We start from the raw sequence: 69267 nt of genomic DNA on the forward strand, positions 1-69267 counted from the left end.
GGCGTATGCTCATGCATTCATAGTGGGTATTTGATCTGAGTGATTGTACCCGGTGATACTCCCGCCTTTAAGTGAGCCGGTATTTGATCTGAGTGATTGTACCCGCCGTTAATGGAGCCGGTATTTGATCTGAGTGATTGTACTCGGGGTATTCCACCAATTGAGTAGGTGTTTGATCTGAGTGATTGCACCCGGTGTTATCCCACCGTTTGATTCCGGAATCCATGCATGTGACGATCCTGTGACGGGGTGTCACACTCATTCATTAGAGGTTTTGCATTAGGTTATGTGTGCACTTTATTCATTGTTCTTGGTGTTGAGAATTATGTTAAATGATTACTCGCTTTCCGTTTTGGTACTTGGTATTTGGTATGTATATTTGTTTCAGTTGGTGACCCTTGCTTTGTATGTGATAAATGAACGGGTTATCCCCCACCTTAGATGACGGAGAGCCTAGCGAGACTGTGGGTCGTGTGGATGGCGAGGACTTCGTGGACTATCCCGGAGTGTAGAGAGTAGCGCTTGTTAGGCTACATTTTTGGTTAGGCTTAGGGCCTAGTTGTTTTTTGGATGACTGTATGTCTTATACATTTATACTCAGACATGTTTAGTGCCTTTTGGCCTTGTGATATATTCGGTTCATAACTCGTGTCTTTTGGTTGATGAACTTAATGTATCCGCTGTTTGTAAATTATTCAGGTACACACTTTGCTTCGAGGAAGCCCTGTAATATAATGTGTTGATGTTATATTTATTTTCTATTGAATGACGAATTGCCGAGATAGCTGCGGGAGTTCACGCGCGCCATTTTATTTAAGCGTGTTGTTTTAAAAAAAAAAATAATACCCCTTTTTATGCTTTGAAAAATGGGGTGTTACATTTTGGTATCAGAGCTCGGCATTAGATCTTCAAAGGGAAAGTGTGTACATGAGTTAACAGTCTGAGGTCAGTTAGTTTAGAGTTGGATTCGCGTCGGGTTAGCGAATCATTTGTGGGTAGCAGTGTGTCTTGTTTGCTAGTATTGGCGCATTAACTCGTTTCGTTAATGTGTGTCTTCCACCAATCCGTGATTCAACTACGTTTGGCGCTTATCAAGTCGGATGTGGAATTGGAAAAAGATTTATTAGGCCAAGTGTGTCTCCGTGGGGAGCATCAGTCCTATGGGTGAAAAGGAAAGATGGACTTGGAGCGAATCAAAACTACAAGGGATTCTTGGAAGTGGCATTGGACGTGGCCACTCGACAATGTTGAGTGTGGACGAGTGGACATCATTCTTGTAAAGGATTTCAAGTAAGGACTTGATTCGGGGAACTTTTTGAAGAAAATATTGGATGTTTGCTACGGTGAGTTCGGGATGAGACTTGATGAAGTCATTTGGTTGTCAAGAAGATGCAGCCAATGAGGGATGGTGGAACAGACAACAATGTCAATTGGAATTAATTACGATGATTGGGTAATCATCGGGGCGAGCCGTATTTGAGTTAAAGTGGATGTTGCGCGTCAAGAGTGAGCGAACCTGGTGGTGTTAGATGACAGTTATACGTCGATGGGTACCTTCAAGGTTTAAGTTGAGTGTGTGAGATAGGTTGAATTCGAAAATGAGATTATTAAGGATGAATCTCGTGATAATTGAGGGTATGAGACTAAATATCACGTCGATGAGTGACAATCTATACATAGTTTGGGAGATAGTAAGTATAGGTGTTGATGTAAGAGAAATATATAGGTAATCATTGGTTAGATAACTATAGATTTCGAGAGATGTTTTGGTAAGAATGAGGAGTTCAATTTTGGAAAGTGAATTTATGTCGATGGTATGGGATACTAGAGGTGTATGGTATGGAAATACTTAGAGAATTGTAGCAGTGTAAGCTATAATTGTTGATTATTGGCAGGTAGACCCTAAGAGAAAGTAAACATCTTGAGTAGTTTGAAGGGGTTAGTCAGGATTTGAGTAGAGATCCTGTGTGATTGGACATTTAAGTTAATGATTTCGATCGACCAAAAGGGTTGAATGACCAAGTAGTATCTTGAATTTATGACATCATTGGTGTTGAGGTAGACAAGTTTTAAATAATTCAAGTTTTGAACGAGAATTTTTCGAAATTTTCTAGAAATGTCGTGTATTATTAGAAAGAGAGTTTGTTAGTAAGAGTACTAAGACAATGAGAGTAATAGTTGGAAGGACATTTTGTTGAATGTTAAGATGTAATGGGAAATTTGGATGATATGGCTAGTATTTTAAGTTCTTGAGGATTAGATTCAAGGAGTTGATTTATGTATCGGACCTATTACGGAAGTTATGGTAGCGTATGATTTATTCTTGGTGGGTAGTCTCAAGAAGACGAGCATTAAGATTTGAGATAAGTGTCGGACACTAGATGGATGAGCAAGATGAGTCAATTTGGAAGTTAATCATAATGACGTTCTAAGGATAAGGTTAGAGATAGTTATGCATAAAGGGCTAATAACTAGGAACATGGATGGTTAATTATTTAGAGTGTTCGATTACGAGGAATGTGTTGGTTGCATCTTAGAGAAGGCTAGAAGTGAGTAAGAACTTTTTGAGTAAGTAGATGCGTCGAGATGAGCGGCAAGAACTTGTGCGCGAAGTGGGTAATTAGTATTAGAAAATACTATAACTTTAGATAGTTGCGACGATTTGGGGATTGGTCGAACGGAGAAGAGTATATTGGTTATGATGAAATTTTATTTGGAACAAGAGAGTATTTGGATTGTGTGCGGCGAATTAAAGATGAAGTTTGGATTTAAGGAGTTGTTGGGGTATGGTGGTTTGGGAACCAACTCTAGGCGGTTGTTGAACTTGGATGTTGCAAATTTCTAGAGAGTCGAGGAGGACTAGTTTGGAGTTTTGTAGAGTTATAACGTCGGCGTGGTAGTCGCGATGGAAAATTGAGGTTGTGCACTAGAAAGAAAGTGAAAAGGAATAATTAGAGGTTGTAAGGAGAGGTTGACAACCTCATTGTTTAATTGGTCAAAGTCGAAAGGAATAATAAGAAAGACTACATTGATGTACCTCGTAAGGAGTTAAGGTTGAGTTAAGAATCACACGAGGAGTGTATGCCAAAGAAAGTGGAGCTTGGTATATTTGGATAAAAGCACAAAAGAATGGAGATGGGAAAATAAGTTTAAATTGGAAAAGAATGTTACGGTGGGTATCCGAACGATTAAATGACTAAGTGGAAAATGGTTGTTGGAAAATTTCACATCAGAATTTGGACGTCGAGACAAGTTTAAGTAGTGATGTGGCATTAATGGATGAGTGAATAAGGTGAGGAAGTTAGTCATTGGGAAAACTTGTTTATGAGGAGTAATGAAGAAACACTTGGAGTTGTGGTTCATGCTAATTGAGGATTCACAAATGGGACTACCTCACACATAATTTGGAAAATTATGTTTGTATGTGTGTAATAAGGATTCGAAATCACCACATGAATGGATGTCATGGCAGTGAGGTTGTTGTATGTGAATATGAAAAGGAGGTTAGTAATTGTTCTAATGAAGATGGGCGTAGCATAGTGGAAAGTGCGCGTTGAGAAAATAAAGGACATCGGATGTTAACAATAAATACGAGAGGTTGGAACAATTAAGGAGGTCGAGGGTGACGAACTCTTTTGAGGAAAAGAGAATTTATTGGTAAGAGGAAGGAAACTCGACGAAGTTTTAAAATGGTTTGGGAATTTAACAAAAGATTTTATAAGTTGACAACCGCCAAGACAACTTGGGGAGTTGTAATCACCAACCGGATGTTGGGATGGTATTATTAAAAATGAGATTGGAATGAGATTAGTGTATGAACGAACGGTGCGGCGAAGTTACGAGATCAAAAAAAAAAAAAAATTTTTTTTTAAGGATTTACGGACATTGGTGAAGTTGTAAGGTTCTACGGAGATGACAACTTCTTTCGGAGTATTTATGTTGTGGGCGGTTGCGACTCGTAGACAAGATCGAGGTAGTAAGAATTGAGGAGACATGTAGAAAACCTCGAAGAAGACGTTGGACCTTTGTGATTCAGATGAATTGAGTACAAGTGGCTGAGAGTGCTATTGTAGTTTGGTAAAGATGGTCTATGTCACCATCATGGTTGTCGACTATCTAGTGACAAATTGAGGAACTGATCGTCCTTAATCTCTTGTTATTAGTAGGCGGAATCGTGTTGACTGGAATGGACTAGTTTGGCCAGCTTTGGTAGTGCGTAAAGTTTTTGGAAATTCTTTTGGAGGGTAGCCCGTCGCCGTTTCGTGTGAACTTAATGAAATGGGCTATGCTGCGGAGACAAAATATGTGACCTTGGAAACAACATGTGTTGATCTAGGTTTGTGGACTTGGTAGAAAAATTTTGAGTGAGGAACTCATTGTGTTGTCTAGCTTGGCGTCTGGAGTTTGAAGCTAGTGCTACTTTGTAAAGGGTTGCGACAAGTGCACGTTGGTGTTAGTAATAATGGGATGAGTTGTTACTCTCGCTTTAGTTTCGAGGACGAAACTTCTTTTTGGTGGGTAGTAATGTAAGACCCGTAATTCCACAGTACCTTTTGCGTGAAGAAAATAAGTAATGGCTAAGGAATTTAGGGTTTTTGGTTAAGTGTTTTTGTGAGTATCGTCGCAATAATAGGATTTTTGCTGAGATGGAGTCTGTTTTGTGCTCGTGCGCTGGAAAGGCACAGACTTTTGGGTTGTAATCCTCTTTCATGAATGAGAAGGTTTCTGTGAAGTCAGAACGACGAGTTTTGGATTATTCTTGTTTTTGGAAAAACGAGTAGGAATTTTACCCGCTGTTGTAAAATTTTACGGTTTCGGAATTCCGTAGAATTTTAGATGGAGGATTTATATATCTGCGCGAGTTAGGATATGTCCTGAGAATATTTTTAAGAGTTAGGGAAGAAAATTACAGTCGGGGAAAAATGTTTCGCGATAATTTTTGGAAATCGTTTAAGGCGAACATTTAGTTTCTAAATTTTCTAGTTTCGCGAGTTTGGCTCGTATGCGTAGTGCGACTCGTCGATGAGGCGTGAGTTTCTCATGAGGGAAATAAATATCTAAAGTGGATGGGATTTGCTTGATCCAATGGTGAGGGTTTTTCATGGCTTTAGTTGCACTTTTGATCCAATGGCTAGGAATGACCAAGACCAATGTATAGTAAGGAGGTTTAGCTTCTTTGGGGACTTAGAAAAATCTGAATTTTTCCATTTCTCTTCCTCTCCAAACCGTGAAGCCATCCCCCATTTTCATATCTTCACCAATTTTTCATTTCATCACCAAATCATCTCATTCCAAGCTAGGGAAATCCATAGAACTTGCAAGGAAATCACTTCTCTTAAGGTAACTAGCCTTCTCCTTGTTTTTGCTTGGTAGAAACTCATGATTCTAGGAATTTTTGGGTTATGTTCTTGAGAATTATTTTTCTAGAAATTAGTTTTGGTTGTTTGTGGTTCTAAGGAAGTGTTTAGGAGTAGTATTTAAGCTTGTTTAAGCTTGGCATGTTGTGATTTCCATGGTGATTAAGATTTTCATAAAATCTTTTGTTAGGGTTTGAAAAACTTATTTGAAATGCTCATAACTTTGGAAAATTGTGTTGTGCTTTTATTTTTGAAGTTGTTTATGAGCTTTGTAGGCAAATGGATGTTAGGAAATGGTTTTGTTTTTGTGAAACAAGAAAATTTATTTTTTATGTGTGTTCTTGAGGTGTTCATGAACAAATTTTTGGAAATCCTTGCTTTGGCCCTCAAAATGATTTGGTTGATCAATTTCAAAGACTTGTGGACTCATAGAATCATGCTAGGTATTAGTATTGGAAAAATTTTGAGTGTGGTCCTTATTTTGAAAACTTTTGGTCATGAGAAATTTCGGAAAAGTGTGGTAGAGGTTTCAAAATTGGTTAGGGCTTTGAGGGAGGCACAATGGTGGCCTAGGGCGAATTACCATGCAAAAATTTTTGGGAAAAAATGGTTTTAGTGTTGTATGTGTGTTAAAGAACCTAAAATTGAATTTTCGAAATTTGAGGCTTTGCCCGGAAAATTTTTTGGGGCTTGGATTAGTAACTCGGGGGTATTATGGGATATTACCATGCCCTCGGAAGCGAAAAATTTTGAGCGGAAGGGCCACTTTGTTTTTCAAGGGCAGAACCTAGAGCTTGTGTGGGGGGGGAAAAATTGTGAAATTTTTCTAAGTCCACAATTTTGTGAAAAATGAGCATGCTTTGATGAAATGATCATAGGTGGGTCAAAGTTTGATTATAGGATTGTATTTGGAAAGAAAAACTTGAAACTTGCGACGCAAGAAAAACTCGATTATTTTGTCGAGATATTTTCGTAAAATTTTTAGGTTGTTTTCAAGTGTTTTGGTAGTGTATGAAAGTGTCCTTTGAAGTTTAAAACCATAGAGAGCAATGGTATGCTTTGAAAATGAAAATTTGTGGGAGAATGCCTTGATTTCTCAATTCTGGACGAACTGTGCAGGGGCATTTTCGTCCATTTAAAATTGTTTCAGTTCCCTCAAAACTTAACCATTTGATCCGTCTTTTCGAGACGAAGAGTTTGGCGTATGGTTCGTCTCGAGTGGACAAGAGTTGAATTAGTTATGGTCATTTTAGTTTGAAAACTATTTTGTCGAAAATGTGTTTGTTTTGTGAAAAATAGTGTATTTAACTTCGGGAATTTTTAATCACTATGGGGAGGACTCGGAAATAATATCCGAGAGTGTTAGGAAGTGCCTTAGACACCTCTAGACCTTTGTAGATAGGTTTAGTTTCGATAAGATAATTTGGGAGAAACTTATTCATTGTCCGCTCGTTATTTTTAGGAAACGCGAAACGGTAGAATAGAGCGAACGTTGTGGTTTTTGATTGGAAGCTTGCCGAGGTAAGGGCACCTTCTATTTATGCCTTACTTCCGACAATAACATGTGTTGTTTTGGCTTGTTGTTTATGCACTGGTTGTGAGTGCTTTGTATGGTTGCGTTATGTATTCTCGTAATGAGTTATGTTGAATACATATTGGTTGTTTACATATTATGCGAATATGTATGTTGGAATGTTTGAGATTACATATTAATGAGAATATGTAAGTTGTTGCATTAGTATATGTAGAGAAGGCGTATGCTCATGCATTCATAGTGGGTATTTGATCTGAGTGATTGTACCCGGTGATACTCCCGCCTTTAAGTGAGCCGGTATTTGATCTGAGTGATTGTACCCGCCGTTAATGGAGCCGGTATTTGATCTGAGTGATTGTACTCGGGGTATTCCACCAATTGAGTAGGTGTTTGATCTGAGTGATTGCACCCGGTGTTATCCCACCGTTTGATTCCGGAATCCATGCATGTGACGATCCTGTGACGGGGTGTCACACTCATTCATTAGAGGTTTTGCATTAGGTTATGTGTGCACTTTATTCATTGTTCTTGGTGTTGAGAATTATGTTAAATGATTACTCGCTTTCCGTTTTGGTACTTGGTATTTGGTATGTATATTTGTTTCAGTTGGTGACCCTTGCTTTGTATGTGATAAATGAACGGGTTATCCCCCACCTTAGATGACGGAGAGCCTAGCGAGACTGTGGGTCGTGTGGATGGCGAGGACTTCGTGGACTATCCCGGAGTGTAGAGAGTAGCGCTTGTTAGGCTACATTTTTGGTTAGGCTTAGGGCCTAGTTGTTTTTTGGATGACTGTATGTCTTATACATTTATACTCAGACATGTTTAGTGCCTTTTGGCCTTGTGATATATTCGGTTCATAACTCGTGTCTTTTGGTTGATGAACTTAATGTATCCGCTGTTTGTAAATTATTCAGGTACACACTTTGCTTCGAGGAAGCCCTGTAATATAATGTGTTGATGTTATATTTATTTTCTATTGAATGACGAATTGCCGAGATAGCTGCGGGAGTTCACGCGCGCCATTTTATTTAAGCGTGTTGTTTTAAAAAAAAAAATAATACCCCTTTTTATGCTTTGAAAAATGGGGTGTTACATTTTGGTATCAGAGCTCGGCATTAGATCTTCAAAGGGAAAGTGTGTACATGAGTTAACAGTCTGAGGTCAGTTAGTTTAGAGTTGGATTCGCGTCGGGTTAGCGAATCATTTGTGGGTAGCAGTGTGTCTTGTTTGCTAGTATTGGCGCATTAACTCGTTTCGTTAATGTGTGTCTTCCACCAATCCGTGATTCAACTACGTTTGGCGCTTATCAAGTCGGATGTGGAATTGGAAAAAGATTTATTAGGCCAAGTGTGTCTCCGTGGGGAGCATCAGTCCTATGGGTGAAAAGGAAAGATGGACTTGGAGCGAATCAAAACTACAAGGGATTCTTGGAAGTGGCATTGGACGTGGCCACTCGACAATGTTGAGTGTGGACGAGTGGACATCATTCTTGTAAAGGATTTCAAGTAAGGACTTGATTCGGGGAACTTTTTGAAGAAAATATTGGATGTTTGCTACGGTGAGTTCGGGATGAGACTTGATGAAGTCATTTGGTTGTCAAGAAGATGCAGCCAATGAGGGATGGTGGAACAGACAACAATGTCAATTGGAATTAATTACGATGATTGGGTAATCATCGGGGCGAGCCGTATTTGAGTTAAAGTGGATGTTGCGCGTCAAGAGTGAGCGAACCTGGTGGTGTTAGATGACAGTTATACGTCGATGGGTACCTTCAAGGTTTAAGTTGAGTGTGTGAGATAGGTTGAATTCGAAAATGAGATTATTAAGGATGAATCTCGTGATAATTGAGGGTATGAGACTAAATATCACGTCGATGAGTGACAATCTATACATAGTTTGGGAGATAGTAAGTATAGGTGTTGATGTAAGAGAAATATATAGGTAATCATTGGTTAGATAACTATAGATTTCGAGAGATGTTTTGGTAAGAATGAGGAGTTCAATTTTGGAAAGTGAATTTATGTCGATGGTATGGGATACTAGAGGTGTATGGTATGGAAATACTTAGAGAATTGTAGCAGTGTAAGCTATAATTGTTGATTATTGGCAGGTAGACCCTAAGAGAAAGTAAACATCTTGAGTAGTTTGAAGGGGTTAGTCAGGATTTGAGTAGAGATCCTGTGTGATTGGACATTTAAGTTAATGATTTCGATCGACCAAAAGGGTTGAATGACCAAGTAGTATCTTGAATTTATGACATCATTGGTGTTGAGGTAGACAAGTTTTAAATAATTCAAGTTTTGAACGAGAATTTTTCGAAATTTTCTAGAAATGTCGTGTATTATTAGAAAGAGAGTTTGTTAGTAAGAGTACTAAGACAATGAGAGTAATAGTTGGAAGGACATTTTGTTGAATGTTAAGATGTAATGGGAAATTTGGATGATATGGCTAGTATTTTAAGTTCTTGAGGATTAGATTCAAGGAGTTGATTTATGTATCGGACCTATTACGGAAGTTATGGTAGCGTATGATTTATTCTTGGTGGGTAGTCTCAAGAAGACGAGCATTAAGATTTGAGATAAGTGTCGGACACTAGATGGATGAGCAAGATGAGTCAATTTGGAAGTTAATCATAATGACGTTCTAAGGATAAGGTTAGAGATAGTTATGCATAAAGGGCTAATAACTAGGAACATGGATGGTTAATTATTTAGAGTGTTCGATTACGAGGAATGTGTTGGTTGCATCTTAGAGAAGGCTAGAAGTGAGTAAGAACTTTTTGAGTAAGTAGATGCGTCGAGATGAGCGGCAAGAACTTGTGCGCGAAGTGGGTAATTAGTATTAGAAAATACTATAACTTTAGATAGTTGCGACGATTTGGGGATTGGTCGAACGGAGAAGAGTATATTGGTTATGATGAAATTTTATTTGGAACAAGAGAGTATTTGGATTGTGTGCGGCGAATTAAAGATGAAGTTTGGATTTAAGGAGTTGTTGGGGTATGGTGGTTTGGGAACCAACTCTAGGCGGTTGTTGAACTTGGATGTTGCAAATTTCTAGAGAGTCGAGGAGGACTAGTTTGGAGTTTTGTAGAGTTATAACGTCGGCGTGGTAGTCGCGATGGAAAATTGAGGTTGTGCACTAGAAAGAAAGTGAAAAGGAATAATTAGAGGTTGTAAGGAGAGGTTGACAACCTCATTGTTTAATTGGTCAAAGTCGAAAGGAATAATAAGAAAGACTACATTGATGTACCTCGTAAGGAGTTAAGGTTGAGTTAAGAATCACACGAGGAGTGTATGCCAAAGAAAGTGGAGCTTGGTATATTTGGATAAAAGCACAAAAGAATGGAGATGGGAAAATAAGTTTAAATTGGAAAAGAATGTTACGGTGGGTATCCGAACGATTAAATGACTAAGTGGAAAATGGTTGTTGGAAAATTTCACATCAGAATTTGGACGTCGAGACAAGTTTAAGTAGTGATGTGGCATTAATGGATGAGTGAATAAGGTGAGGAAGTTAGTCATTGGGAAAACTTGTTTATGAGGAGTAATGAAGAAACACTTGGAGTTGTGGTTCATGCTAATTGAGGATTCACAAATGGGACTACCTCACACATAATTTGGAAAATTATGTTTGTATGTGTGTAATAAGGATTCGAAATCACCACATGAATGGATGTCATGGCAGTGAGGTTGTTGTATGTGAATATGAAAAGGAGGTTAGTAATTGTTCTAATGAAGATGGGCGTAGCATAGTGGAAAGTGCGCGTTGAGAAAATAAAGGACATCGGATGTTAACAATAAATACGAGAGGTTGGAACAATTAAGGAGGTCGAGGGTGACGAACTCTTTTGAGGAAAAGAGAATTTATTGGTAAGAGGAAGGAAACTCGACGAAGTTTTAAAATGGTTTGGGAATTTAACAAAAGATTTTATAAGTTGACAACCGCCAAGACAACTTGGGGAGTTGTAATCACCAACCGGATGTTGGGATGGTATTATTAAAAATGAGATTGGAATGAGATTAGTGTATGAACGAACGGTGCGGCGAAGTTACGAGATCAAAAAAAAAAAAAAATTTTTTTTTAAGGATTTACGGACATTGGTGAAGTTGTAAGGTTCTACGGAGATGACAACTTCTTTCGGAGTATTTATGTTGTGGGCGGTTGCGACTCGTAGACAAGATCGAGGTAGTAAGAATTGAGGAGACATGTAGAAAACCTCGAAGAAGACGTTGGACCTTTGTGATTCAGATGAATTGAGTACAAGTGGCTGAGAGTGCTATTGTAGTTTGGTAAAGATGGTCTATGTCACCATCATGGTTGTCGACTATCTAGTGACAAATTGAGGAACTGATCGTCCTTAATCTCTTGTTATTAGTAGGCGGAATCGTGTTGACTGGAATGGACTAGTTTGGCCAGCTTTGGTAGTGCGTAAAGTTTTTGGAAATTCTTTTGGAGGGTAGCCCGTCGCCGTTTCGTGTGAACTTAATGAAATGGGCTATGCTGCGGAGACAAAATATGTGACCTTGGAAACAACATGTGTTGATCTAGGTTTGTGGACTTGGTAGAAAAATTTTGAGTGAGGAACTCATTGTGTTGTCTAGCTTGGCGTCTGGAGTTTGAAGCTAGTGCTACTTTGTAAAGGGTTGCGACAAGTGCACGTTGGTGTTAGTAATAATGGGATGAGTTGTTACTCTCGCTTTAGTTTCGAGGACGAAACTTCTTTTTGGTGGGTAGTAATGTAAGACCCGTAATTCCACAGTACCTTTTGCGTGAAGAAAATAAGTAATGGCTAAGGAATTTAGGGTTTTTGGTTAAGTGTTTTTGTGAGTATCGTCGCAATAATAGGATTTTTGCTGAGATGGAGTCTGTTTTGTGCTCGTGCGCTGGAAAGGCACAGACTTTTGGGTTGTAATCCTCTTTCATGAATGAGAAGGTTTCTGTGAAGTCAGAACGACGAGTTTTGGATTATTCTTGTTTTTGGAAAAACGAGTAGGAATTTTACCCGCTGTTGTAAAATTTTACGGTTTCGGAATTCCGTAGAATTTTAGATGGAGGATTTATATATCTGCGCGAGTTAGGATATGTCCTGAGAATATTTTTAAGAGTTAGGGAAGAAAATTACAGTCGGGGAAAAATGTTTCGCGATAATTTTTGGAAATCGTTTAAGGCGAACATTTAGTTTCTAAATTTTCTAGTTTCGCGAGTTTGGCTCGTATGCGTAGTGCGACTCGTCGATGAGGCGTGAGTTTCTCATGAGGGAAATAAATATCTAAAGTGGATGGGATTTGCTTGATCCAATGGTGAGGGTTTTTCATGGCTTTAGTTGCACTTTTGATCCAATGGCTAGGAATGACCAAGACCAATGTATAGTAAGGAGGTTTAGCTTCTTTGGGGACTTAGAAAAATCTGAATTTTTCCATTTCTCTTCCTCTCCAAACCGTGAAGCCATCCCCCATTTTCATATCTTCACCAATTTTTCATTTCATCACCAAATCATCTCATTCCAAGCTAGGGAAATCCATAGAACTTGCAAGGAAATCACTTCTCTTAAGGTAACTAGCCTTCTCCTTGTTTTTGCTTGGTAGAAACTCATGATTCTAGGAATTTTTGGGTTATGTTCTTGAGAATTATTTTTCTAGAAATTAGTTTTGGTTGTTTGTGGTTCTAAGGAAGTGTTTAGGAGTAGTATTTAAGCTTGTTTAAGCTTGGCATGTTGTGATTTCCATGGTGATTAAGATTTTCATAAAATCTTTTGTTAGGGTTTGAAAAACTTATTTGAAATGCTCATAACTTTGGAAAATTGTGTTGTGCTTTTATTTTTGAAGTTGTTTATGAGCTTTGTAGGCAAATGGATGTTAGGAAATGGTTTTGTTTTTGTGAAACAAGAAAATTTATTTTTTATGTGTGTTCTTGAGGTGTTCATGAACAAATTTTTGGAAATCCTTGCTTTGGCCCTCAAAATGATTTGGTTGATCAATTTCAAAGACTTGTGGACTCATAGAATCATGCTAGGTATTAGTATTGGAAAAATTTTGAGTGTGGTCCTTATTTTGAAAACTTTTGGTCATGAGAAATTTCGGAAAAGTGTGGTAGAGGTTTCAAAATTGGTTAGGGCTTTGAGGGAGGCACAATGGTGGCCTAGGGCGAATTACCATGCAAAAATTTTTGGGAAAAAATGGTTTTAGTGTTGTATGTGTGTTAAAGAACCTAAAATTGAATTTTCGAAATTTGAGGCTTTGCCCGGAAAATTTTTTGGGGCTTGGATTAGTAACTCGGGGGTATTATGGGATATTACCATGCCCTCGGAAGCGAAAAATTTTGAGCGGAAGGGCCACTTTGTTTTTCAAGGGCAGAACCTAGAGCTTGTGTGGGGGGGGAAAAATTGTGAAATTTTTCTAAGTCCACAATTTTGTGAAAAATGAGCATGCTTTGATGAAATGATCATAGGTGGGTCAAAGTTTGATTATAGGATTGTATTTGGAAAGAAAAACTTGAAACTTGCGACGCAAGAAAAACTCGATTATTTTGTCGAGATATTTTCGTAAAATTTTTAGGTTGTTTTCAAGTGTTTTGGTAGTGTATGAAAGTGTCCTTTGAAGTTTAAAACCATAGAGAGCAATGGTATGCTTTGAAAATGAAAATTTGTGGGAGAATGCCTTGATTTCTCAATTCTGGACGAACTGTGCAGGGGCATTTTCGTCCATTTAAAATTGTTTCAGTTCCCTCAAAACTTAACCATTTGATCCGTCTTTTCGAGACGAAGAGTTTGGCGTATGGTTCGTCTCGAGTGGACAAGAGTTGAATTAGTTATGGTCATTTTAGTTTGAAAACTATTTTGTCGAAAATGTGTTTGTTTTGTGAAAAATAGTGTATTTAACTTCGGGAATTTTTAATCACTATGGGGAGGACTCGGAAATAATATCCGAGAGTGTTAGGAAGTGCCTTAGACACCTCTAGACCTTTGTAGATAGGTTTAGTTTCGATAAGATAATTTGGGAGAAACTTATTCATTGTCCGCTCGTTATTTTTAGGAAACGCGAAACGGTAGAATAGAGCGAACGTTGTGGTTTTTGATTGGAAGCTTGCCGAGGTAAGGGCACCTTCTATTTATGCCTTACTTCCGACAATAACATGTGTTGTTTTGGCTTGTTGTTTATGCACTGGTTGTGAGTGCTTTGTATGGTTGCGTTATGTATTCTCGTAATGAGTTATGTTGAATACATATTGGTTGTTTACATATTATGCGAATATGTATGTTGGAATGTTTGAGATTACATATTAATGAGAATATGTAAGTTGTTGCATTAGTATATGTAGAGAAGGCGTATGCTCATGCATTCATAGTGGGTATTTGATCTGAGTGATTGTACCCGGTGATACTCCCGCCTTTAAGTGAGCCGGTATTTGATCTGAGTGATTGTACCCGCCGTTAATGGAGCCGGTATTTGATCTGAGTGATTGTACTCGGGGTATTCCACCAATTGAGTAGGTGTTTGATCTGAGTGATTGCACCCGGTGTTATCCCACCGTTTGATTCCGGAATCCATGCATGTGACGATCCTGTGACGGGGTGTCACACTCATTCATTAGAGGTTTTGCATTAGGTTATGTGTGCACTTTATTCATTGTTCTTGGTGTTGAGAATTATGTTAAATGATTACTCGCTTTCCGTTTTGGTACTTGGTATTTGGTATGTATATTTGTTTCAGTTGGTGACCCTTGCTTTGTATGTGATAAATGAACGGGTTATCCCCCACCTTAGATGACGGAGAGCCTAGCGAGACTGTGGGTCGTGTGGATGGCGAGGACTTCGTGGACTATCCCGGAGTGTAGAGAGTAGCGCTTGTTAGGCTACATTTTTGGTTAGGCTTAGGGCCTAGTTGTTTTTTGGATGACTGTATGTCTTATACATTTATACTCAGACATGTTTAGTGCCTTTTGGCCTTGTGATATATTCGGTTCATAACTCGTGTCTTTTGGTTGATGAACTTAATGTATCCGCTGTTTGTAAATTATTCAGGTACACACTTTGCTTCGAGGAAGCCCTGTAATATAATGTGTTGATGTTATATTTATTTTCTATTGAATGACGAATTGCCGAGATAGCTGCGGGAGTTCACGCGCGCCATTTTATTTAAGCGTGTTGTTTTAAAAAAAAAAATAATACCCCTTTTTATGCTTTGAAAAATGGGGTGTTACAGAATCCGACATTTGTATGGTGAAACAATGACATGTTGATCAATTGGATTGAATTTGGTCATAAGGAATTTTGACGGCATGAAAGGGTTGCACAAATGTTGTGTCATTAAAATTAGGATTTGCAAAACGTATCAAGTGTTGATGCGAAAAGTAGATGATAAATATATTTAATTTTGAAATCGTTTCAAAATTCTAGAAATATCTTTTAAAATTGTTTTAATATCATCAATTTTGGAAATATTTTATTCAAAAGGGTTTTGATTAAATAATTTTCCATATTTGACAAATATATTTAATTATGAAATCGTTTCAAATCTCTAGAAATATCTTTTAAAATTGTTTTAAAAGATAATATTACCAATTTTGGAAATATTTTATTCAAAAAGGTTTTGATTAAATAATTTTCCATATTTGGAGAATTGTCAAAAGATTTAATTCTACTTTAAAATAATGTTATTTATTTTAGCAAATTTTGATTCGAAATATTTAATTGTGAATTAAATATTTGAATCAAACTTACCTGATTTGATCAATCGCCGGATTTAATTAATTATGAGACTTTAATAATAATAAAGTTTGTTTGTTATTATTTTATTTGATGATCGGTTATGGCCTTAGTTTATTTATTTTATTGCATTTGGTTTTTAAATACGGCCTGCGTGTCGTGCCTTATCTCTATTCTCTATATTCTCTTCTCATCCACTCCCTCGTATGTAAAACGAGTATTCTTTTATATTATTATGTAATATTATGAAGAAGAAGAACAATGAAGGTCAACCTTGGAGATCATGCTTGGAGAAGTATAGATCGTTTTAGGTTAGATTAGGTTCTCTCATTGGCTTGGGAGAACAAATGCGCTATGGGCCATAACTGTTTCATTTTATTATATTATGTATGTTGATGCATGTTATGTATGGAGTGACGTCATTGTATGTAAGCCGTGGTAAGGTGAGATCAAATTAATTATAAAAGCCCTCAAAGGAATTAATATTAAGTTTTATTGCTTTCCAACGAATAGCGCCCTTCAAGATCAATATCGATCAATGTAGGTTTTGCCAACGCGAAGTGCATTGTCAATATTGATAAGTTGCGGTGAGGTAATTTATTTATCCGATCGCTATTTAATGGGTCTAACTTAACTAAAGAAAATATAATAAGATTATATGACTTTAGAAGCAAGTATTGGGTCATTCCATGTGATGGATTAGAATAAGTGTTATTCACCCAATAGAAAGGATATGAGAGTTGTATGAGATACAATTTGAAAGGAGTTTCCTACCTAAATAACTAAGTTTTGTGTAATCAGCCCAACGCTGACTTAAAACGAAGTGAAATATGGATCTCATTCTCACTAGAAAATCTTCCAACGGGATTTTCCGAATCAAATGTCGAGGGTCATTTGTTTTGAGTAAAATAGTGAGAGAGCGTATTTAATTAAAGACCAAATTAAATATGATTTAGTCATAATATCTTACATATCTTTGTAATTAGAATTTCGAAATACAATACATATTAAGTTGTCCTTATGAAGGACAAGATTTTCAGAAAGGAGTTTCTGTATTGGTACAAATTGAGAATTGTTCTCAAATGCGAGAAAACTATAAGTCTTGAACTATAAACTGTGAACAACCTACCATAACTAGATTGGAAAAGGGATACTTGTTAGAAGCATCAAGTTGACGTCTAGATATAGAATATATAATAAATGATGTGATCATTTAATCTCAAGTAAGATCCTTTTGAAAGAACTTTAGAGTATGATAAATTTCTCAATGGATCAAAAGGTTGGTCATAGGATCAATCTAACAAATTATAATGGAATAGATATAGACAAAATTGTTTTGAATATCTACCGGAATTTGTTGAGTTGAATGAGAATTAATTTGCACTATCAAAGATTTGAGATATAATATAAATAAGATTTATATTCCTCTTATTTGAATAGTACAAAATGGTTGTCAAAGTAGAACGGCTATGGTTAGACCATTAAATAAAATGACGTAAATAGTTCTTGGAAGAGTCAAACCAAAAGTATGAAGTGAGACTTCAATAATGCACATATTGTTATAGAAAGTCAAAATTTCTATTTCTACATCAAAAGTATATGATACAAGATGTTGAATCTCAATTTTTCGAAAATAGAGATGCTTAAAGAATTAGAACATTGGCTATAATTTTAAGTCAACCCATATCTAGAATGAAAATTGTTTCATTGATAATGAGAGCTTATGCAATGACTTAAAATCGAGTTTGAAATGGAACACAATAATTGTTATTGAATTCCATCTAGTAATAGAAGTAGCAATTGTATATCTTGTATTGACAATATATGAATTGTAGCCTTAAATAATAAGACAAGAAATGGTCCTATCATTTAAGCAAAGTTTTCTATACTCCAAGTCAAGTAATGGACTAGGGTTCCATGGTCTTGATAGGGTTATCTATAACAATCGTGATAAGAGCCAAATATGATTTGGACCTTAAATATATCAAGAGCATTGTTGTTTAGTACAAATATTCGATGTGTCAATAAAATAACGCATGACCTATTTGAACAATATACATGAGATGTATGTCGACCACTAAACATATTTTGTATATTGAGTTTATTTTACTTCATTAACATTGATGATTAAAATCATTAGATGTTGGTAGGTGTATGACACCAATTAGAAATCTTTGAATTTGTCAAAGAAATTCAACAATGAAGAAAATAGAACTCGACAAAAGTATTTAAGTTATATGAATGAGTCATATCAGTAAATACTTAATTAAAAGACTATAATAACTATTTTATCACATCATGTTTGACATGATTTAAGGATAGTTTAATTATATATTGACTCTTTCTATAAATCTCTTTACTTATAATTAATCTTCACCCACAATTAGTTCCCTTTTAAAATGATCATAAAGACACCATATGCGATATGGAGGTAAGAGTACCAAGTTTGTCTTTATGAGAATTTTGGATTAAAATTTATTAGATAAATCTAATTCCAAATGAATGAATGAATAAGTGGAAATATCCTAAAGAAAGGGATATTGGTCCTATATCACTCTTAAGGACAAAAGGTTGTTTTGTTGCTAGGTTTGAAACATTCCCTCGTGGGAGTGTGTCTCTAAAAGAGACAGTGGGAGTGATATAGAACTTGAATAAATTCAAGTACCACAAAACATATTTATTTAAAAGAGAATGCAAACCGGTTCCTCAAGGTTGTTGAAGAACCATTGTTTTAAAGTTGCACAAATCCAAGATAAGTCTAACATATCACATATGGCTACAAGGTATGGTTTTATCATGACTCAGCAATGTGATATGATTCTCATGGAAGATGAGTCTTTGACTTTCTAAAAGGTCGTAAGACGATCTAGATTATGAGAAGTGGCTAAATGCCATGAAATCTCATACAGAATCCATATACACTAACCTTATGTAGATAATGGTTATGTCTTCAAGATGAGTAAGACTCATACGATGAAAGTGAGTATTCTTTTTGAACACTGATATGGATGGTATTAAGAATACCTTATAATATTTGATTGCTTCTGCTAAATGTTGTACTACATGTTTTGGTAGATGGATAACAAAGTTGCATTCCTTAATTGGAATGACCTCATATATATGCGTTGGACATATACGTAAGGGTTTTGTTGATCCAAATGATGCTAGAAAGGTATATAACTTGTAGCTATCTAATTTTGATTAGATAGAATTCTCAGAAAATTAAATTATTGTTTGTTCCTTTTATGAAGTTTTATGAAAACAAATTAACAAGGACAAACCTATCTAACTTTGATTAGATCGAATAAATTTGAATATTTGTTCCTTTTGAAAGTTTTGTGGAAAACAAATGAAGGACAAATATAAATCTTGTGCATACAAAGTTTTAGTGGGAGTGATAATATCTGATATCATATTAATCATCAAGACATTTTTCTTATACATGTGAGACATGACTAGGAAAATAACTCTTGATGAAACACTTAGGCAAGAATTCCTAAAGAGTTAGGAATAACCTATGTACCAAAATTGAAATTAGTGTTTGACACTAACTTACCTTCAAGAATATCCCTAAGGACCTTAAAGGAACTAAGGCCTATTTCTTGAAATAGATAGGTATGGAAGGATCATTATAAGGAAGTTATAATGAAGGAAGTTTCCATACCAATGTATTGTATATCATGGCTGAATACAAGCATTGAAAGCTATAAGATAAGCTTCGTAATATGTTTGTTTCAGTTAAATAAGTTGAGTATTTAAGATTGGATCGTTTGGCTCATGATTGAGCTAAAGATATGTTTCCGGTGTTACAAGTCACATTAATCACATTAGTGATGGTAATAGTTTAATCTTGCAAGAACACTTGAAAATAGATCTCACCGACGATTCATGAATATACTTAGACACTTATATATTTCGATAGAGATCGAAATAGAACGTTGGAAGATACGTAAGATACCAACATAGGAAATAGTTCCTTATCCACTAACAAAGCCTCTTGCGCAGTTGAAGCGTGATGGGCATACTAAGTCTATAGGTATTAAGAGAAACCTAGATTGGCTTTAGTGCTAGTGGGAGATTGTTGGAGTAAGCCCTAAGAGCCAATCTATTTTCATAGTATTTGCTTTAGGAGTTTGAATATAAATATGGCATTTCTTTATTATATTTGTAAGGTTGCAAAATAATGAAGTCCCTAGAATAGAAAGTCCGTTTAATAATTAAGTGTGACTTAATCATGAGATAATATTAAACATAAGGACACTATTCTTAAAGTATCCGTAGTCGAGCTTTAAGGTAAAGGAGATAACCTTAAAGCATAAAGACTATTATGAAGATAGACTGATGATCACATCTCATGGATCATGGGATAAGGAGTTATCAAGTCTTGACATAGGTATAAATATTAGGAGTAATATTTATACTGGATTGACCCGCTATGAGAGTACTACATGCAAAGTTATGCAAAGTGTCATAAGTTACTCTCATGGTGATAATGGTGTAAACCGCCCTTAGACCTGAAACCACTTTGTACCCTAGATGTGGAGTCAAGTACTTTGTTGCTGATCTAACGTTGTCCGTAACAGGATAACCATAAAGGCAGTTGATGGGTACTTCACAAAGCATGCTGAGGGACAGTAGTGACCTAGATGGAATTTGCCAATCCTGCATAACAGGATAAATGTCATGGGCCCAATATTGAACTGGACAAAGATGACACCAAGTATGTTTTGTGTTCAATATAGACATAAAGGGCAAAGGGGTAATTATACACACTGATATTATCACAAGAGGTTATGTTTAGATCACATGTTAATTTCTCGTAACTTGAGTAGCAGTGATGTGTTGCTAGATACCGCTCACTGTTTATTGTAATAAATAGTGATTTATTATAATTGTCAATGTTACGGAAACCTACAGGGTCACACACATAAGAACAATCTAGTGAGATTGGAACACCGTAAGGTACGGTGCACCTTGGAGAAATAAGGAAATATGATAAGGGTATTATGGTAATTAAAATGAGCATTACATCATATGGTATGATGTAGCAAGAAGGGGGTGCAAATATGTACTAGACATATTTACATGAGAATGGCGCCCACTATAGCCCATTTAGTTAAAAGGGCTTTAGTGTAATTTTGCCATGGCAAGTGGCTCTATAAATAGAACCCTTGTGGTAAGGAGAAAAAAGTTACACACTTTTGTTACTCATTCTCATGAGCCTTTGTTCTCTCCTCTCTTGAGAAACCCTAATCACCTTTCTAGAGTTTTTGTGAAAAACCCTAATCCTTATTTTGTGCCTCCTTTCTCCTAACCCTTCAAACCATTGGAGCTAGCACTCCATTGAAGGTTGTTGTTCGTGTGGACTGGCTAGAGGCGTTATACCTTTAACGCTTGTGATCAAATTCGTTGGTGACTTGGTGGTGACCTTGTTCGTGACGGTTCGAGGTTCTTGTTCGTGACCTTGTTCGTGATTCGAAGTGTTCGATAGCCGTTCGTGATTTAAAGGGAGTTTTCGAACCAAACGGTAAAACTCTAAACACAATTCATGACCATTCGTAAGGATCACAAAAGGAAAATTTTAAAATTCCGCTGCTTTTATCGTATCAATTTTCCTTCAATAATTTGGTACATGTTGTTTATGCTAATAGCATATAGTACATCTGGTCTAGTACATATCATGATGTACATGATCAATCCAATTGCCAAAGTATTTGGATACTCCTCATGCATCCCTTTCTCATCTAATGAGGTTGGATATTGTCTTTGAGACAAAATACATCATGTGACGTATGCAATAATTTCAATAAAATTAGGCACACGAGGTGTCTGTACACTTCATCAAATATGTTTGTAGGCTAAGGTTGAGATATGTCAACAATCTATCTCTATAGATTTTGATTCCTATCTTTTAGGAAGTCTCACCTAAGTATTTCATCAATAAACAGTTACTTAATCATGTCTTACATGTGTAGTGTATGAAAATTGTCTTGATGATCAGTATGTCATCCACATACAATACCAGATTAATTTAAATACTCCCACTGAATTTCTTGTGTGCACAACAGTTCCTTTATTAATCTTAGTTTTCATAAAACTTGATCAATAAAACTGATAATTCAACTTTGAGAAATTTGAACAAATTCATAAATGAATTTTGTAATTTATATACTTTTCTAGCATCCTTTAGATTAACGAAACCCTATCCATATGTCAAATACATATGTAAGGTCATTCCAATTAAGGAATAGAACCTCATTATCTATTCGCCAGAAGTGTTATGGTGAGGCCATGTCCTTCAACTTTTGATAGGACATATTAGACTCATCTAGTTCTTGTGCTACTCGAACCGGTAGTCCAACAACAACCTTGTGGAATTGATTCGTATTCCAATTTTGAAAGGACATGTGTTTTGTGTTACTTGAATTTACTCAAGTTTTACGTCACTCCCACTGTCTCTTTTAGAGACATATTTCTTCTAAAGAAATATTTCAGTTCATGTAATAAAACAACTTTTATCCTAGAGAGTGTCGTAAAATTAGTATCCCTTAGGTACTTCCACAAATACACATTCATTCAATTTGAGATTAAGTTTATCTAATAAACCTTACAATCTCAAACTATCATAAAGTCAAATAAGGTACTATTACCTCCATATCGAATATGGTGTCTTTATGATTTGATTTATTGGAACTTGTTGTGGGTAAAGAATAACTTTAATTAAAATAATTTTTCAAAAAGAGTCGTAAGAGATATAAATGAACTATCTTATATGTAAACATGTGAAACATGATGTAATATAAATAGTTATCATTATACTTCTTATTTAAGCATTTACCATCACGACATGTTCGTATGGTCTAAATACTTTTCAAAATTTCCTTTACTTCATTCATTCATGAATTCTTTGAACAAATTCAAAGAATCATAGTTTGTGTCAAATACACATATTCACATCTATTAAACTTATTAGCAATGTAAATGAAGTAAGAGAAATGAAACAAGTAGTCCTTTTCTTGTCAATACAAGGTTTAGGCTCAATGCTTCTATTATTAAATGAAACTTAATAACAATTATTTGGTTCCATGTTAAACTCAACTTATACGATCAATGAAACTATTTCATTCTAAACGTAAGTTGACTTTATCTATAGTCAAATTTTTACTTCTTTAAAACAATTTCATATTTCAACAAATATGAAATTTGCATCTAGTATCATATACCTTAGATGTAAAAGTAAATAATTTAACTTTCTATAACAAGATGTATGAAGAGGTCTTACTTCTTTCTTCCATTTTGACTCTTTCAAAACTATTAGTAGTTTTTCTCATATTTGAGAACAATTCTCAATATATGTACCAATTCAGAAACTCTTTTCCGAACCTTATGTCCTTCGTAAGGACCTTTAGTGAAATATAAACTATATGTCAAATATATCTAATTATGAAGATAAGAATATTTGTATCATGATTAAAACATATTTAACTAGGTCTTTAATTAAATATGCTCCCACTATTTTACTCAAAACAAATGACCCTCGACATTTGATTCGGAAAATCTCGTTGAAAATTTTCTAGTGGGAATGAGATCCATATTTCACTTTGTTTTAAGTCAGCGTTGGGCTGATTACACAAAACGTAGTTATTTAGGTAGGAAACTGTTTCCAATTGTATCTCATACAACTCTCATATCCTTTCCGTTGGGAGAATAACACTTATTTTAACCCATCATATGGAATAACCCAACATTTGCTTCTAAAGTCATATAATCATATTATATCTTTCTTTAGTTAAGTTAAACCCAATAAATAGCAATCGGATAAACTGGTTATCTCACCGCAACTTATCAATATTGACAATGCACTTTACGTTGGCAAAACCTACATTAATCGATATTGATCTTGAAGGGTGCTATTCTTTGGAAAGCATAAAACTTAATATAGACACATCTTACTAGTATAGAAAATGCACCTTGCGTTGGCAAGACCTACATCTTCAATATTAGTCTTTATGAGTACTTGAAGGATTTTTAATTAAATTTGATCTCACCGACATGTGTATCTTATACACGCGTTTCACTTTACATGACATTCATGTAAATATGCGTTTAATAATTATATAAAACATACATGGCAAATATAATTAAAACATACATCTCATGCATCACATACATAAAATAAAATAGACTAGGTAGTATGGTTATGACCTCCTAACGCACAAGAATTAAATAAACTACTTTATTACAATTCTTTGACCCTCGAGCAAACTTCTCAAGCTTCTCCATCGGTATCATCATTTGGCGTTGTCTCTTTTGAACTCGAGCAATTACATTATTTAAGTAACTAAATAAATAAATAAAATGCACGACACGCAAGCCGTATTTTAAAATAAACCACGACACGCAGGCCGTATAAATTAACGCACCAAATATCTAAGGTCATAACCATATACCATATATTTAATAAATAAATAAATAAATAAATAAGTAATAATAACATCTTATTATTACTATTATTATTAAATTAATATTACATTGTTATGCCAATAACAACGTTTCAGATTTTTATGGAAACATAAAGTTAGATAAATTTTGTATCTTAACGAACTAGCGCCAAAAAAAAAAAAAATTATTCTTTCTGTTTTATTGGCATAACAAACTAATATTATTTCAAAATAATATCGCATCACATGGATATATATCAAATAAAAGTAAAACTGATTCAAATCTTTTAATCTACAATCAAATCTTTTGATTCATAAAAAAAAATTATGCTAAATTTATGCTAAACTTTTAAATCAAATCTTTAACAATTAATCAAAACACTTTTGAATTAATTTAAATCAGAATCAAACCTTTTGATTCATCATCGCTTTAAAAGTACCAAATCAATTTTATTTGATTCAAATATTTTAATTCTAAATTAAATATTTTTGAATCAAATCTTTAATGATTCTATAATCATCAAATATGGTAATTTAGTTAATCAAAACTCCTTTTGAATAAACTTTAAATAATTCAAATAATTAATTTAAAACGGATCGAATCAAACCTTTTGAATCAATTGGATCACTTTAAAACACCAAACCAAATCTTAACTATTAAGAATCACTTGTAACAAATTACAGGCAATCGATTTGGAAACATCTTAACCATTAAGAAAATTCAAATTATTGTTTATTATTTGTCCCACAAATAATATTTTTGATTGTTTACCAACAATAACATCTTTAATTCCAAATTAAAAGTCAAAATTGGTTAATTTCAAAAAAACAAATTGGTTTCAAACTCACGCAATCCATATTACATATGAGAACACTTGAATCAAATTTAAAATTAAAACCAATGAAACTAAGGTACTGGCCAATCACAAGAAATATTGTATAACCTGAATCATATATATTCAACTCATATCCGATATTTTAGAAATCAAATGAATTCAAAATCTATTTTGAAAATAATGCGTAAATATCCAATTTTGATTTTGAATTAAATCTTTGACAATTCTCCAATTATCAAATATGAAGATTTATTTGATCAAAACTCTTTTGAATCAAATTATTTCCCAAAATTGGTAATATTATTTTAAAACAATTTAAAAGATATTTCTTGAATTTTAAAACGATTTCAAAATTAAATTATATCTCTTTCAATTACTAACTAATTGTTGCATCAACACTTGATGCGTTTATACAATAATTATCGTTCCATTCAGAGGTAAGCAATTACTTGTTCAATCTGACTGACCGTAGTGACTTACACTTCACCAGAAAAGACGGTTCCGAAGCATAAACACTAATCATCCGAATGGACAATAATTACTTATTCTAGGCTGAATGAGCGAATTAATAAGTATATCATATATACTCGATTAGTGTACCAAATTAAAAGAAATCAATTATGTATCATATACATACTTATATCAATTATATATGACGGACAAAACAAACATATAAACCATATAAACATGCTTGAATCATGTAAACGCATTCCGACAATAATTATATCACCATATAATTATTGATATGCATTAGAGGTAATTGAATTAAATGATTTAATCACAACCGATGCTCTGATACCACTGTAGGGATTTTAAGAGGGGTTTTTCAAAATTTTAATCCTCTTAGCGGAACAATCCCGATGAACGGATCTTGATTAAATCATTAATCACAAATCAAAGAACACAAAACCACAAGTTTATGTGTTTACCTCTTGAAGTGCAGAACCTTTGAAGTAGAAACTGTTTCTGATCACGAGCAAAGCAAAGTAGCGATGCATCTACTCAGTCCACATGAACAGAACTTCTCCGATGATCGGTGCTAGCCAATTCCACCAGAGATTCAGAGAGAATAGGGTTTAGAGAGTGGCGGCTAGGTTTCACTTTGTGAATTAGGTTAAAGCTTACAAAACTTCATCACAAGGGTTCTATTTATAGAACTACTTGTGTGGTCATCAAACTAAGCACTTCACCGTACCTTACGGTGGACCGCATTTCTCTATTTTCATAAATTAAATATTAAGTCATACTTAATTATTTAATTACTAATAAGTCCTACTTATTATTTTATAAATAAGTCTTACTTATTTATTTCTCTCATCTATCTGTCCTTTGTGTGTGACCCTATAGGTTCTCGTAACGTTGGCAATAATATTAAATCACATATTTAATATTATAAACAGTGAGCGGTATCTAGCAACACATCACTGCTACCCAAGTGACGAGAATGTCATGTGATCTGACGAACCCTTTCCGTGATAACGATCGTGTGTATAATTACCCCTTTGCCCTTATATCTATATTGAACACAAGGCATAGATTGTGTCACCCTTGTATGGTTCAATATCTTATTTCTTGATCCCAGAATATACTGAGCAACGAATAAGCTCAATATCTCATATTGACTTAGTTCGGCGTGGCCACGCATTTTATCAGTCATATTCCATCAAGAGGCCTACAGATATTGCTCCTGTTATGTAGGAGGGGCAAATTCCATCTAGGTCACTCATGTCCCTCAACATGATTTGTGGAGTACCCATCAACCGACTTTATAGTCATCCTGTTACGGACAATGTTTGAACGGCAACTAAGTACTCTACTCCACATCTAGGGTCCATAGTGGTTTCAGGTCGAAGGGTGGTATACACCATTGTCACTATGAGAATAACTTATGACACTTTTCATAACATACAATGTAGCATTCTCATGGCGGGTCAATCCAATATAAATATTACTCCTAATATTTATATCTATGTGAAGACTTGATATCTCATATCCATGACTCGTGAGATGAAGTCATCGGTCTACTCACATAATAGTCTCTATGTTTTACTGTTATCCCACATCACAGTAAAACTTGACTATGGATACTTTAAGAATAATGTCATTATGTTTAATGGAGTCTCACTATTAAGTCACACTTAATGTTCCATTAATTAGACTAGCTATTCTAGGGACTTTATTAGCTTGAAACAAACATAATAAAGAAATGCCTTATTATATATATTAAATATATAAATCAAAGTCATCATACAAAAGACGATTCTATCAAAATAGATTGGCTTTTAGGGCTTACTCCAACACTATATTGATGACATTGTTGTGAAATCCTCTTCTCAGGATGAACACATAGAGCATCTTAGAAAATCATTCGAAAGAATGAGAAAATGTGGATTAAAAATGAATCCACTAAAATGTGCTTTTTGTGTACATGCAGGAGATTTCCTTGGCTTTGTTGTGCATAAAAAGATCATAGAAATTAACCAAAACAAGACAAAGGCTATCATGGAGACAAAGCCTCCAGGAACGAAGAAACAGCTTCAATCCTTGCTAGGAAAGATCAATTTCTTGAGAAGGTTTATATCAAACCTAAGTGGTAAAGCTCAACCGTTTTCTCCATTGCTAAGGCTCAAGAAAGATGATGTATTCGAATGGGGAACAGAACAACAAAAGGCATTTGATGAGATTAAGGCATATTTGTCGAAGCCTCCAACTTTAATGCCTCCCATTCGGAATAAAGCAATGAAGTTGTATATTGCAGCATCAGATTCGACTATTGGAAGCATGCTCGCACAAGAGGATGAAAATGGCATAGAAAAGGCTATTTACTATCTAAGTAGAATTTTAAATGATGCTGAAACTAGATATAGCTCAATTGAAAAACTTTGTCTGTGTTTGTATTTCTCTTGTACCAAACTTAAGCAATATATCAAGCCAGTTAATGTTTATGTTTATTCTCACTTTGATATCATTAAGCATATGTTATTAAAACCAATTTTGCATAGTCGAATTGGGAAGTGGGCTTTAGCTTTAACTGAATATTCATTAACTTATCAGCCTTTGAGGGCTGTCAAAGGCCAAATAGTGGCTGATTTCCTCGCTGATCATTCAGTGGTCGAAGTTTCGATAACATATGTAGAATCTGAGCCTTGGATGTTATACTTTGATGGCTCGAGACAAAAACATGGTACAGGAATTGGAATCTTAATCATCTCTCCTTTAAGGATTCCAACAAAGTTTAAGTATAAGATTAATGGAACTTGCTCCAATAATGAAGCTGAGTATGAGGCTTTAATTGCAGGCCTAAAGATTCTTTTAGACCTGGGGGCAAAACATGTTAAAATCAGAGGAGATTCTGAGTTAGTAATAAAGCAATTAACAAAGGAATACAAGTGTATTCAAGAACATTTGATGAAATACTTTGTTATTGCCTTCTCTTTACTAAAACGTTTCGATACATGTGATATTCAGCATGTGCCTCGAATCGAGAACCAAGAAGCAAATGATTTAGCTCAAATTGCTTCTGGTTACAAGTTAACAAAAGAGAAATTAGAGGAATTGGTTGAAATCAAAGAAAAGCTAATCACATGTGAAGCAATGCCTCATCAGCTGGGGGCAAATGAACAAAGTGTCGAAACCAACTCCGAAATGGTAGATACACACTTCGATGAGGTGATGACAGAAATCTTCGTCATTGATAATTTGACTGACAATGATTGGAGACAACCCATTGTTAATTACCTAGAAAATCCAGCAGGTATAACTGAAAGAAAGGTGAAGTATAGAGCTTTAAGTTACACAATCATGGGGAATGAGTTATTCAAGAAAACACCTGAAGGAGTGTTATTGAAATGCCTTAGTGAGAACGAGGCATATGTAGTAATTTCTAATGCTCACAGTGGGGCTTGTGGTGCTCATCAAGCATGCCACAAAATGAAATGGCTTTTGTTTCGACAAGGGCTATATTGGCCCTCTATGCTTAAGGATTGCATAGAATATGCAAAAGGGTGTCAAGAGTGTCAAAAACATGCAGGGATACAGCATGTTCCAGCGAGTGAGTTGTGTAACGACCCAATTTTCATATTATTATTTTTATGTGTTAAAATATTTTATTAACGTGGAATTTTAATTAAGTTAATAACTAGAGTTATTTATCGAGTACTTTAGTTATTAAGCGAGTAGAGTAAGTTAACGTGTTATTGGGCCAAGCCAATTGGGCTTGAGGCCCAATGGGCCTTGAGTGTGTGTGAGGGGGCGCCCATTAAGGGCAAGGAAGAGAGAGAGAAATTCATTTCTCATGGTTCTTGTGTTCTTGAGAGGAGAAGAGGAGAGCTTGGGAGCTAGAGCAAGGGGAGAGCTAGGGATTCGAGATCTTCGGCGTGTTTTCTTCGAATCCAGGTAAGAGAGTAGATTTCATATTCGTGGGTGACTCGAGGAAGGGGAGAATGTCGATTTCTCCTCACCCGAACTTCCTCCACCCCATTTTCGTTTTAGTTTTGGATGGATTTTCTAAATGGAAATCGATTCTAAGGTTCATAACATGCTTAATATGCTTTTAACATGATGTATGAACGATTTTAATGGTTAAAAACGAAGTTTATAGATGATTAAACTCAAGAACTTTGTGTTCTTGAGAGTTTTGAGTAAAAGTGTTAAATCTCTACTTTTTCGTAGTAAAAATGGTAGATCGGTGAAATGAACCGTCCTTTTGTGTTTAGATATGTTTGTTGCACTTGAATACAAACTCATTTGGGGTTTATAACATGAAAAATGGGATTTTTGGGTGAATTTGGGTGGAAATCGCATGTTTTGAGCAGTTCTGGCAGGAGCTGTTCGCTACAGCTCGCTGCAGCTCGCCACGAGCAGGTGAGTCACTGGTGTGGTTCGCTGAAGCTCGCTGAGCCTTCGCTCAGCGAACAGCTCGCTACAGCTCGCTAAGGCTCGCTTAGCCACCGTGACAGCACAGCACTTTGCTGTTTTGGAATTTGAATGACTTTGAGGGTTCTAACATGTTATATTATGTATTTTACCCAGTTTTTCGCGTAGATTCCGATTCCGGAGTTTGTTTTATGATAAAATGCATGCTTAATACACTTTACTTATATTATTAGTATTGTGTTAAAAATGTGAGTAAATGCATTGTATGTGTTGATGATTATGATGATATTTGTTTAAATATCAAAGAAGTATATTAAGGTGTTAATCAACTTAATAAAGAAGGATATTAGAGTATGTTATCATAATAAAGAAGTATATCGAATTATGTTATTCGATAAAGACGGATATTAAGGTATTGATTATCTTAATAAAGACGAACGTTGGATAGTGTTCCACGTTATTGTTGATGGGCTATATGCCATAATTGTTGATGAATATATTCATGAGTTTTGAGTGCATGCATCATGAATATTTAGGGATATTGGCTTGTCCAATAAAGAAGGATATCGAACTATAATTGTTTGATAAAGACGGATATCGGAGGTGAAATACTCTGATAAAGACGATGGTACCACATGCATTAGAGGTGTCTAGAGGACATAACATGAATGTGAAGCATTAGATTGCATTAGGGATTATGTGTGCATTTTATAATAAATGATGTTTGACACATACTTGGTAAATGTTGATTGTTAATCCGTATGTGAGGAGCAGAGTCCGTCATGACTATAAAATGAACAACGCAGAGTCCGTCATGACTATAAAATGAACAACACAGAGTCCGTCATGACTATAAAATGAACAACGCAGGGTCCGTCATGACCATAATCTGAACAATGTATTTGTTGATGTTTTGGTATTGTCCGAGACGACGTGAAACTATATGTTTGGTGTATTTTGTGAATGATTGATTATGCGATAAATGAAGTATATGCATGATATATGAATATGCATGAATGATAGTGATGTATATGTATAATGCATGATTATGCATGTTTTATGAAGAAGTGTTTAAGTACCCTTTACTTACACTTGTATATTTTGAGTATGTTGTCTAACTCTCTTTTATGTGTTATGTGCTGGATCGTTGGGGGTCCAGATTTACAGGTTTTGTGGTATTCGATGTCGAGTCGTCGGTGAAGCTCTGCTCTGATTGTGACACGGGAAAGGGTTTTATATTGTATATAAAGTCTATTGTCTAGGTTGTTTTGTATAATCAATAAATACATTATTTGATTCAAAGATTTGTATAAACACTATTTTTACTAATTAATTACATTAGTATTATTTTGGTAGAGGAGTGTAATACTCGAACCGATATTCAATAAATTAAATGTGATTTCCGTTGCGTATTTTGAAAAAGATTTTTACTAAGGAAGAAATATATAAATAATGGGTTTGGGTGTTACAATTGGTATCAGAGCCCCGTTGTCTTCGGACTGTGTGGGTTATGTGTCGATCAGAGCAGGTCTGTGCAGTCAGACCAAGTGAGTGTAGTGTGTCAGTCGTGTTTGTCTAACAATTTTGTGTTGTTTGTTTTGTGAAATCATTCATTTTGTTCGTTTAGGGACTATGAGTGATGTGAATTGGATTAGATTATCCATTCTTCTTGTGAGTAGATGTGTGAGTATTATACTTCTATGTTTATAATAGTTGTATATGCTTAGTGTTTAACCTTTGTGTAGTTTAAACTTGGTTGATTGATGCTTATTTGCTAATTGTTGATGATCCGGCATGATGTAAAACTGCATGTGAAGATCCGGCATGATATAAAACTGCATGTGGTAATGATTTGAAATAATTTTAAAAACTAATATTATTTCTTGAAGATTTTGGTGAAAATAAAGAGTTATTTTCTTTTGAATAAGTGAAAATTAATTTTCAAAATGGTGAGAAGAGTAGGATATTAATGTGTCCTGGTATGTGTTTGTTATATGTTTGTTTATAACATGTGCTAGATGATTACTAGGCATTTAAATTGCTATGCGTTTTATGAGTACAAACATGAAGACCTCATAATTCTATGACGTGATTGTTGATGCATGATTCTAATTGTGCTTTCAAGTCTATAATGATGTTATATGCTTGATGTTTTGGATTTTGTGGATTAGTGAGTCGAGAAAACGAGAGTTTAGTGAGCGTAAGTTCAAAACCGTAGCAGAGCACCCAGATTTTTGGATGTGCTCGCTAGGCGAAGAATGAACCTCGCTGAGTCTCGCTAAGTCTTGCTAAATCCTGTGAATGTTTTTGACTTGTCTCGCCGGGAGCTCGCTAGCTTTTGCTAAGCGAGGGAGCCAGACAAGAAATTTATTTTGTTGACGTCTTGTTCTGAGTTGATTGAATGTGAGTATGAATTATTGCTATGCAATGTTCATTTTTCTTGTGTTGTTTTGATTTCCTAACTTTGAGAACTGAGGGAAGTATAGGTTACTTGAATGCTTGCATGAATTTGTGTTAGTGTTTAGGTATCGTGGGTTACGTTTTGTCCCCTGTATGCGACATGCGTATAAACGATGTCGATACTAGTTTCTTCTTTTGGGAAGAATATGTTTAGAGACGATAGAACCGTTAGGTGTGAGCCCCGGAAGTTCTAGTGGAAGAGTACGAGTGAGCTTGAGATAAGTGGGGGAGAAGGTTATATCCCTCCGAGATGTTTTGAATGCAAGAAGATGAGATGAGTAGAGATGTTCTTGAAGCGGAATATTCAGGAAGTGGTGACGTTGTTCGAAGTGGAATGGATGGGAACAACAAGTTGTGAGAAACTACTAGAAGAGAAGTTGTCGGACCAAGTGTTTCATCGTGGGGAGTTAGTGAGATTGGTTAAGTGAGATGAAGAGTATTCGGAATGATTGGAGATTGTGTGTTGCACTAAAAGTATGGAGGCGTGTTTTGTGAACCAAAGTTGAAGTATCTGTTTGATTGAAATGAGTCGAATATGAAGAAGAGGGAGTGATTAAGACTCTTGGGAGGTGATGATTTTGAAGTAAATTGTCATCCAAGTGGATCGGATGTTGTAGCGGATTCTTGAGTAAGAAGATTTATGTGAGTCGTGCATATGGTAGTAGGTTGAATTTGTTGAACAATTTGGAGTTCTAAGCCTAGTGTGTGAAGTGATTTTTAGAAGAGATTTGAGGAGCTTAGAGAAAGAGATGTGAAGATTAGTGAACCGTTGGTGTTAATTAATCGATGAAGGGAAGTAGGTTTTAAAGTAGATGAGAATGGAATTGAGAAATATCATAATAGGATTGGTATGCTTGTTGAATCGTTGGAAGAAAGGATTGTATGAATAATCGAGTTTATTCGAAGATGGAAGTAGGATAACGATTCAAAGGATTTTGTGAGAGGCTTGTCGAAGAGAAATAATTGGATTTAGATAATGACCGGACAATTGGTGTCACATGTTGAACGAGAACGTAGAGTCTTGGAAGTTGAGATGAAGCTAAGTGAGTAGTAACATTTTAGAATGATTAGAAATAAGAAAGTAATGCCTGAGGTAAGTGTCGGAGAGCATTTTGTAGTGCCCACAAGATAAGAGTGAGTAAGTATTTGCTAAGGAATTTGGATTCATGGAATGGAAGAGTCGGTAGAGACTAGTTTTGTTAGATGTATCGTGGATGTTGATGTGGTATGATCACAATCGGTGACAATGAAGTAAAGGATTTTAAATTGTTTCATCATGGATGATGAAACGGTAGTGACTTGGTGCATAACTTAAAATGTATTTGGACGAGAATTTTGGAAATTTTCTAGAGATGTCATATTGGGATTAGACAAGGAGTCATGAGTAAGAATACTAAGACAAAGGTCGATTAGAATTTAATGGATGGGATTAGATCGTATGACGAGTATTTGGAGCTTTGTGGATTTAATTCGATGAGTGAATAAACGGAGAAGAGTGTGCTTGTTGCAATACAAGATGATGGGGAACATGGATAGATGGAGTGTGAGAGAATTGAAGATGTTGTTGGAATCAACGAGATAGAGGTTATGATTGTTTAGAGAACCAATTTTAGGCGGTAGCCTAATTTTGAAGTAGCAAATTGCTAAGGGATTAAGGAGAAGTGATATTGGAAAATGTTGCGTTAAGGAATGCAAATGTTGGTTGAGAGATTACTTGGGAACGGAATAGTCGTGTTGGGATTCGACTCAATGATTGGAGATATGTGAGAAAAGGAATTTGACGGTTAGAGACGGTAGTTTTTAGCTTGTGTCAATGAAGTTTGAGAATGTTGGTCATCAAGTGATTGTTGGAATTGAACTATCAAGTGATAAGTTGGAATAAGATTCGAATATGAATAAGTGATGTAACACGGTTAAGTGATCCATGAGGGAATCAGAGACTTATAGGATTTGTGGAGTTGTGGAGTTGTGGAGTATTCCACGGGAGTACCTTTTCGGAGTGTGTTCAATTGGTTGTACCAGTTTTAGGGTAACGTTGTGAGGTCGTAGAATGTGAATCCATGGATGTTTCGTGCGAAGTTGACGTTTTAGCGGTTTGATAAGAATGGTTTGTGCCGATATCATGATTGTTGAATATTTATTGACAAATTGAGGAACTGGCCGTCCTTGATCTCTTGTTGATAAATGGACAAAAATTGTGTTGGATGGGATAAACTAATTTTGTCATACTCGGTAATGTGTAGCGTTTTGAGCGTTTCGTTGGAGGGTCGGATATAGGAGTTATCCGGAGCTGTTTTAGTAGCGTAATTTTCGAGGGCGAAAATCATTTAAGTGGGGGAGAGTTGTAACGACCCAATTTTCATATTATTATTTTTATGTGTTAAAATATTTTATTAACGTGGAATTTTAATTAAGTTAATAACTAGAGTTATTTATCGAGTACTTTAGTTATTAAGCGAGTAGAGTAAGTTAACGTGTTATTGGGCCAAGCCAATTGGGCTTGAGGCCCAATGGGCCTTGAGTGTGTGTGAGGGGGCGCCCATTAAGGGCAAGGAAGAGAGAGAGAAATTCATTTCTCATGGTTCTTGTGTTCTTGAGAGGAGAAGAGGAGAGCTTGGGAGCTAGAGCAAGGGGAGAGCTAGGGATTCGAGATCTTCGGCGTGTTTTCTTCGAATCCAGGTAAGAGAGTAGATTTCATATTCGTGGGTGACTCGAGGAAGGGGAGAATGTCGATTTCTCCTCACCCGAACTTCCTCCACCCCATTTTCGTTTTAGTTTTGGATGGATTTTCTAAATGGAAATCGATTCTAAGGTTCATAACATGCTTAATATGCTTTTAACATGATGTATGAACGATTTTAATGGTTAAAAACGAAGTTTATAGATGATTAAACTCAAGAACTTTGTGTTCTTGAGAGTTTTGAGTAAAAGTGTTAAATCTCTACTTTTTCGTAGTAAAAATGGTAGATCGGTGAAATGAACCGTCCTTTTGTGTTTAGATATGTTTGTTGCACTTGAATACAAACTCATTTGGGGTTTATAACATGAAAAATGGGATTTTTGGGTGAATTTGGGTGGAAATCGCATGTTTTGAGCAGTTCTGGCAGGAGCTGTTCGCTACAGCTCGCTGCAGCTCGCCACGAGCAGGTGAGTCACTGGTGTGGTTCGCTGAAGCTCGCTGAGCCTTCGCTCAGCGAACAGCTCGCTACAGCTCGCTAAGGCTCGCTTAGCCACCGTGACAGCACAGCACTTTGCTGTTTTGGAATTTGAATGACTTTGAGGGTTCTAACATGTTATATTATGTATTTTACCCAGTTTTTCGCGTAGATTCCGATTCCGGAGTTTGTTTTATGATAAAATGCATGCTTAATACACTTTACTTATATTATTAGTATTGTGTTAAAAATGTGAGTAAATGCATTGTATGTGTTGATGATTATGATGATGTTTGTTTAAATATCAAAGAAGTATATTAAGGTGTTAATCAACTTAATAAAGAAGGATATTAGAGTATGTTATCATAATAAAGAAGTATATCGAATTATGTTATTCGATAAAGACGGATATTAAGGTATTGATTATCTTAATAAAGACGAACGTTGGATAGTGTTCCACGTTATTGTTGATGGGCTATATGCCATAATTGTTGATGAATATATTCATGAGTTTTGAGTGCATGCATCATGAATATTTAGGGATATTGGCTTGTCCAATAAAGAAGGATATCGAACTATAATTGTTTGATAAAGACGGATATCGGAGGTGAAATACTCTGATAAAGACGATGGTACCACATGCATTAGAGGTGTCTAGAGGACATAACATGAATGTGAAGCATTAGATTGCATTAGGGATTATGTGTGCATTTTATAATAAATGATGTTTGACACATACTTGGTAAATGTTGATTGTTAATCCGTATGTGAGGAGCAGAGTCCGTCATGACTATAAAATGAACAACGCAGAGTCCGTCATGACTATAAAATGAACAACACAGAGTCCGTCATGACTATAAAATGAACAACGCAGGGTCCGTCATGACCATAATCTGAACAATGTATTTATTGATGTTTTGGTATTGTCCGAGACGACGTGAAACTATATGTTTGGTGTATTTTGTGAATGATTGATTATGCGATAAATGAAGTATATGCATGATATATGAATATGCATGAATGATAGTGATGTATATGTATAATGCATGATTATGCATGTTTTATGAAGAAGTGTTTAAGTACCCTTTACTTACACTTGTATATTTTGAGTATGTTGTCTAACTCTCTTTTATGTGTTATGTGCTGGATCGTTGGGGGTCCAGATTTACAGGTTTTGTGGTATTCGATGTCGAGTCGTCGGTGAAGCTCTGCTCTGATTGTGACACGGGAAAGGGTTTTATATTGTATATAAAGTCTATTGTCTAGGTTGTTTTGTATAATCAATAAATACATTATTTGATTCAAAGATTTGTATAAACACTATTTTTACTAATTAATTACATTAGTATTATTTTGGTAGAGGAGTGTAATACTCGAACCGATATTCAATAAATTAAATGTGATTTCCGTTGCGTATTTTGAAAAAGATTTTTACTAAGGAAGAAATATATAAATAATGGGTTTGGGTGTTACAAGTTGCACTCGATTGTCAAACCTTGGCCTTTTAGAGGCTGGGCCTTAGATTTAATTGGTGAGATTAGGCCAGCTTCATTAAAAAATCAACGTTATATATTGGTTGGAATCGACTATTTCACCAAATGGATAGAGGCTATAGCCCTAACGAATGTGGATCAAGAAGCTGTGATCAATTTTGTTCAAAACCATATTATTTATAGGTTTGGGCTTCCTGAGACGATCACTACAGACCAAGGAACAGTGTTTGTTGGTCGCAAAATGCAAGATTTTGCTGAGCAATCAGGCTTTAAGTTAATAACTTCGACGCCTTATTATGCTCAAGCAAACGGACAAGTTGAAGCGGCTAACAAGGTCATAATTGGTTTAATTAAAAGACACATGGCTCAAAAGCCAAAGAATTGGCATAAGACTTTAGATCAAGTCCTATGGGCATGCAGAAATTCTCCTAAGGAATCAACAGGTTCGACACCTTTTCGACTAACTTATGGTCATGATGCTGTGTTGCCCGTTGAAATAATGATGCAATCAATTCGAGTGCAAAGGCAACTAGACTTACCACCTGACCAATATTGGAATTTAATGTTAGATGAGTTGGTAGATGTGGATGAGGAGAGGTTTCAAGCGTTGGATGCTTTAATTCGACAAAAGGAAAGAATTGCTAAAACCTACAATAAAAAGGTTACGTCTAAAACCTTCGACGTAGGAGATTTAGTTTGGAAAGTTATTCTTCCCATGGATAGAAGATATCGAGTCTTTGGGAAATGGTCACCTAATTGGGAAGGGCCATTTAAAATTTCCCAAGTATTATCAAATGGGGCTTACGAGATTGAAGAATTAACTCCTGAAAAACGTTCAGTCAACATGCATAAAAAATGAATAATGCAAGCATTCCAAAGATTGCGAAATGGTAAAAGAAATTGCCAAGAAAAATAAATTTGTATTCATTAGAATCAACATTACAACCAATCATTCAAGAATTTTCAAGAAAGTACAAGAAATGGTTGAATGTTGAAGGGTAACCACTTAGGGTTTACCCTGAACATGAGCTCCTCCATCCTTCAAATCAGAACTGGAGAGTTCTGAAACCTGAGAGTCTTCTTCCTCAGAAGAAGGAGTCCCTGGGTACTCTTCGTCAGGCTCCAAGGTGCTGAGGAACTCAAGGTAATCTTCATCTTCATCATTTGAGCTGGAGCTTGAAAAGTCAGAAGATAGAATAATAGTTTCTATCTCCTTATCTTTTGCCCTCCGAGGGCGAAGAATTTTGGTGCGTGGAGGCTTGAAAGTTGGTTTCTTGGTTCTTCCCCTTCCAAGAGGACGTTGAATGCTTGAATCTTGGGTGGAAGAAGACGGGTTTTTCTTGTTATCCATTCTTTCTCAAAGAGGTATTGATACGTTGATATGTGAAGGGGGATGAGGAAAAGAGCCTTAAGCGCAGTTATTTATAGAAGAGTTTAGTGGGCGTTTAATGCTCATGTGGTTACAACTAACCATGGTCAGTTTCATAGGGAAGTGTCGTTTTAATAAATGCCCAAAGTTGTGTAGTCAGTTATGTTGACTGCTTTGGAAACATGTTTGTTTTATTCCTTACAAAATGACATTAATTAGATTTGGGATAACAACCAAAAAGAGGGAAAGCAAATAATGACAGGGCTCGAGAATAAAACACTTAGGCAAAACATAAACATGCAACATTAAAAAACCAAAAGTAGGCATACATTAAAAAGAGCATGCCTGAAATTGTTCGACAATACCAAGTGTTTGAAAAATTCACAAAAGAAACGTCGAAAAGCTAGAAAAATGGTAAATTACAAAGTCCTAAGGTTGTTGCTGTGGTGGCGAAGGGGGCCTTCGATTAGCGGCTTGAAATTGATAATATTGGTTTCGAATGGAAACCAACTTACGTTGCAGCATCTCTTTCTCGTTGGTAAGGCGCTCAACCCGTTTCTGAACTGCCAGGCCATCACTGTAGTGCTGGAGTCCCTCATGTGCTAGCTCGTCGACCTTAGCTCCTTGCGCATCGACAGCTACTGCAACAAGCTTCTCCATTTTGACCCCCTCTTGTCGAATTTTCTCTTGCAACGCTTCAATCTCATATTGCCATTGGGCAATGTTGTTCTCACAGGTTACCAGTTGATCGAGAGCCTCAGAGGCAGCTTTAAGCCTCGTAACTTCTGCATTACAATTCGAAGCCTGTTCGAAATGGTGCTGTTGTGCAGAAAGTTGAGATGTGAGAAGTTCATTGGTTCTGGCCAAGAGTTGAGTCTGGATAACAAATTGTTCTAAATAGGCTTCAGCTTGAGTAACCAAGAGGAACATCGCTTCGTCAGTCATTGGGTTCTGAAGTTTGTGAAAAAGGGCTTTAATGTTGTAATATATGGAAGAGTCGCGTTCGAGTAATCCCAACATATCCCCATGAAGAATTTCTCGCCTAAACCTGATTTCATGCCCAAATTGTTCTTGCTCGAGCGAATCCTCCTTGTCTATAGCAGCAGAACTAGGGGCACCATGGCTTGAAAGAAGTTTATTGAGTGCGTCTGCTGGAGTTAAATCCTTCAGTTCTTTAACAAGTTCAGCTGGCAGGACAACAGTAGGAGGTGGTTTCGAAACAGAGGGACCTTCCTCATCAAACGAATCTCCAGTGTGGGAGTCGCTATCATCAGAGTCGAAGGTACCAGCATTCATCGAACCAGAACCATGGCTTGGCCCACTTGGTTGGGGTTGATTGGTAGTAGAATGCTCACCATCGAATGGTGGTCTCTGCTCAGTGGAAAGGTTGGCAGCATGATCAACTTGAGCAATAGATGGAGGCTCATTGGCGTTTAACATTTGAGCTGGGTTTGACGAAGGATTCTCGGATGATGGCCTTTGATCAATGTTAGCTTCTTTAGTGTTAGGCTCAGGAGTGTGGTCCTTTGTGCCAGAATGTGGTAGGCCAACAGGCTTGGGTGATGGTGACTTGCTAGGAATAACAGTTGCAACAGGCTGAGGAGATGGGGTCATTTCTAGCACAGTTTCATGCTGCGCAGCAATTGGTTCTTCGATCACCTCTTTAGCCACTTGGCTGGGAGAAAGATTACCTTGAGGAACATCTTGAGGAGGATCTTGTGGCTGAAATAAATAAAAGTCATAAGATAAATAGCAAGCTCAAGAGCTAAGGAAGTGGTAAGAAATGAAAGAGATGGCTTACTTGGTCTTGACTATCAAAAGCAGCTTCAAATGCTTGAGGCGCTTCTGTTGTGGCAGCAGGAGTCTCGACAGCAGTAGTCGAAATGGGAGACTCTCTGTGTTTCTTCTTCTTTTTCTTCTTCTTGTCTGTTTGTGATGGAGGAGGATTTTCAGGAGGCAGAAGAGTATCTGTTTGTGCCTCAACCTCAGGAGATAGATTTTCAGGAGTGGCCATCTGGCTAGACTGATGATCCTTCTTTTTCTTCTTTTTCTTCTTCTCTTTGGTGGGTTCATCATTGTGGGGAGGATCTTGTGTTGTGGCAATGTTTGCTTGCTCAGGAATAGCCGAGAGAACATGTGTGCCCTGTAAGCCACATGTTTAATAAAGCTGTATTCAAATAAAGAAGAAAAGTTTTGTGGTTAGAAGTTCACCTCATCTGCAGCATTCGAATGAGCAGCTTGAGCGGGTTTTTGCTTCTTCGAAGAGGAAGGAACCTCACTTGAATGTGATCTTTTACGTGAAGTAACCTGAAAAGGGCATATCAAAGTCAATATGGGAAATCCCACAGAAAGTGTGAGAGTTAATAAAAGGTAAATGCTTACCTTTAGCTCAACTTTTGGTGGTGGAGGAAGAGGTTTGTTAGAGTTGCTAGAACCTGCTTTCGACTTACTCCCTGCATTAAAGAGGTACACATAAGAGAAAAGTACGCAAGGTAAAATTATGTAAACAGAATTCGAAGAAAAAAGGGGTACCTCTGGTGTTCAACTTTGACTTGATCTTGTTTAAAATAGATGAGTCAAACCCATCAGAAATAGCAGTAAGCAAGGCAGCCCTATTGACCAGGCGTCCCTCGTAGTGTCGAGACCACCATGTGAAGAATTCCCTGGTGCAGGCATGGGAAGGAGCAAAATCGAATGGAGTAAGCTCATAGGAAGGTTTGCTGAAGTGGTTTAAAAATGAACGGAATTGTGGCTCCGTCATGCCATATTTTCCTAAGCAAATTTCCCCTTCCTCCAAGTATATGCTCTTTGGGAGTATTTGGGTTAATCCAAATTGACGAGATACCAAGTTTGGGAAGTAGCCGACTAGCCCAAAATCCCCAGAGGTCAACCCAGTTCGACAAGATAAAATTGTGGGCATCAGATAGGCACTCCAAATATTGTTAACCACCTCTTCGAAATCTGGTGGAGAAGGAAAATGATGAGTAAACCAAGGAGGGCCAGGTGGCCTATCCACAAAGGGAGCAAAGCTGGGCTTGAATTTCTTCAAGTCGAGAAAAGCATTAAAGTATTGCTGGAAGGCCACATCATAAGCAAGGCCTCTTTCCCTAGGAACCAGTCTTGCCAGCCTTGTGCCTTCGACTTGGCGCGCGCGCGATTCAGCATAATATGGTTCAGGCAAGAAAAGGTCAAGTTCTGCAGGGAACGTGGCATTCAGCCATAATTGTAACAACCAGAAAGGGCCAGCTCCTAAGAAGGTGGATCCATCACCTGTCTTCTTAAGATGCTCACAAGCATCCCTCATGGACTCGTAAAGACATCCTAGAATAAGTCGAGCAAAATTGAATTGATGACATTCATGTAGTTGAATGGCCATAGGGATAAACATTTTGGCCACTTGAAGAGATTGAGTGCAGAAAACATACTGAGATAGCCAGAGGGTTAAAAAAGCAACATGTTCTTCAGCACCTACCTCATTATCAGTCCTTCGATTCTCAAGGATGTACTTGGAGTAAGACTTGTTTCGAAAGTCAAATTTGATGGTGTCAGAAGCTTTCGAGGGATCATAAGTATCCCCAAGGGGTGATAGCCCAGTAATAGCAGCAACATCAAGTAAAGTGGGAGTCATCATACCACATTCGAAGTGAAAAGTGTTGGTAGAAGACTCAAAGAAATGCAGAGCAGCAATAATCATCTCTTGATGGTATTTAAGACCTGTCCTAGAGAGTTGAATAAGGTCATAAATACCACATGCTTGCCAAATATCAGCCTTGTCCTGTTGTATCCTATCGAAAGAATTTAAGAAAGGGAGAAGTTGATGATTTGGTGATGAACAAAGTTTTAAAGGTTGAAAACGTTTGGAAGCAAAAGATTCAAGAAAGAAATCTCATAAGACGAAGAAGAAGATGAACAGTTGAGAGAAGCGAATTTGGGAAAAAGTGTAATGGAGAGAGGATCCACCTATTTATAGGGGCGCGCGATTTGAGGATTAAAATAATCCAAAAAGGAAAATAACAACTTCTTCAACTTCCTATGTTGACAAGTGTCCAAATCCCTTGATAAGTGGAAAAGAAACAAATTTTGGAGCCAATCCAAAATTTTGGATGTCAGCCTAAACGATAGGAGAGATAAGTGAAAAAGAAAGATATCCATTAACACTTTCAAAAATGCCACTTCCTCCTTCGATAGACACAGTCGAAAATGACATTTTTGGGGGGCAATTTGTTGGATATAAATTTGGTATTTATCGATTAAATATAATTGGTGGGTCCAACATTTATTTGAAGGTTATATTGTCAAAATAAAACTTTCAAATTTTGTGTCGAGGTCTAAGTATATCGAAGCAAAGGAGCGCCTCGAAGGCTTTGGAAGGCACATTTGGTTTTGGTTTTGTCAGGAACCTGTCGAAAGCACAAAATCGAGTCGAAGGGCAAGTTGGGCTAGGCCCAAAAAAGAAACAACAACGGCCCAATAAGCATTGGCGCGTGCGCTGAAGGAATGAAAGATGAAAGTGGAGAACGTGGGTCGACGTGGCGAATCGAAGACCGTCCAGATGATCAAAGAGCAGTTACCACTTTGTCTTAGTATATATAGCAGTTTTTCATTCAGAACAAGGGTCACAAAATTTTACATAAAACTTTCTCTGAAATTCTAAGTACTCAGCGTTCGAACGAAAGGAATACCTGAGAAGAAATGTATGTTTTGTGAACCATCTATTTGTAATTGTTTTACATTCAATGCAATTTACTTTCCAGCGATCTTCTTTAGTTTAATTTGAATACTTGTTTGAGAAACTGCTGTTTCGAGGCGATTCGAACTAGTTTCTCTTGTGTTACTTGAAAACGATTCAACTTTTAAGTGTTTGTTTTCCTCCTAAAACAAACATTCAAACATTTTTCTAAGTAAACAAAACACAAAATTGTCCTGAGATTTACTAGTTGGTCTCGCGAGTTTAAATACTTAAACTAGCGGTTGTTTATCAAATTTTCACGTAAACAATATGCTTACAAGTAAAATTTACTTTTTTATGTTCATTGTATAATTAATGTATTTGGTCTATATTATAGACCAGATACATTAATTATGCAATGAACCTAAAAAGGTGAATTTTAAGTAAAAATATTGGTGTGACTATAGCCACATCTTAAATCAACATTCAATTCCATAAATAGGTTCCTCTCATCTCAAGCTTCAAGGTAAGGGTAATTTTGTATCAATCCTCCATAATTTCCTTTGAATTCATGCTATGTTCACCGCCTCTTAAGAACTCAATTATGAACTTGATTGCATGTGGGAGGTAAAACAACCCATGTCAATTTATCTAGAATACCGACAAGAGTGTACATAACTGAATCGGAAAACATTAAATTTTCATTACATAAACACATGAATAGGATTATAAAATCCAAGAAGTGAATACAAATTTGAGCCAACAACTAAACATAAATAAACTGAATCTTATACAAGATATAAGATAAACATAACGTCAGCTCCAAATCGTACTCCACATATCTGGGTCTTCATGCTTGCTGACCACGACATCGCGATCAACCTGCTTATCTGAAATCAAATAAGTGGGGGATGAGACAGTCACTTCGTCTCAGTGGATTCCTACTACCCAGTTACTATTGGTGTCTACACCGGGGCAACTGATGAACTAAAAGTTCCTTGATCCTGATTGTCAGTCTCTAACATAATTTCATAACATGATTTCATAAACATAATAATATAAAGGTGTAACACATATTAATTATCTTGTTTATTTTAACATAACTAAGACACTCTGAGGTGAGCCGATCTCAGAGGCCTGACATATCCGTCGTCGATGATTATACGCATCGACACGGCATGAAGCTCACAATCGTAACATGATTGGATTCCTCGAATCCCATAACGTGGTACATAAGTAACCACCATGATTGACTGACTTTCTTAACTTAATTATCCTGACTGTTATCCTGCCCATGAATTCCCTCCCGGGTATTTCTGAATTTTCCTGATTCCTAATACTTAATTTCCTAAATGTGCTTAACATTCTAAACACATAAACATTGTTACAGTGTCCATTAAATGTACCAGAAAGGAAATGAATATAAAACGAGTGACTTGGCAGTTCAAATAAAATTATGCAGTGTTCTATTCTGACACGCTCGCCTAGCCAATCCTTGGCTTGCTAAGCAAGTATATCAATACAGAACCTTGTTTGCGTTTTTCTGTAAAGTCAAGCCAATAGACACCTACAATCCATAACTTCCTAATTTCAGACACTATAATTAGTCCATATATTTAGAACGGAGAATTGTTTGGGGATTTAACTATTCTCGCACAATAAATTCCTTAAATCCTAATGTTGTCATGCAATTCATAAATTGGGGAATTAATATTCTAACTGAACTAATGTTATCATGCAATTTTTTTATTTGGGGAGACTAATGGAGCTAAACTAACTAGAGTTTAAGGCTCTAAGGGAACCCACCTGAAAAGAAGCTTGAACAATACCAGCGACACTTCCAGAGCTCGCCGAAACGCATAATTTGCAAGTGAAATGCTATAAACCCATAATCAGAATTTTCTGCATAATTCTGCATCAGAGCTCCAACTTCAAAGGCGTCCCCAGCCCTCAATATTGATCCAAATTATACGTAGTTGGCACCGAGACGACCGGAATTTCGTCGCCTTTCCAGACATGTAAGTCTTATTCAAAACGGATTTACGGTTTGTCAGCTATGACTCGATTACTGAAGACAGGTCCAGACTCAAAAGTGCAGAAAGTTTTTCTTACATTACCAATCCAATTCCTTCTTTTCTTTTATTTATTCTAACTCCTCTGTTTCTTCAAAATCCAACCAGTAGCATATTTTAAACACAAGATTACAGCTCCAATCACAACCCATGATTCCTTGACCACAAGAAATTCACATGCAAGTGCTCCAAAATGTAAATTAGTGAGTTTTCATAACATACCTAAACAAAACATCAGAGGAATAGATGAGAGCTTGATGATTATTACCTTAAATTTCTTCCTGGCCACCCAATCACTTAATTCATGGCAGAATTCCTCACATGCAAAGTTACCAAAATCCAATTCAAGATAGTAAAATCCCAATTTCTCATAAAGGGTTGAAGTTGTGGTATGCAAGCTTGAATGTGTCCAATTAATGGAAAGTGATGATTTTGTTTGAATGAACGAGGAAGGAATGGCGAACAGAGATGAGAGAAAATGAGGGATTGGGTTTCATGAGTAGAGTGGAGATGGTGGTGTTCTTAGGTGTGAGAGAAACGAGAGCCACATCTCTTGTGATTTTCTTTCTGACTTTACAGAATGAAAGAAATGAATGGTGTGAATTACTCAAGTACTTATTTCATGTTTAATTACTATCTCGCCCTTCCACTTATTTCCAGCTAGTCTCTAATACTTATCTCTAATTAATATTCTTTTATTAATTAAAGTTGGGATATTACAGGAGGTTCTGATGGTGTTCAAGTTTTACAGAGAAGTTATAGGTAAGAATCATAAACCCCTTTTCCTTCCTCCATTCAAGTTAAAACCTTAATTTGGTAAATTGCATGTGAGTTTAATGGATTTGAGATATTCTGGGAATATATCAGAAGCAATGAACATGGGTACAAGATGGAAGCTTTGGAATTTTGATCGGTGATTTTTGAAGAAGTTTGGGTTAAACTTGTGTTCTAAGATAAAGCTCCACTAAAAAGGTAAATTCTCACTCCTCCTAACTCCAATTGAAATGTCGTTTGTTTCTGTGGTTAGCTAACTCAATTTAGGTAGTTGTGACTCTAATTTCATAATTTTTGGTTAGGAAATGAAGTCTGGGGACGCTTATGAAGTTGAGGTATTGAAACTGTGAAAATGATGTTTTGAGGACTACGGGTTTGAGTACTCAAGCGGCACAAACAGATGGTTTTAAGCTTGCGGAATAACGCCGTACTGCTATTAAATCAGGTGATTTCCATTAGGTAAACTCTCACTTAATAGAGTAGCATTATTAGCTTTTCCCCAAATTCATGATGCATGTCAACTTAGGATTTTAGGATTAATTAGGATAACTCTATAATTGAACTAATTAATGATTTAAACAAGCCCTTAAGATGATTGAAATGACTGTATGATGTGGAATTTAGGATAAACCAGAGGGGTTGGATTTTGATCTAGCTTGAAGGTTTTGATCATCTGTTATAAGAGGTAGTTCTCTTCTTGCATTTGTTTATATCTCCAATTTGGTTTTTAGATTTTCAGTTCAGATTTTTTGATTTGCAGATTACTTCTTATTGGCTACTGATTTGATTGAAAAAATGTACTAACATGTATACAGTATTTATACCGGAGAGGAAGAGAGAGTTCCGACCGAGAGAGTTCCGACCGAGAGAGTTGCGGTGGCACTTCGCGGTGACACCGCAGTGCTTGGCGATGGAGGTGATGAAGCCTTTTTCTCCTTCTTTACTCTGGTTCGATATGTTACTTTCTATACTCTATTTATTTGACTTTTTTCCTGTTGTTTTCTGCTTTGTTTGTTTTATTCTAGCCTTTTTTTTTTCACCCTTCATTCTCTTCCTAACCAAAATCAAAATGGATGGAGGGTCTTATCCTTCATTTTCCATTCTTTTTTTCATTGCAGCAATCATATCTGCTTATTATCATTCAGCTGAAGTAGCTATGTCTAAAGGATCTTTTAAAGATAATTTCAGCATAGTGTTGTCCCAGGACCATTTTACTACCTCTACAGATGGACAGGTCCAGTGGCGGAACTAGAAAAAATATTGTGGGTGGGCCGAAAAATGGTCAATCTATTTTCAAATTGAATTTTTTGCTCCTCTATTTTGGGTCCGGTTACTGTGCATAAGCCAAAGCTTATGCACCGTGCATAAGCCCAAGATAATTGCTTAGCACACCCGTCCATTGCTTCATACACCCCCAACAGATCCCTTCCCGTTCATTTCACAAAACAAATCGCTCCTTCATCATCAAACAAAACTCGCTCCCTCTTCGCCGTCGTCGTCGCCATTAACGCCTTCCATCTTCAACGTCGCCGCCGTTCATCATCAGTTCATCACATTTCATCATCTTCACCGTCGCCGTCATTCAAAACCATTCATCATAGTTCATCATCATTCACCCTCGCCGGAAATCAAAGCACAACATCACGATATTATTATTATCATCAAAACGAAATCAGGTTTGTGCTTTCAAGTAATTGCTCTTAATTTTGTTGTTGAGTTTGGAAAATGCTTTCAAGTAATTGCAATTAGTTGGTTGGAAATAGTTTTGTTGTTGCATGATTTTGATCAGATCTGAGTTTCTAACTAGATGTGTATGTGATTTTTAGTACTGTTTTGACAATTAAGTTTGTTTACTTATGCATTGTTATCACTTGTTACAGTACACTTAAATGTGTGATTTATCCTTTTGTAATCTTCTATTGTTGCATATTAGTGCTATTGAGTTCTATACGTATAAAATCACTCATATAATGTGCATATCCATATCAAGCCTTTAACTGTGGTTGAAAATACTTTTCACAACAAGACAATTTAATTATCACGTTTTGTGTTTAATATTGGAATGGTTTCAGAGAGTTTTACTCCAAAATCATTATATGTACTTAATGGTTTTGTCTTTGAATCCAAGATGAATAATTATTGAGTTCAACTTTTGAATTGTTTCTGAGTTTTGTCATGGAGTAGGATATTTTAGCATTACTCTTTTTGCAGCAACTATATTTAATATTCATGATAGTGGAATAGCTTAATTAATAATTTCAATATTCCAATATATGTTCTCCTCATGTCGTGAAGATATAAAACTCATCTCGTGGTGATGGGGTTGAGTCGGCGGAAGATTTTCCTTTCATTGTTCCCGAAAATTGTTTAATGCGATGATTTTGGCTTGTTCTTGTAACTGGTTTTTAGTTTTTAGGAGGCCTATTTTGATTTGTAAATTGTAGTGTAAGTGCAAGGTCTATATTTTGCTCTATGGAGTCTTTGTATAAGTGTTGTTCTGCTATTTTTGATGTTTAATGCGATGATTTTGGCTTGTTCTTGTAACTGGTTTTTAGTTTTTAGGAGGCCTGTGCTGATTTGTAAATTGTAGTGTAAGTGCAAGGTCTATATTTTGCTCTATGGAGTCTTTGTATAAGTGTTGTTCTGCTATTTTTCAGTTTTGGTCTTCTGTGATATTGTGTTTTAGGCACTAAGGAATGAACCTTGTTTTTTTTCCCCTTGCACTACCTCAGGTCATTTGGCAAGAAGCAGTCTGTAATGTTTCCATTGAACTTATATGCCTTAATTAATAATTCTTTAGTACTATATTAGAGAAATGCATTGCAATAGCATTATTCTTGGTAAATACTTGATATGAAACCATTACTCTTGGTAAATGGTTTCAGTGTATAACTTGTTGAAACCATAAAACCATACTTATGGTTTCAATGTTTGTACACCTAGTCTGAAATGACGATGTTACATAGCATTTGAATACTGTAAATCTGTGGGTTTGTTGACTTAATCATCAGTAGGCTTTATTATGATTTATGAATGTATTTTATGATACTTACAGTTTTACCAATAGTGCATACTCTTCTATTCAATTACATGCAAAGATACCTGATGCTTTATGATATGCATGGATTTTGTTTTTGATTTTGATTTTGATTTTGATTTAGCATTATGTTTTGTCTGAAACCATTAGGCAAGTATTTTAGTTTCACATTATTCTTATATTCTACTTTGATTTTGATTCTGATATGCTAAACCATTTTGATTTTGATTATGATATGCTACAAGCTTGTATTAATTCTGGAATTTAGCATTATGTTTTGCCTGAAACCATTAGACAAAAGCTTGTATTAATCATGCAAAATCTTTGGGTTTGTTGACTTAATCATCAGTAGGCTTTATTATGATTTATGAATGTATTTTATGATACTTACAGTTTTACCAATAGTGCATACTTACAGTTTTGAAAATGATTTCAGTAGTTTATACACTGAAACCATTACTCTTGGTAAATGGTTTCAGTGTATAACTTGTCGAAACCATAAAACCATACTTATGGTTTCAATGTTATATTTCTCTTTTTTTAGGTGTTTTGTATAGTGAATGTGTTCTGTGTTTTGTATAGTGAATGTGTTCTGTGTTTGGTTTCGGTGGGAATATGTGATATGATAATGTTCCACAATTTTTAACTCACTGCAGCAATTCAAAAGCGGAATATGTGGTAAACAAAACAACTTCTTACTATCAAGAAATGGCTCAAAAGCTGCAACATGATGTCTAGGTTCTAGATGATGTCTTACTTAGTTTTTGGATTTGTATATAGATAAATTTCTGAATTTCTTGTTATGTTAGTTTATGATAGATTTCTGAATTTTTGAATTTTTAAAAATGCCTTGCTCAAATAGGTTCTAGAGGATATAATGAGTGACCAAGAGTCAGAGACCAGGTTGAAACTTTTTTATGTATTCATTGTTGATTCTCTGACATGTGAGTTGGTGTATGAAGAATTGGTGGTTCATGTCTTATTTTCCAATTTGGTGGAGAAGACATATTTGTTATTTATTATGAGTTATGTCATTTTGATATTATTGAGCATGACTATTATACACCAAAAAGGAAGAATCTGACTTTCACATTGTTGAAAATCAGTAATCTATCATTTTCATTTTACTTGTAGTTTGAATAAAGATGAGCACTCATATTAACTGTAGAATGTGATATACTTGAGATGAAGTTCTGCGATTGTTATGTTTATCTATTGGTGGGTTATATACTCATATTACTTGTAGTTTGGATAAAGATGAGCACTCATATTAACTGAAACCATTACTCTTGATAAATGGTTTCAGTTACATTTTAATCTTTCTCAACTTAATTATAAATGCATTTGAACAACATTAACTATTAAGCAAACCCATTTGAAAATTATCTCAATTTAATTTTGAAAAAACCTTTCGTCACTTTCGAAATTTAATTTTTTTTGTTAAATGGTTTCAGTTACATATACACTTTTGATAAAAGGTTCAATACATTAACTCTCAATTTAATTATAAATGTATTTGAACGACATTAACTATTAAGCAGACCCATTTGAAAATTATCTCAATTTTGAAAAAACTTATGATTTTGGTTTTCATACTTATGTTTTTCAATATTATAACCTTGATTTTGAATATTATTAGTCCATGATGGATTTGTACACTGAAACAATTACTCTTGTTAAATGGTTTCAGTAAGTTATACACTGAAAGTCTTGTTAAATGGTTTCAGTTACATATAGACTTTTGATAAAAGGTTCAGGAACTTCCATTAGTTGAAACCTACTTAAGGATGATCTTCGAATCAACCCATTTGAAGGACGTGCATTTGAATTCAACACATCACCTCTCTTCCGAGGTTTAGGTTCATGGGTTGATTCGAAGACAATTCTCCTCTCTTCGAATCCAATACATTTTAATCTTTCTCAACTTAATTATAAATGCATTTGAACGACATTAACTATTAAGCAGACCCATTTGAAAATTATCTCAATTTTGAAAAAACCTCTCGCCACTTTCGAAATTTAATTTTTCTTTTGTGTGCCTCTAGCCACTCTTGGTGAAAGGAAATAACTCTTGATTTTGGTTTTCATACTTATGATTTTCAATATTATAACCTTGATTTTGAATATTATTAACCCATAATGGATTTGTACACTGAAACCATTACTCTTGTTAAATGGTTTCAGTAAGTTATACATTGAAACCATTACTCTTGATAAATGGTTTCAGTAAGTTATACATTGAAACCATTAGCCTTGTTAAATGGTTTCAGTTACATATACACTTTTGATAAAAGGTTCAGGAACTTCCATTAGTTGAAACCTACTTAAGGATGGTCTCCTAACATGAGAAAGATAAGGATAGTCTTCGAATCAACCCATTTGAATGACGTGCATTTGAATCCAACACATCACCTCTCTTCCGAGGTTTTGAAGGAATATCACCAATAAAAATTGTATCTATGTACCATTTATTAATAATGTATCTTACCACTAGACCAAATGTCATTTTCAATGTATGAACTAAAAGTATGAACTAAAAGGAAATTGTATCTATGTACCATTTATTAATAATGTATGAACTAAAAGGAATATCACCAATAAAAATGCTCAGGGATTAAAAAACTAGTCATGTGTATATTTGTTTCATCCAATCATTTGGAGCTAATATGATGTCTTTTGTATACCTTATATATATAATAATGTTATTCAATTATATACAAATTTATCCAATCATATATATCACTATTATTTTTATAAAATTTATCCATCTCTATTTTCTTAAAAAAAAAACTATTTGTAATATGCACGACACCGACACATGTGATTGGATTTAATCAATTCATTTTTCAAAAATTTTCAAAACCATTAGACAATCATTTTGGTTTCACATAGAAAACTATCATAACCATTAAACCATACTTATGGTTTCAGTAATAATCAGTTTTTAAAATCATTAAACCATTTAGTGTAAAACCATTTTACAATACAAATGGTTTCGGTGTATTACTATCTGAAACCATTTAACCAGCATAATGGTTTCCAGGATTTTTAAAACCATAAAAACACAATATAGGTTTCATAAACACATAAAACCATTTTACAATACAAATGGTTTCACTGTTTAACTCTCTGAAACCATTTAATCAGCATAATGGTTTCCAGAATAATATTGCATAAATAGTATTTATATATATATATATATAAGATTCTCTCACCTTAGTATTTATATAAAACCATTTAACAACACTAATGGTTTCAGTGTATAATATCTTGAAACTATTTAACATATCAAATAGGATGAGATTTCGAAAATACCATATAGGATTAATATTAGTTTGTCTAGCTTTATCGTTCGATTATTCGAGGGATGAGCGGATGTAAACCCGTCGGTCCCCTTTTTAATCCAATTTTATTTATTAATTTTATTTGCGGAATGTTGGAACAAAATTGATTTAAAAATGTTTGCCCCTAAATCTATTAAGGTTTTGATGATAACAAAGTATTAATAAACAATTGGAAGGACTAAAAATTTAATTTAAGTGTGCAGATATTAGCTTAAGATAAGCTCTGAGTGAAGCTCAGAAGATTTGCATTCAGAAGTTTACAAGCGCTCAGAAGATGTTGAACTTCAGAAGTTACAACCTTCAGATGATGAAGTCGTCAGAACTTCTTAAGTGTCCAAAGCTTCATCAACCTCTGAAGATTTTCTTGAAGTCTGTGAAGATTCTCTTTTGCGAGTCAACTCTTCTACCAATGAAGAAAAGGACCTTTCAAGCTTAATCAGAACAGCTACTCTCATTTTGTCTGTCCACTCTTGAGAACGTGGGACATCAGACTTGTTAGCTGAATAAGGAAAGTCTTCTCTGCACATGGTCAAAGTATCTGAAACTCTTACTCAGTTTTAGAAACAACCAAACTGCATCAAGACAAGTTGCTTGAAGACAAAAGACTATCTACTTCAACGATCATTTCTGCAACGACTCTTTTCTAGCTGTATATATACTAGAAGGATCAGTTGTATTAAATATATAAGATTATCAAGGATTTAACACGCGCTGAACAAACTCTGAATTCTGTGTATACAAGCTTTGAACCTCTGATCTAGTGTTTTTGCACTTGTAGTTCAAATACTTTGTATTCATTGTATTTGCTCTGTTAGGTTCTTCTAAGAGCAGTTGTATTCTTTCAACTATTTACTATCTCTTGTACTTGAGGAAACTTAAGCTTGTGTGCTTAAGTGAGAAGTCTTAAGCTTGTGTGCTTGAGCATTGTTGTGAAGTCTCTTGCTTGTGTGCTTGAGCATTTTGTAATCTTGTGTGATTATAGTGAACTCCCTTGGAAGTGCAAGGGGACTGGACTACTCTCGTTTTGTGAGAGGAACCAGTATAAAATTGCTTGTGTGCTTTCTCTCTCTCTATCTTGTTATTATTTGTGTTACTTATCCGCTGCTAACATAGTTAAGTTAAGAACTTTGAAAAAGTTTTAACTTAGCTAAAACACAATTCAACCCCCCCCCCCCCCTTCTTGTGTTTTCACACCTTCAATTGGTATCTAGAGCTCTGGTCTGTTACTTTCACCTAACAGTGAGACAGTAAAGATCTTGTGAGAACACTATGTCTGGAGGAGACGATAGTAGCACTAGAACAACCGGTGAAGCCGGTGATGCCAGTGGTGCTGGTGGTGGTCCTAGAAATGCTTTTGGTTTTGACTACTTGAGTAATGAATCACATGAACATAGTGGCAATAGGAAAGCCCCTATATTCAATGGTGATGCATCATTATTTGAGTGGTGGAAGGAAAGACTGTATAGCAATATTACTGCTATTGATCATGAGTTGTGGGATTTGGTTGAGCTGGGAGTAACTTTTGAAAACTTAAATGAACATGGAAGATTGTCCATTGAGCATAGAAAGTTACTCACACCAGCTAACTTAAAAATCTACACTAAGCATCATAGAGTAAAGGACATTGTTGTTGGTGCTATTAGACATGAAGATTATGTCAGAATAGACGACAAGTCTACTGCTAAATCTATCTTTGACTCTATGTGTGCTACCTATGATGGTAATGAAAAGGTTCAAGAGGCTAAGGCTAGTCTCTTGATAAGGCAATATGAACTATTCACTATGCAACAAGATGAAAGCATTGAGACTATGTTTACAAGGTTTCAAATCCTTGTATCTGGTCTTAAAGCTCTTAAGAGGAGTTATTCCACCTATGACCATGTTCAGAAGATTCTGAGAAGTCTTCCTATTGCTTGGAGACCTAAGGTCACTGCAATAGAAGAAGCTCAAAATCTCAAGACTCTGAGTCTTGAGGCTCTGATAAGCAATCTCAGAAGCCATGAGATGGTTTTGAACGCTGATTCAGAAGCTAAGAAGAAGTCCAAGTCTGTGGCTTTACAGTCAACTAGGACTCCTTCTAAAGCTCTTAAGACTCAGCTTCTTTACATTGAAGAGGAATCTTCTGCAGATGGTCAAGAGGAGGAAATGGGTGAAGATGAGTTTGCGTTATTCACCAAGTTTCAGCAATGGAACAGGTTTAACAAAAGAAATTTCAGAGGAAACAGCTCCAGAAATTTTGTCAGCAAAAAGGATGATCAGAAGAACTGCTTCAACTGTAAGAAGCCAGGACACTTTATTGCTGACTGTCCAGAAATGTCTGCCAAAGACAAAAGCAAAAGATACAGCTCAAAGAAGCAACAATTTAAGAGCAAATTGAAAAAGAGTCTGATGGCTACTTTTGAAGAGCTATCATCTGAGGAAGAAGTTGAGGAAGAGGAAGAGGCAAATCTAGCCCTGATGGCTTCAACTGACTCAGATGCAGACTCAGAGGATGAATCAGATTCAGATTCAGAAGTGACAGATGAGGTATTTTCTGACTGTTCTAAATCTCAACTTATAACTGCACTTAACAAGGTCATTGAGAAACATCTCAGAGTGTTAAGTAAACAAAAAGTTTTACAAGAAAAGCTTAACACTCTGACTGAACAGGCAGAACATTTTCAAGGTCTATATCAAGAAACTCTGAATAGAGTGAATGACTTTGAAAAGGGTTGTGCTGTTTGTCACAAACCTATTGATGAGCAGGAAATAGCTCTTCAACAGTTTGTGCATCTCAACCTTGGGAAGAGCAAAGCTGCTAATAGAATTTATAATGTTTTGAGACATAGAGGAGAAGGACTTGGCTATGAATATGGTAGAACATATTCAAAGCTGAAGACCTTTGCCAAAAAGGTTGGAAAATCTTGGGTTTATTATGTTGTTCCACCAAGTGAAGAGGGAAAGAATCCTGGTACTGTTGAAAATGAGGATGATGATCTGAGTGATTTAGAAGCTGACAGCTCAGAGGAACCAAGTTCCTCAGGATCTGGAAAGAAAAGTTCAGAAGATAGAAGTTGTTCAGAACCTGAGAACATTAGTTCAGAAGTTCTGAAAACTTCAAAATCTGAGACTTCAAATTCTGGAACCAAAGGAACTTCAGTACCTAAGGCTAGTTAATCTAAAGACTCGGAAGTTTTTAAAAGAAATAATTCAAACTCCAAACCTCAGATGCAATATAGGACTAAGATTATTTATGATTCTAGAGTCAGTAGATATAATCAATCAGAACAAAGGATTGGTGATAAATACAAACCCTGGAATCATAAACAATCCAAATCCTGGAATAATAACAGATCTCAAACAAAGAAAAAAATTCAAAAAGGTTATTATTCCAAACCAAGATCTTTCTCTAACACTAAACAACATAGTAAGCATTTGTGGACTAACAAGCGTGGACCCAGAAGATGGGTACCAAAAGCTGAAATAATGTACCATTCAGATTTACCAACTAGGAAAGGATATGTCCTACCTAAAGCATGGAAACAAGTCCTATGCAAAGGAAGAAGGGCTTATGTCCTAGACAAATGGCTGACAAGTTCTCAAGTTACCAATCAGAACTTGAGAAATGAAGAGGAAGAATACTGGGATGACTTTATCATTAATTCTGTGATGAAGAATTCTACCGCAATGATTAAAGTTGTTTCTCATACAGCCTACCACTCAAAGAAGTATCATGAATCATTCATGGTATCTGGATAGTGGATGTTCAAGGCATATGACTGGTGACAAACAACTATTTTCTAAGCTGACTATGAAAGAAGGAGGATCTGTTGGCTTTGGAGGTAATCAAAAAGGAAAGATAATAGGTACAGGTACAGTAGGTAATTCTTCCCTATCTATTAATGATGTTTGGTTAGTAGATGGACTCAAACATAACCTATTGAGCATAAGTCAATTTTGCGACAATGGTTATGTAGTTGTCTTTAATAAGGAATCATGTACTGTAACTAAACAATCTGATAACTCCATTGTATTCAAAGGTCTGAGAAAGAACAATGTTTATAAAATTAATCTTTCTGATTTGAATGAACAAAAAGTGATGTGTCTTTTGACTTTGAGTGAAGAAAAATGGATCTGGCATAAGAGGTTAGGCCATGCTAACTGGAGGTTAATCTCTAAGCTTAGCAAGCTTGACATTGTCAGAGGTTTACCAAAAATCAAATATCACTCAAACACACTTTGTGGTTCTTGTCAAAAAGGAAAAATTACAAAATCATCTTTTAAACCTAAGAACATTGTCTCTACCTCAAGACCATTGGAACTTCTTCACATTGACCTGTTTGGGCCAGTTAACACTGCCTCTATCAATGGAAAGAAGTATGGATTAGTAATTGTTGATGATTACAGTAGATGGACTTGGGTAAAATTCCTAAGAACAAAAGATGAAGCTTATGATGAGTTTAGCATCTTCTGCAAACAAATTCAAAATGAAAAAGGCTACACTATTTTAAAAGTTAGAAGTGATCATGGTGGAGAATTTGAAAATGAACCTTTTGAAAATTTCTGTGAAAAATATGGCATTCTGCATGAATTCTCTTCTCCTAGAACTCCTCAACAAAATGGGGTTGTAGAAAGGAAGAATAGAACTCTGCAAGAAATGGCCAGAACCATGATGCATGAAACTAATGTAGCAAAGTTTTTATGGGCAGAAGCTGTAAACACAGCATGTTATGTTCAAAATAGAATCTATATCAGATCTAAGTTGAACAAAACTGCTTATGAATTGTTCAAAGGAAGAAAACCTGACATTTCTTATTTTCATCAGTTTGGATGTACCTGTTACATCTTAAATAACAAAGTCCATCTAAAGAAATTTGATGCTAGAGGCTATAAGGGTATCTTTATAGGATACTCTGAACGCTCAAAAGCATACAGACTGTATATTTCTGAAACACACACTGTGGAAGAAACTATGCATGTCAAGTTTGATGACAAAGAGCCTGACTGTAACGACCCGATTTTTAGTAAATCGATATTTTATATATATGCATATATTTTGGGTTAGTGTTAAATATTTATTTACGCGACCTATAATTATTTATCGCGAACATAAGTTTGTGAGCGAAACCTTTGTCGTGTTAGTGGGCTTGGGCGTGTGATAGAAGCTTAATGGGCTTAGGCTATTGGGCTTGGTTCATGACCATTGGAGAGTAGTATAAGTAACCAAGTCAAAACCATGAATAGTATCACAATTCATTTTTCATGAGAAGTTGAGGTTTGTAAGCTTAGAGCAAAGCAAGAACCCTAGGAGAGCTAGAAGAAGAACACGAGCAAGGAGAAGAGTTAGAGGCCAAGAATCATCATTCAATCTAAGGTGAGAGTGGTTAAGCATAAGCTTGGGTGATCCAAGAGAGGGGAGGTGTCTAGCCTCCATTCCTAAACTCTCTCATCCAATTTCTTTGGGGTTTTGGGTGAAGTTTCTTTATCATAAACATGTCTTTTCATCTTAGTATGCTTAATGAACATCTACGAGGGAATATGTATATGTTTGATGATGGTTTTGCATGTTTATGCAACTTTGCTTATTTTGCAAGAAATTGACATGATTTTGAGTGTTTGATGTATTTGGATGTTTGGAAGGGATGATTAATGTTCCTTGATACCATATATGCTTGAATTAGCTGTTTATATGAATTTATAACATGTCTAGATGAATTTTTGAGTGGATTCAAGGTTAAACCGCCTTATTGAAACTCAAGAACAGATATTTATCTGGTGTAGTTCGCTAAGCGACCAAGAGTTCGCTGCAGCGAACAGGTTCGCTGAATCTCGCCAATGCTCGCCATGAGCAGGTGACTTACTGGTGTGGTTCGCCAAGTATCGCTAAGCCCTCGCTTAGCGAAGGCCTCAGTGACAGCAATTTTTGCTGATGTTTGTAAAGTGTGTGTATCCATGTATTTGGTTTCGTTTTGGTTTGAAATTATTATATGTTTAATAATTGTGTTGTGTGATGGCATTTATATAAAATGTCAAAGAAGTATATGTATGTTTGTATATCGGATTGTCCGATAAAGAAGAATATCAGTTTGTCTGATAAAGAAGTTTAATGGATTATGTTATCCATGTAGTGAGCAGTAGCTTCGTGCTAAGTGATTATCATATGTTTGGTAAATGCATGGCATTCATAAACTCATGCATTATTTAGGGATATCAGACTTGTCTGATAAAGAAGGATATTGGACTTGTCCAATAAAGAAGGATATCAATGGTAAGTTCCTTGATAAAGAAGATGGTACCACATGCATTAGTCGTGTCTAGGTTGGCATGACATTGAATGTTTGGCATTAGTCGCATTTGAGTAAATGTGCAATTATGTGTTATGTGTTATGTGAGTTCTTTGTGTTGTCCGAAACGACGTGAAACTATCTGGTTGTGTATTTGTGAGTATGTGTTATTTGGTGTATTGCTTATTGAGGCATGTGTGTGAGTTAGTAATACGTGATAGGTTGAATATAGGTGCGTTTCTATATTCGTATGTATGTGATTATGTTTACTAACTCTCTACCTATTTGTTATGTGCTGGACCTTTGGGGGTTCAGGTATTCAGGTCGAGGTTTTCGACGAGCTTTAGCTGTAGATCGTTTTGGTGTGGAGCACTTTTGGTGAGGAGCTAGTGTAGGCTACCTTTGTATAGTTTTGTTAAGTTAGTTTGGTTGTGATGTATATTAGTGCTCTGGTATTTTGTAACATCGAGTCGGGGATCGTTTGTATTCCGTCGTATATCGATGTGAACATCTTAACTTATGTTTTATATAAATGATTTATCTTTTGAACTATTTTGTTCATTGCTTTGAAAATCCTTTATGTTATGTTTTCCGCTGCGACGTTTCGTGTCGTGTGCACGATCGTTTTAAAAAATGTTTTCCGTAGCGCTCCGGCTACTTATCTTTAAAAAGTTTTTAAGATCACGTTTTTAAGGGTAGTTAGTTCGGGGTGTTACAATAGTTGGTATCAGAGCAGGTCGGTTCATGTGAGCCATTAGGATTTTCTTTCTCTTGTATGAAGCATGTGTTGGGTACACTGTTAATACATTCTAACGTCGAGTTGTGATTCGTTCAGGAATCATGGCTGCTGCTAGGACCAACGCTCAGATTGCACAAGCTTTGACTGCTTTGACTACATTGGTGGTAAGGGATAATGACCCGGGAAGGGATAGTGAGAAAAGATTGGAAAGGTTTATGTCACATAAACCAACTCTGTTTACCGGAGGCTATAACCCGGAGGGAGCTATCAAGTGGTTAGATGAGGTTGAGATCATCTTTGAAGCAATGTGTTGTTCTGAGGAGAACAAGACTACTTTGGGAACTTATACCCTTAGAGAGGAGGCAATCGTTTGGTGGAGGAATGTGAGACTCAGGATAGGAGTGGACGGTGTTGCCATTGTTTGGGAAACTTTCAAAAGGGAATTTTTAAGGAAGTACTTTCCGGCTGATGTGAAGAATAAGAAAGTGATCGAGTTCATGGAGCTCAAGCAAGGAAATTTATCGGTCGCCGAGTATACGGCTAAGTTTGAAGCTTTGTGTGTGTTTAGTCCACACTACAACACGGTGGAAGCCGAAGAGGATAAGTGTGTCAAGTTCGAGAGTGGACTTCGTCCGGATATCAAGCTTTTGATTGGATTTTCTGAAATCAGGGATTTTCCGACCCTTATGACCAAGGCAAGGATTTGTGATGAAGATAGCAAAGCCAAGACCAACTACTATAAGGTTCTGAATGATAGGAAAGGAAAAGGTTGGGATCGTGGTAAGCCGTATGAGAACAAGGGCAATGGAAGTGGAAGGAAGAAGCAAGGAAGTGGAAGTTGTTACAAATGTGGAGAGCGGGGTCATATGTCATATGATTGCCCGAGGAGAAGCGACAAGTGTTTCAATTGTGGACAGTTTGGGCACAAGGCCGATGCTTGTCGGGTGAAAGTGTTTTGTTTCAATTGTGGCGAGGAAGGTCACAAGAGTCCGGTATGCAAGAAACCGAAGATGCCGCGTTGAGGGTTCGTTCTCTGTTTTATCTCTTAGGTAATTTCGAGGGCGAAATTCTTTTAAGGGGGGTAGAGTTGTAACGACCCGATTTTTAGTAAATCGATATTTTATATATATGCATATATTTTGGGTTAGTGTTAAATATTTATTTACGCGACCTATAATTATTTATCGCGAACATAAGTTTGTGAGCGAAACCTTTGTCGTGTTAGTGGGCTTGGGCGTGTGATAGAAGCTTAATGGGCTTAGGCTATTGGGCTTGGTTCATGACCATTGGAGAGTAGTATAAGTAACCAAGTCAAAACCATGAATAGTATCACAATTCATTTTTCATGAGAAGTTGAGGTTTGTAAGCTTAGAGCAAAGCAAGAACCCTAGGAGAGCTAGAAGAAGAACACGAGCAAGGAGAAGAGTTAGAGGCCAAGAATCATCATTCAATCTAAGGTGAGAGTGGTTAAGCATAAGCTTGGGTGATCCAAGAGAGGGGAGGTGTCTAGCCTCCATTCCTAAACTCTCTCATCCAATTTCTTTGGGGTTTTGGGTGAAGTTTCTTTATCATAAACATGTCTTTTCATCTTAGTATGCTTAATGAACATCTACGAGGGAATATGTATATGTTTGATGATGGTTTTGCATGTTTATGCAACTTTGCTTATTTTGCAAGAAATTGACATGATTTTGAGTGTTTGATGTATTTGGATGTTTGGAAGGGATGATTAATGTTCCTTGATACCATATATGCTTGAATTAGCTGTTTATATGAATTTATAACATGTCTAGATGAATTTTTGAGTGGATTCAAGGTTAAACCGCCTTATTGAAACTCAAGAACAGATATTTATCTGGTGTAGTTCGCTAAGCGACCAAGAGTTCGCTGCAGCGAACAGGTTCGCTGAAGCTCGCCATGAGCAGGTGACTTACTGGTGTGGTTCGCCAAGTCTCGCTAAGCCCTCGCTTAGCGAAGGCCTCAGTGACAGCAATTTTTGCTGATGTTTGTAAAGTGTGTGTATCCATGTATTTGGTTTCGTTTTGGTTTGAAATTATTATATGTTTAATAATTGTGTTGTGTGATGGCATTTATATAAAATGTCAAAGAAGTATATGTATGTTTGTATATCGGATTGTCCGATAAAGAAGAATATCAGTTTGTCTGATAAAGAAGTTTAATGGATTATGTTATCCATGTAGTGAGCAGTAGCTTCGTGCTAAGTGATTATCATATGTTTGGTAAATGCATGGCATTCATAAACTCATGCATTATTTAGGGATATCAGACTTGTCTGATAAAGAAGGATATTGGACTTGTCCAATAGAGAAGGATATCAATGGTAAGTTCCTTGATAAAGAAGATGGTACCACATGCATTAGTCGTGTCTAGGTTGGCATGACATTGAATGTTTGGCATTAGTCGCATTTGAGTAAATGTGCAATTATGTGTTATGTGTTATGTGAGTTCTTTGTGTTGTCCGAAACGACGTGAAACTATCTGGTTGTGTATTTGTGAGTATGTGTTATTTGGTGTATTGCTTATTGAGGCATGTGTGTGAGTTAGTAATACGTGATAGGTTGAATATAGGTGCGTTTCTATATTCGTATGTATGTGATTATGTTTACTAACTCTCTACCTATTTGTTATGTGCTGGACCTTTGGGGGTTCAGGTATTCAGGTCGAGGTTTTCGACGAGCTTTAGCTGTAGATCGTTTTGGTGTAGAGCACTTTTGGTGAGGAGCTAGTGTAGGCTACCTTTGTATAGTTTTGTTAAGTTAGTTTGGTTGTGATGTATATTAGTGCTCTGGTATTTTGTAACATCGAGTCGGGGATCGTTTGTATTCCGTCGTATATCGATGTGAACATCTTAACTTATGTTTTATATAAATGATTTATCTTTTGAACTATTTTGTTCATTGCTTTGAAAATCCTTTATGTTATGTTTTCCGCTGCGACGTTTCGTGTCGTGTGCACGATTGTTTTAAAAAATGTTTTCCGTAGCGCTCCGGCTACTTATCTTTAAAAAGTTTTTAAGATCACGTTTTTAAGGGTAGTTAGTTCGGGGTGTTACACTGACCAAGTGTCAGAGCTTGTGGAAGGTTTGTCTAGATTTCAGGTATCAGAGGATCAGTATTCAGATATTCCAAACTACTCAGAACATCCATTCTCTGAAGAACCTCTGAACATGACAGTTCCTACAGACTCTGAACAACAAAGAACTGAAGCAGCTGCTGAACCTGCTGTTGATGAGTCTGAAGATGATGAACCCCCTAGAAACACTTTCAAATACAAATCATCACATCCAGAGGAACTGATCTTAGGCAATAAGGATAGTCCAAGGAAGACAAGATCTCAACTGAGAAATGAGGAATCTTTAGTTGGTCTTATCTCAATGATGGAACCTTCAAAGATTGATGAAGCTCTGAAAGATGATGCTTGGATTGTAGCAATGCAAGAAGAGCTGAATCAATTTCAAAGGAATGATGTATGGACTCTAGTGCCCAAACCTTCACACAAGAACATTATTGGAACAAAATGGGTATTCAGAAACAAGCTGAATGAACAAGGTGAAGTGGTAAGAAACAAGGCTAGATTGGTTGCACAAGGTTATAGTCAGCAAGAGGGGATTGACTATACTGAAACCTTTGCACCAGTTGCTAGACTTGAGGCTATCAGGTTACTTCTATCTTATGCTGTTAATCATGGAATAACTTTGTATCAGATGGATGTTAAAAGTGCCTTCTTAAATGGTTTTATTTCTGAAGAAGTGTATGTTAAGCAACCGCCTGGTTTTGAAGATGTCTCAAACCCAGAACATGTTTTCAGATTGAAGAAATCACTGTATGGTCTGAAACAAGCTCCAAGAGCTTGGTATGATCGACTCAGTAATTCCTTCTTGAAAAGGGCTTTGAGAAAGGGAAGGTTGACTGCACACTCTTTAGAAAAACAACCAAAGAAGATATTTTGATCATTCAAATTTATGTTGATGATATTATTTTTGGTTCAACTAATGCTTCCTTGTGCAAGAATTTCTCTAAGATAATGCAGGATGAATTTGAAATGAGCATGATGGGAGAATTGAAGTTCTTTCTTGGAATTCAAATCAATCAGAAGAAGGAAGGAACTTATGTTCATCAATCAAAATATACCAAAGAACTTCTGAAGAAATTCAACCTAGATGATTGCAAAATAATGAACACTCCTATGCATTCAACTACCAACATGAGCAAGTCAGAAGATGAAGGAAAAGTAGACCAAAAGGTCTACAGAGGTATGATTGGTTCCTTACTCTATCTGACAGCCTCTAGGCCAGATATTTTATTCAGTGTTTGCTTATGTGCAAGATTCCAGTCAGATCCTAGAGAATCTCATCTTACTGCTGTAAAGAGAATCTTTAGGTATCTGAAAGGAACAGCTAATCTTGGACTTCTCTATAAGAAATCCAATGATTATGTGCTAAATGGATTCTGTGATGCTGACTATGCTGGAGATAAAATTGAAAGAAAATCCACAAGTGGCAATTGTCAATTTGTTGGTGAAAACCTTATCTCCTGGGCTAGTAAGAGACAAACTACTATAGCTTTGTCCACAGCAGAAGCAGAATACATTTCAGCAGCTAAGTGCTGCACACAACTACTCTGGTTAAAATATCAGTTAGAAGATTATCAAGTAAGCAGTCACAATATTCCTTTATATTGTGATAACACTGCAGCCATTCATTTATCTAAAAATCCTATCCTACACTCTAGAGCCAAACATATTGAAATAAAACAACATTTTATCAGAGATTATGTTCAGAGAGGCATTATGTAACACCCAAACCCTTTATTGTCTTTATTATGGCTTTAAAAAAATTTCCTTTTCAAAAATGACGCAGCAGATGGAATAAAGTTCTAGACTTAAGTCAAATGGTTGATAAATTGTTGGTTCGAGATATTACACTCCTCTTTACAAAAATAATACTAATGTAATTAATTAGTAAAACTCGTTTATACAAATTATAGAATTAAATAGTGTATTTATTGATTATACAAAACAACCTAGACAAGGGACTCTATATACATATAAAACCCCTTATTCCCGTGTCACAATCAGAGCGGAGCTTCGCCGAAGACTCAACATCGATAAACACATAACCTGTGAAATCTGGTCCCAAACCAGTCAAATACACAAAACGGAGAGTTAGATAAACATAATCAAAATATACAAGTGTAAGTAAACGATACTTAAACACTTCATCAAAAATCATGCATATTCTAACTCATAGATATACTTCATTAATCTTGTTTAATTAGAAGTTACAACCTAATTATACTCACACTTCATTAATAAGCATACATCATCAATCTCATTTAATTATAAGCTACAAGAAGTTATAATCAAATATCAATCATAATCCATAAACATCAAACATTGCCAATTAAGTGTCACATATCAATCATCACCAAAATGTACACATAGCCTAATGCATTCTAATGCCACAATCTTCATGCTATGTCCCCTAGACATATCTAATGCATGTGGTACCATCTTCTTTATTAGAGTATCTCACCTCTAATATCCTTCTTTATCGGATAAATATAATCTGATATCCTTCTTTATTGGAATATCCAATATCACATATAATTCATGAATGCATGTGTGTATTTCATGAATTCACTCACAATCATTTTAATTAGCATTAAGCTCTTCTTTTACTAATGTGGAACACTATCCAACATTACTTCTTTATTAAGATAACACTATACCTTAATATACGTCTTTATCGAATAACATAATTCGATATACTTCTTTATTAAGTTGATTTACACCTTAATATACTTCTTTGATATTTAAACAAACATCATCAACAACCATTTAACAATTGCATACAAACACAATTAATTCATGCCATCAACATACATCGATTATCACATACAATGTATTTACTCACATTTTTAACACAATACTAATAATATAAGTAAAGTGTATTAAGCATGCATTTTATCATAAAACAAACTCCGGAATCAGAATCTACGCGAAAAATCGAGTAAAATAGGTTCTGGTTGCATAAACCGTCAATAGGTCAAAAGTCAACGGTCAACCCAAAAGTCAACAGTCAACACAGTTCAAGTTGAACTACGCTGGGCGTGAAAGGTTCACGCTGCGCATGACACAAGGCTACGCCGCGCGTGGAAATGATCACGCTGCGCGTGATAAGAATCATGCTACCCGAGACGACCAGCAACATTTCCAAAAGGATTATGCTGGGCGTGATGGGGATCACGCTGCGCGTGAGTGCTGAGGGACAGTCACGCTGGGGGTGTGAAAGGCCACGCTGCGCGTGATAGATCTGATGTTCTTCATGTTCATACGAAAAATGGTCCAAAACTCACTTATTTGGCCCCAAAACCCCATTTTACATGTTATAAAACCCAAATATGTTTGTTTTCATGTCTACTACACATACATAAACATACAAGAACATATTGATTTACAGATCTACTTCAAAATACGTCATAAAGTAAGAGATCTATACATTTTACTCAAAACTCATAAAACACATTGTTCTTGGATCTAAGATCCACAAATTCCCATTTTTACCCATTAAATTCGTTCATACAACTTGTTAAGAGTTTATTAAACATGTTATGATCAATAGATTTCACTTTCATTAAGAAAATCCCACAACCCAAAACGAAAATGAGTGAAAGAGTTTGGGAATGGAGGAATCGACATCCTCCCCTCTTTATGACCACTCATGAATATGAAATCTAACTCTCGTACCTTAGATCCGACGAAAGCTCAACGATTGCTCTTGATCTCTCTTGCTCAAGCTCTCCTCTTCTCCTCCTTCTCTCTTCTTCCTCTTCAAAGTCATAAAAATGTGACACTTTCTCTCTCTAAGGGCTATAAATAGCGCCCCCTCCTTAAGTCCAAGGCCCATTGGGCCTCAAGCCCAATTGCTTGGCCCAACTCACGTTTAACTCTCACTAACTCGCGCGTTAACTAAATCTCTCGATAAATAACTTAAAGTTACTATCTTACTTAAAAGCCACGTCACCAAATAAATAAACACTTACATAGTGAATAATAAATTTGGGTCGTTACAACTCTCCCTCACTTAAAAGATTTTCGTCCTCGAAAATTACGCGTCTAAAACAACTCCGGATAACTCCTGTATCCGACCCTCCAAGGAAACGCTCAAAACACTACACATTACCAAGTTTGACAAAATTAGTTTATCCCATCCAACACAATTTTTGTCTATTTATCAACAAGAGATCAAGGACGGTCAGTTCCTCAATTTGTCGATAGATAGTCAACAATCATGATATCGACATAAACCATTCTTATCAAACCGCTAAAACATCCACTTCGTACGAAACATCCATTGACTCACATTCTCAAATCTTCCTCGACACATCCTAGAAATTATCGTTTCTAACCGTCAAATTCCTTTTCTCACATATCTCCAATCATTGAGTCGAATCCCAATACGACTATTCTGTTCCCAAGTAATCTCTTAACCAACACTTGCATTCCTTCACGCAAACATTTTCCAATACCACTTCTCCTTAATCCATTAGCAATTCGCTACTTCAAAATTAGGCTACCGCCTAAAATTGGTTCTCCAAACAATCATAACTTCTATCTCGTTGATTCCAAAACGACATTTTCAATTCGTCCACAATCCATCTATCCATGTTCCCCATCATCTTGCATTGCAACAAGCATACTCTTCTTCATTTATTCACTCATCAATTTCTTATTCACTTCTAACCTCTACTAATCATCATCTCTCTATGGATAGCTATCTATAAACTCCTCCTTAGTACATTCGATACCAAAATCAAACTCTTGAATTTAATCCACAAGCTCCAAATATTCGCCATACGATCTAATCCCATCCATTAAATTCTAATCAACCTTTGTCTTAGTATTCTTACTAATGACTCCTTGTCTACTCCCAATATGACATCTCTAGGAAATATCCAAAATTCTCGTCCAAAAATATATTTTAAGTTATACACCAAATCACTACCGTTCCATCATCCATGATGAAACAATTTAAAATTCTTTACTTCATTGTCACCGATTATGGCCATACTACACCAACATTCACGATGCATCTAACAACACTAGTCTCCACTGACCTTCCTATTCCATAAATCCAAATTTCCTAGTAAATACTTACTCACTCTTATCTTTTGGGTACTACCAAATGCTCTCCGATACTTACCTTAGGCATCGCCTTCAACTCCTCACTATATGTGTTCAAACACAACATCTACTTACATGTGCGGTAATCCTTTTCGCAAACTCTCACCTAACACAAGTCACTTCCAACATGACCTCCCATTACTCATTCTCTGCACGTTCTTCAATGGCTAACTTTCTTATTTCTAATCATTCTAAGATGTTACTACTCACTTAGCTTCATCTCAACCTCCAAGACTCTACGTTCTCGTTCAACATGTGACACCAATTGTCCGGTTATTATCCAAATCCAATCACTCTTTCTTCGACAAGCCTCTCACAAAATCCTTCGAATCATTATCCTACTTCCATCTTCGAATAAACTCGATTATTCATACAATCCTTACTTCCAATGATTCAACAATCATACTCATCCTATCATAATGTCTCTTATTTTCATTCTAATCTCATTTGAGAATTTCACTTCTTATCATGATTAATTACCACCAACGGTTCACTAATCTTAACATCTATTTCCTAAGCTTCTCAAGAAATGACTAATCATTTCAAACATACCCAACGTCATACTTTCTAGAAATTACCTCGCACACTAGGCTTAGAACTCCGAATTGTTCAACCAATTCAACCTACTACCATATGCACGACTCACGTAAAACTTCTTACTCAAGAATCCGCTACAACATCCAATCCACTTGGATGACAACTCACTTCAAAATCATCACCTCTCAAGAATCCTAATCACTTCCTCTTCTACATATTCGACTCCTTCCGATCAAACAGGTACTTCAACCTTGGTCCACAAAAATGACGCCTTCATACTTTTAGTATAACACACAATCTTCAATCGTCTCGAATGCTCTTCATCTTACTTAACCAATCTCACTGACGCTCCTACGGCGAAACACTTGGTCTGACAACTTCTCTTCTAGTAGTCTCCCACAACTCGTTACTCCCATTCATTCCACTTCGAACAACGTCACCAATTCCTGAATATTCCGCTTCAAGAACATCTCTACTCATGTCATCTTCTCACGTTCGAAACATCTCAGAGGGATATAACCTTCTCCCCCACTTATCTCAAACTCACTCACATTCTTCTACTAGAACTATCGGTGCTCACACCTAACGGTTCTATCGTTTTCTAAGCATATTCTTCCCAAGAAGAAACTAGTATCGGCATCGTTTACACGCATGTCGCATACAAGGGACAAAACCCAACTCACGATACCTAAACACTTCCATCAAAATCATGCAAGCATCCAAGTAACGTATACTTCCCTCACTTTTCAAAGTTAGGAAATGAAAACAACACAAGAAAATGAATATTGCCTAGCAACAATTCATATTCACATTTATTCTAGTCCTAACAAACACAAGAAGACAAGAATTTCACATTCAGTCAACTTAGGACAAGACATCAACAAAAATAAAATTCTTGTCTAGCTCCCTCGCTTAGCAAAAGCTAGCGAGCTCCTGGCGAGACAAGTCAAAAACATTCATAGGATTTAGCAAGACTTAGCGAGACTCAGCGAGGTTCATTCTTCGCCTAGCGAGCACATCCAAAAAAATCGGGTGATCTGCTACGGTTTTGAACTTACGCCCACTAAAATCTCATTTTCTCGACTCACCGATCCACAAAATCCAAAACTTCAAACATATAATATCAATATAGACTTGAATGTACAAATTAGAATCATGCATCACAATCACAACATAGGATTATGAGATCTTCATGTTTTTACTCATAAAACGCATAGCAATTCAAGTTCCTAGTAATCATATAGCACATGTTATAAACAAAACATATAACAAACATATAACAACACACACTAGAATTCACTAACATCCTACTCTTCTCACTATCTTGAAAATTTAATTTTCACTTACCCAAAAGAAAATAAATCTATATTTTCACCAAAATCTTCATCATCAAGATA

General features: G+C 36.0%; 2 protein-coding genes and 2 long non-coding RNA genes across 4 annotated transcripts; 2 read left to right on the forward strand and 2 right to left on the reverse strand.

Moving 5' to 3' along the window:
• Positions 1-27726: 27726 nt before the first annotated feature.
• LOC123905327 lies at positions 27727-37720 on the forward strand. The gene is made up of 3 exons (XM_045954933.1): positions 27727-27768; positions 27933-28929; positions 36975-37720. The coding sequence occupies exons 1-3, from the start codon at positions 27727-27729 to the stop codon at positions 37718-37720; spliced, it is 1785 nt and encodes a 594-aa protein (XP_045810889.1).
• A 939-nt stretch (positions 37721-38659) lies between these two features.
• On the reverse strand, positions 38660-41924 carry LOC123905328. Its single transcript, XM_045954935.1, has 5 exons — positions 40763-41924; positions 40613-40683; positions 40442-40537; positions 40032-40373; positions 38660-39952 (listed from the first exon to the last, which is right to left on the reverse strand). Exons 1-5 carry the CDS (start codon positions 41922-41924, stop codon positions 38660-38662), a joined length of 2964 nt encoding a protein of 987 aa, XP_045810891.1.
• A 1650-nt stretch (positions 41925-43574) lies between these two features.
• LOC123908507 lies at positions 43575-46525 on the reverse strand. The gene is made up of 2 exons (XR_006809630.1): positions 44706-46525; positions 43575-43789 (listed from the first exon to the last, which is right to left on the reverse strand). It is a non-coding gene; the product is annotated as an uncharacterized LOC123908507 (long non-coding RNA).
• Positions 46526-46601: 76 nt separating this feature from the next.
• LOC123908508 lies at positions 46602-49822 on the forward strand. The gene is made up of 2 exons (XR_006809631.1): positions 46602-47421; positions 49439-49822. It is a non-coding gene; the product is annotated as an uncharacterized LOC123908508 (long non-coding RNA).
• The last annotated feature ends 19445 nt before the right edge of the window (positions 49823-69267 follow it).

Source organism: Trifolium pratense, linkage group LG2 (genome assembly GCF_020283565.1).
Source record: "Trifolium pratense cultivar HEN17-A07 linkage group LG2, ARS_RC_1.1, whole genome shotgun sequence".
NCBI lineage: Eukaryota > Viridiplantae > Streptophyta > Magnoliopsida > Fabales > Fabaceae > Trifolium > Trifolium pratense.

Excerpts from the sequence above, each read along its gene's own strand:
- LOC123905328 (XM_045954935.1), bottom strand. The coding sequence starts at position 41,924 with ATGATTATTGCTGCTCTGCATTTCTTTGAGTCTTCTACCAACACTTTT. Across the intron at positions 40,374-40,441 it reads ATTCGAATGCTGCAGATGAG|GGCACACATGTTCTCTCGGC; the intron begins GTGAACTTCTAA and ends TGTGGCTTACAG. Across the intron at positions 39,953-40,031 it reads CTTTTGATAGTCAAGACCAA|CCACAAGATCCTCCTCAAGA; the intron begins GTAAGCCATCTC and ends TATTTATTTCAG.
- LOC123905327 (XM_045954933.1), top strand. The coding sequence starts at position 27,727 with ATGCTGAAACTAGATATAGCTCAATTGAAAAACTTTGTCTGT. Across the intron at positions 27,769-27,932 it reads AATTGAAAAACTTTGTCTGT|CCTTTGAGGGCTGTCAAAGG; the intron begins GTTTGTATTTCT and ends TTAACTTATCAG. Across the intron at positions 28,930-36,974 it reads GATACAGCATGTTCCAGCGA|AGGCTATAGCCCTAACGAAT; the intron begins GTGAGTTGTGTA and ends CCAAATGGATAG.